Genomic DNA, 70,433 nt, shown 5'->3' on the forward strand with positions numbered 1-70,433 from the left:
AGTATTTTTTTTTAAGATTTTCTTTGAAAGGAGAGTTACAGAGAGAGAGGAACAGACAGACCTCACATCTTCTCGTTCACTCCCCAAATGGCTGCAACAGCCAGAACTGGGTCGGTCTGAAGCCAGGAACCAGGAGCTTCCTGTCTCCCATGCAAGAGCAGGGGCCCAAGCACTTGTCCGTCTTCCGCTGCTTTCCCAGGTGCATTAACAGTGCTGGGTGGGAAATGGAGCAGCGGGGACTTCCTGGACGGCTGTAGGGGATGCTGGTGCTGCAGGCAACTGGCCGGCCCCAAAGATGCTTTATTTTTAAATTTTATTTTTAATTTCTTTTTAACAGATTCAGTGTGCTTTGTAGGTATAATTCTAAGAACTTAATTATATTCTCTTCCTTCCTCCCTCTTTCACCTCTTCCTTCTCCCTTTTGTTTTTGAGATAACATTTTAAATTTATATTACAGTAAAAAGGCCTAATACTTTGCAAAAGCAAAAACACCCTAGTTGGGAATGTGGACAACAGCTTTGGACAATAATTGGAGAAATTTTGCCCATGTACAGTAAATTTTAAAGTAATCAAAGTTCATTAACACTATAGTAGTATAACATTTTGCAGCAATACTGATACAACAGAATTTTTTTTTTTTTTTTTAATTTTAGCTTCCACATATAAGGGAGAACATGCAGTATTTTTCTGGGTCCGGCTTATTTCACTCAGCATGATGTCCTCCAGTTGTGTCCGTTTTGCTGCAAATGGTACAATTTCATTCTTTTTTATAAATGAATAGTATTCCACTGTGTGTATGTACCAGTTTCTGTACCCTTCATCTGATGATGGCTGTTGTGAACATGCTGCTATGAACATGGCGGTGCAGGTGTCTCTGATGCAGTATTTAATGTTCAAGTCTTTCGGGTGTCTACCCTGTAGTGGGATTGCTGGGTCATACGGCAAGTCTGTTGCTAGTTGAGAAATCTCCACACTGTTTTCCACGTTCTCGCCAACGGTGTATAAATGTATAAATGTTCCATTTTGTCCACATCCTCGCTGGCATTTGTTACTCTGTGTTTTGGACTTGAGCCGTTCTGACATGGGTGGTGATAACCTCAGTGTGGTTTTGATTAGCCTTTCCCTGATTGCTAAGGCCATTTGTATTTCTGTCTGTTGAGGTCCTTTGCCTATTTCTTAACTGGATTGGTTTTTTGTTGTTGAGTTTCTTAGGTTGCTGATATATTTTGGATATCAATCCTTTGTCGGATAAGTAGCTTGCAAATATTGTCCCTCAGTCTGTTGGATGTCTCTCCGTGATGTCTGTCATTTCATTCACTGTGCAGAAGCTTCTGAGTTTGCTATAGTCCCATTTGTTTAGTTTTGCTTTTGTTGTCTGTGCTTTGGGGTCTTGTCCAAGCAGTTGTCCCCTACACCGATGTCTTGGAGTGTTTCCCTTTTGTTTTCTTCCAGAAATTGCATTGTCTCAGGTATTAAATTTAGGTCTTTGATCTATCTTGAGTTGATTTTTGTATATGGTGAGAAGAATGGATCTAATTTCATTCTACATATATAAATCCAGTTTTGCCAGCACCATTTTTTTAAGAGACTGTCTTCTCCACTGTATGGTCTGAGCACTATAAAAAATCAGTTGGCTGTGTATATGTGAATTAAGTTCTGGGCTCTCTTTTCTGTTCCATTGATCTATGTATTGGCTATGTATTGGTTTTTACGCCAGTACCATGCTGTTTTAATTACTATAGCTTTGTAGTACACTTCAAAATCAGGAGTTGTGGTGCCTCCAGCTTGATTTTTCTCTTGGTCAGGATCACTTTGGCTATTCTGAGTCTTGTGTGATTCCATATGTATTTTAGGCTTGCTTTTTCTAGTTCTGTAAAGAATGTCGTTGGTATATTGATAGGGACTGCATTGAATCTGTAGATACTTTTGGTAGTATAGATATTTTAATGATATTGATTATTCCGATCCATGGGTCAGGAATCTGTCCAATTTTTTGTGTCCTTAATGATTTCTTTCATCCATATTTGATAATTTTTATTGTAGAGATCTTTCACTTCTTTGGTTAAATTTATTCCTAAATATTTGATATTTTTTGTGGCTATTGTGAATGGGATTTCTTTCTTGATTTTTCTTTTTGTGAGTTCAGGATTAACATACAGAACAGCTACTGTTTTTGTATTTTTATTTTGTAACCTAAAACTTTACTGAACTGGCTTATCAATTTTTTAAATAAGATTTATTTATTTATAAGGCAGAGTTAGAGAGAGGGAGAGAGAGCGCAAGGTCTTCCATCCACTAATTCACTCCCCCAAAATGGCTGCAATGGCTGGGGCCCAGCGGCCAGGAGCCAGAAGCATCATCCGATCTCCCACGTGGGTGCAGGGCCCTAAGCCCCTGGGCCATTTTCCACTGCTGTCCCAGTTGCATTAGCAGGAAGGTAGACTGGAAGTGGAGCAGCCGGGACTCGAACCGGTGCTCGTGTAGGATGCTGCTGCTGCAGGCAGAGGCTTAACGTTCCGTGCCTCAACACCAGCCCCCGGTCTATCAGTTCCAACAGCTTTTTGGTGGAGTGGTTAGGTTTTTCCATGTTATCTGCAGACTTGGATAATTTGACTTCCTCTTTCCCAATTTCAATTCCTTTATTTTTTTCTCCTCCCCAATTTCTCTTGCTAAAACTCCCAGTACTATATTGAATAAGAGTGGCGAAAGTGGACATCCTTGTCTTGTTCCAGATCTGAGGGGAAATGCATTCAGTCCTTTCCCGTTCACTATGACAGTGGCTGTGGTTTGTCCTGTACAGCCTTTATAATTTTGAGAGTGCTCCTCCTTTACCCAGTTTGTGCAGGGCTTTCATCATGAGGAATTCTGAATATTATCAGGTGTTTTCTCTGCATCATTGAAATGAACATACGGTTTTTGTTCATTTTGTTGATGTGATTTATGACACTTATTGATTTGCAAATGTTGAACTACACTTGCATTTCTGGGATAAATCTAATTTTTTAAGATTTATTTATTTGAAAGGCAATTATAGAGAAGCAAAGGCATAGAGAAAGAAAAATCTTCCATCTGCTGGTTCACTCCCCAAATGGCCGCAATGGCTGGAGTTGGGCTAGTCCAAAGCCAGGAGCTACTTCTGGGTCTCCCACGCATTGGGCCATCTTCTACTGCTTTCTTAAGCTATAACAGAGAATTGGATCAGAAGTGGAGCAGCCAGGACTCAAACCGGCACCCATATGGGATGCTGGCACTGCAGGCAGCAGCTTTACCCTGTGCCACTGTGCCCCCCACCAATCTTTTGATGTGGTTTTGGATTTGGTTTGCTAGTATTTTGTTGAGAATCTTTGCATCTGTGTTCATTAGGATATTGGTCTGTAGCTTTCATGTCATGTCTTCAGTTTTGGTATCAAAGTAGTGCTGGCCTCTTAAAAAGAGTTTGGAGAGTTCTATATCCAGTTCAATATTTTGGAATAGTTTGAAGAGTATTGGAGTTACTTCCTCTTTGAGTGTTTTGTCGAATTCAGCATTAAAGCCATCAGATCTGGGACTTTGATGGAAGACTTTTGGGTCTGTTTAGGTTGTCTATGTATCTTCTTGAGTTAATCTTGGTACATTATATGAATTCAGGAACTTACCCATTTCTTTGAGGTTTTCCAGTTTGTTAGCATATAGTTCTTCGTAGTAGTTTCTTATGATCCTTTGTATTTCAATGGTGTCAGTTGTAATGTCTCTTTTTTCATTTCTATTTATTTCAGTTTCTCTTTTTTTCTTTATTAATCTGGCTAGAGGTTTATCTATTATGCTTGTCTTCTTGAAAAACCAACTTTTTGTTTTGTTGATGTTTTGTATTGTTTTTTAGTTTCAGTTTCATTTACTTCTGCTCTGGTCCTTCTTATTTCTCACTTTCTGATTTTGGGTTTGGTTCTTGTTTTCTGCATCTTCAAAATGCATCATTAGATCTTTGAGACATTGCTCTTTTAAATGCAAGCACTTAATGCTATAAACTTCTCTCAATACTGCTTTTGCTGTATCCTCAGGTTTTGGTATGTTGAGTTTTCATTTTCACTTATTTCAAGAATGTTTTTGATTCCCTTTTTCATTTGTTCCATGTCCCACTGATCATTCAGTGGCATGTTGTTTAATTTCCAAGTATTTATGGGTGCTGTGTTGTTCTTGTTGATTTCTGGTTTTCTAGTTTCTTTGTGGTCTGATACTTGCTATGGCTTCAGTCTTTTTAGATTGGCTGAGACTTGGCCTAAAATGTGGTGTATCTGAGCAAGCGTTCCTCGTGCTGCTGAAAGCTGTGTTCTGTAGCCTTGGGTAGCATGTCCTGTAAACGTCTGTTAGGTCGGTTTGTTCCGTGTTTCAACTCTGATCTATCTTTACTGACTCTGTCTGGTTGACCTGTCCACTGATGAGTGGGATGTTGAAGCCCCCCCCACTCGTACTGTATTGGAGTCTCTCTCTCCCTTTAGGTCTGATAATATTCACTGTATATATCTGGGTGGTCTGGTGTTCAGTGCATATATATTTATATTGTTACGTCAACTTGCTGGATAGAACCTTTTATCAAAATATATCCGTATTTATCTCTTTTTACAGGTTTTGATTTCAAGTTGTTTTACCTGATCCCAGGACAGCTATGCCTGGTCGCTTTTGGCTTCCATTTGCCTGATCTATCTTTCTGTAACCCTTCACTTTCAGTCTCTGTATCTTTGGGAACTGAATTTCTTATAGGCATCATGTAGTGGAGTTGTGGGTTTTTTTTTCCCTCTCATCTATTCAGCCAATCTAAGTTTTGGTTGGTGAATTTAATCCATTTACATTCAGGGTTAATATTGATAGATAAGAACCAAGGCCTGTGATTTTGTTGATTAGTTAATTATTCCACCTGCTCTGTCAGTGACTTTGATGGCCACATGTGTTTCCTGTTCACTGCTAATGCAGGACCCCCTTCAGAATTTCTTGTAAGGCTGGTTTGGTGGTGGTGAATTCTCTCAGCCTTTGCCTGTCTGGAAAATACTTTATTTCTCCACTTTTAAAGGATAGCTCTGCTGGATGTAAAATTCCTGGTTGGAAGTTTTTTCCTTTTTTTTTTTTTGACAGGCAGAGTTGACAGTGAGAGAGAGACAGAGAGGAAGGTCTTCCTTTTCTGTTGATTCACCCCACAATGGCCGCTGCGGCCGGCGCACCGCGCTGATCCGAAGGCAGGAGCCAGGTGCTTCCCATGGGGTGCAGAGCCCAAGGACTTGGGCCATCCTCCACTGCACTCCCGGGCCACAGCAGAGAGCTGGCCTGGAAGAGGGGCAACCGGGACAGAATCCGGTGCCCCGACCGGGACTAGAACCCAGGGTGCTAGCACCGCAGGCGGAGGATTAGCCTAGTGAGCCACAGCGCCGGCCGGAAGTTTTTTTCCTTTTAAGACCTTGACTATATCACCCCACTCTGCTCTGGCCTGTAGGTTTCCGCTGAGAAGACTAATGTTAATCTGATTGGTTTTCCTTTATTTGTAACTTGATGCTTTTCTCCCGCTGTCTTTAGGATGTTATAAAAAAAATAGTAAAAGTACTTATGTGGGTTTTTAAAAAAATTTGTTTATTTATTTGAAAGGCAGTTCAGAGAGAGAAAGACAAAAGAGAAAGGCTGGATAGCTCCCCAGATGAAGCCAGGCCAGAGTCCACGTGGTTGCCCGTGTCGGGAGCAGGGACCGTCATTTGCTGCTGTCCCAGGCAGGTTTGCAGGGAGCTGAATCAGAAGTGGAGCAGCCAGGACTCGAACTGGGTGCTCATAGGGATGCTGACATTGCAGGTAGTAGCTTAACCCGCTGCACCACAAAGCCAGCCCTCAAAAGTATGTTAATACATGATGAGTTTTTGCTCTTTTAAAATCATCCTCTACGTTTCTCGGTTTTGATCTCTGTTATGGTAAACAACTCACATTAAAAAAAAAAAAAAAAAAAAAAACTGTAGGTTGTTTGGTTTTTAAGATCATAGTAGATCCTGACACTGAGAAGTTTGGGAGTCGAGATGTGTCATTAGAAGTTCAAAGCAGCAAACCTGGGTCAAACCAGGCCTCTGACTTAACTACCACCTGGAGCCTGCTAACAGGCAGCCCTCACCTGTGGCCGCTGTCAGCAACCCGAAAATCCCTTCTTTAAAACTCTGCAGTGGGCATCCAAGTCTCTGAGGAGGACAGAGCGCACTTGGAGGGTTCCACCTGTGTGTTCCTCAGGACGCTTGGTTGCAGGCTACAGAAATCCAGCCCTGCTTTGGGAAACGCGGCTACACACGCAGTGCAAAGGGCAAGGGGCACGGTGTGTTGAAGAGACGGTGGAACTGGGGGCCCACGCTACAGACTGGCTTCCCACACGACAGGAACTCCACGCTGACACCTCTGCCGCTTCTCCCACAGCCTCTGCACAGCGAGGTGGACCGGCTCCAGGTTCCAGTTGCAGAAATCCCAGGTGGGTCAGGCACCCATCGCTGAACTAATGGGCAGGGTTGTGTAGAAGAGGAGTGACTCCCTCGACAGCCTCATAGAACAGGAATGGCGCAGAGGAGACCCAACAAGTAGCCTGTTTCCTCTGAGCACCGAGGCAGAAATGTCTCCTCGTAGCGTCCATACCCGGTTGCTCTTGTGTGGTCACTGTACCTGGTGGGTACAGGTGTTCCTTGGAATGGACCCTCAAATATCAGGACAGCTAATGCACCTTCTTCCCCTCCTCCCCTGTCTCTCACCAACCGCTGAGTCACTCACCAGTTGCCCTGTGCTGTGGTCCCCACCCCTTCTCGTTAACTTCCTTGCTCTGCCCGGAATACCCACCACGACCTCCAGAATTGCACTTTGGACGCAAGGGGAGAGGGCGGCGTCACCTCTCCAGAGCTCCAGGATTGCAACAAGGACCTTCAGCAAGTTGCCCAAGCCTTGGGGTGAGTATGACCGGGATCTTGTTAAAACCCAGGGTCTCTGGCCAGCACCGCAGCTCACTAGGCTAATCCTCCGCCTTGCGGCACCGGCACACCAGGTTTTAGTCCCCGTTGGGGCGCCGGATTCTGTCCCGGTTGCCCCTCTTCCAGGCCAGCTCTCTGCTATGGCCAGGGAGTGCAGTGGAGGATGGCCCAAGTGCTTGGGCCCTGCACCCCATGGGAGACCAGGAGAAGCACCTGGCTCCTGCCATTGGATCAGCGTGGTGCGCCAGCCGCAGCACGCAGGTTGCGGCGGCCATTGGAGGGTGAACCAACGGCAAAGGAAGACCTTTCTCTCTGTCTCTCTCTCTCACTGTCCACTCTGCCTGTCAAAACAAAAACAAAAAACAGGGTCTGAGCTGGCCTGAGCCATGTGCAAGTGTGTCGTGAGGCTCGGGGACCCGACTGCTGACGTGGTCCGTGTTTCCTTGCTGCCTGCGAGATCACCACGTGGCTTTCTGCAGAACTGCGGCCAGGCTGCTCTGCCTTCTCACGGTCCTCTCCAATGGGGACTTGTTTTAAAAACCTAACTGCAGATTTTTGGGTTCTTCTCTGTTAAATTTCCTCTTGCTACTTTAGAACTCTGTGACTTGAATTTAGCATGTCGACATCTTTGAATCTTGACCCAGAGTCATCAGATCTGGGCATGATTTTTTTTTTTTTTGCAATATTTATTTTATTTATTTGAAAGACAGAGTGACAGGGAGGGAGAGAGACAGGGAGAGATCGTCCAACTGTTGGTTCACTCCCCAAAACACTGCGATGGGCAGGGCAGGGCCAGGCCAAAGCCAGGAGCCAGGAACTCCATCCAGGTCTCCCACATGGATGGCAGGGGCCATCTTCCACTGCTTTCCCAGGCTAGAGCAGAGAGCTGAATCAAAAGTGGAGCAACCAGGACTTGAACTGGAACTAATCTGGGATTGCCAGCGTTGCAGGTGGCGGCGTAGCCCACTGTGCCTCGGCGCTGGCTGACGGGCATGGTCTCGAAGCGCCCATGCTCTCTCCTGTGCCCTGCAGAGTTTCTCTTCATTCTGCCCCTGAAGATTCTGTCCTCAATACAGAAATCTGTTCCTCCTGGGAGCCCCCTCCCCCCGCCTCCTCCCCTCCTCCCCCCTAGTCATACGAGACCCGGACCCTGGGATGGGCTCCTGAGAGCTGACTGATGCGTCTTTCCCCAGATCCATTTCCAGATTGAAACTGGCCAGAGTGGGCGTGTTTTCCCGATGGGAATCAGCCGCAAAGCAGAGCTAGCTTTCTGTTAGTCACTGACCAGCACATCACTGCCTAGTTGTCATCGTTAGGGAAGTCGCGTCCAGATGTCTCCATTGTCTGTCCCACTGACTTGTCGTCACGTTCCTGCAACACGCCTCTGCCCCTGGCTTAGTGGCATCGCCAGGCATCCAACCCCTGAAGCCCAAAGGGATGCAAGAGGCGTTCTGGACTCTGCTGGCCTCCGCCTCCGCGTCTAATTGAGCCTTCGGCTCTGCTGTGTGTGCTCTGCGCTCCCTTCAGTCCATTCCCTTTCTCCATTCCCACTGCCACCCACAGGGCCGGGACCCTCTGCTTTCTCTCCAAGACGATTGCTCCTCCCTCTGTGGCACTGTCTGGTCTCTGCTGTGAAGCTTCCTGAGTCTTTGGTTTGGTCTCGTCCCCCTCCCCCAGTTGGAAATGATCAGCCTTGTCGGAAGCAGAGTTCATTTCCCATCACAGCCTTTGAACTTGCCTGATCCGGGCTTTTCCAACTTCCTGGCAGATGGCCGGCGCTGGGGCTCACTTGGCTAATCCTCCACCTGCGGCGCCAGCACTCCAGGTTCTAGTCCCAGTTGGGGCACCAGGTACTAATCCCGGTTGCTCCTCTTCCAGGCCAGCTCTCTGCTGTGGCCAGGGAGTGCAGTGGAGGATGGCCCAAGTGCTTGGGCCCTGCACCCCATGGGAGACCAGGAGAAGCACCTGGCTTAGGATCGGTGCAGCGCCGGCCGTAGCAGCCGTTAGGGGAGTGAACCAATGGAAGGAAGACCTTTCTCTCTGTCTCTCTCTCTCATTGTCTAATTCTGCCTGGCAAATAAATAAATAAATAGTCCAAATTACTGGCAGCTGAAGTGACGTGGGTTCCCTACCTGCCACCAACCAGAGCCATTCCCTCTTTCTGCCACTATGGCTGTGGGAACAGCCAAGGCCTAGTACAGGTGACTGGAAGGATGTGACATGCGTCATTGAACACAGCCAGTAACCAGCGCCTTCCTAGACTGGTTCTGTGGCAGAAGTCTGGCTTTGTTCCCAACTACTGCCCGCTTTCTGAGCCTGATTCTCCAACATTCTTTGTGCCGCTGTGAGGTCTCTAACACTTTTAATGTCCATTCTACTATAAAAATTGAACAGTTAGGACAAGCATTTTGTTAGTGGTTAAGATGCCACTTGGGATAGGGCTGGCGCTGTGGCTCAGAGGGTTAATGCCCTTGCTTAAAGTGCCAGCATCCCATATGGGCACTGGTTTGAGACCCGGCTGCTCCTCTTCCAATCCAGCTCCCTGCTGTGGCCTGGGAAAGCAGTGGAGGATGGCCCAAGTCCTTGGGCCCCTGCATCCACATGGGAGACCCAGAAGAAGTTCCTGGCTCCCGGTTTCAATTCCAACTTCCTACTAATACAGACCCAGGGAGGCAGTCGGTGATGGTTCAAGTATTTGGGTCCCTGCCACCCATATGTGAGACTCGGACTGAGTTCCTAGCTTGCCTGGCCCAGCCCTGGCTCTTGCTGTTGCACACAGTTGGGAGATTTATGTCTCTCTACTTTTCAAATAAATAAACATAAAAAACATGAGAGCGAGCGAGAGCGCGCTTCCATCTGATGGCTCACTCCCCCAAATGCCAGCAATAGTCAGGGCGGGGCTAGGCCCAGTCAGGAGCCTGGAACTCCGTGCAGGTCTTCCACACAGGTAGCAGGGGCCCACGTATTTGGACCATTGTCTGCTGCCTTCCCAGGCAGGCAGCAGGGAACTAGATTGGAAGTGGAGCTGTCAGGACTTTAACCAGTGCTCCAATATGGGACGCCAGCATGGCAGGTGGCAGCTTAACTCACTGTGCCCAACGCCAGCCCCTAGAAGTTGACATTTTTCACGCATTGACCTCGGCCCACAGTACAGCCGTCTGAGAGCCCTTCTCCTGTATTCTAGCCCTTGTCTGTGCCCCACGATTAGATTGGGCTCTTCAAATCATGACTCGCTGCAGAGTTGATTCCGTATTATTATTATTATTTTATTACTATTTTTTTTTGCCAGGCAGAGTTAAGCAGTGAGAGAGAGAAAGGTCTTCCTTCCGTTGGTTCAACCCCCAAATGGCTGCTACGGCTGGCGCACTGCGCTGACCCGAAGCCAGGAGCCAGGTGCTTCCTCCTGGTCTCCCATGTGGGTGCAGGGCCCAAGCACTTGGGCCATCCTCCACTGCCTTCCCGGGCACAGCAGAGAGCTGGACTGGAAGAAGGGCAACCGAGACAGAATCTGGCGCCCCAACTGGGACAAGAACCCGGTGTGCCGGCGCCGCAGGTGGAGGACTAGCCTATTGAGCCGTGGTGCCGGCCGATTCTGTATTGTTGTATTGTCTTTAGAGATACAATTTTCTTCCTTTTGAACCCATTTTTACCAACTGCTGGAACGTCCTCTGAGAGCCTCTTGCTCCGCCCTGTGGCCTGCAACTCCGCCCCGTGCTCTGCAGAGCCTCACGCAGCCTCTGACTTCGTGTCCTCCCGGCTTCTCTCCCCTCCATCCTCCCTCTCCCTGACCCCAGCCAGTTCTTTCTTGTTAGATAGAAGTAACCTCAGAGTGGCACTTTCTTCAGCTAATTGCATCTGCATTTTGCATTCTGCGATGTGAAACTGGCCATTACACAAGCGTCAGACCCGTCAGATCCTATACTTACAGGGGAATTAAGCTTTTTCAGACGCCTTGATAATTAAATATTTTATTTCCTGGCACACTAAGCCCCCTGCTGTGACTGGCAGCCCCAGTCCTGGGGAAACGTCTTAGACCCAGCTCTGTGGTGGTGTCCGTTGGTTCACCCCCCAAAGGCCGCTGTGGCTGGCGTGGTGCGCAGATCCGAAGCCAGGAGCCAGGTACCTCTCCCGGTGTCCCATGGGGTGCAGGGCCCAAGCACTTGGGCCATCCTCCACTGCCTTCCCGGGCCACAGCAGAGAGCTGGACTGGAAGAGGAGCAACCGGGACAGAATCCGGTGCCCCGACCGGGACTAGAACCCGGTGTGCTGGCGCTGCTAGGCGGAGGATTAGCCTAGTGAGCCGCGGTGCCGGCCTATTTATGCATTTGTAAAAATTGTGGTAAAGGGCCTGCGCTGTGGCTCACTAGGCTAATCCTCCACCTAGCAGCGCCGGCACACTTGGTTCTAGTCCCTGTCGGGGCACCGGATTCTGTTCCGGTTGCTCCTCTTCCAGTCCAGCTCTCTGCTGTGGCCCGGGAGTGCAGTGGAGGATGGCCCAAGTGCTTGGGCCCTGCACCCCATGGGAGACCAGGAGAAGCACCTGGCTCCTGGCTTCTCAGCCGTAGCGGCCATTTTGGGTGTGAACCAATGGAAGGAAGACTTTGTCTCTCTCTCTCTCACTGTCTAACTCTGCCTGTCAAGAAAAAAAAATGAGTAAATAACGAAAGGGAGACTCAAAAGTCTCCAGATATGAAATAAAATAGAATCAACGATTCATTCACACAACAGCTAGGAAAATGGCACAGTCTTATCTGTGGTGCGATCCAAGCCCCGGACACCACCCTAGGCTCCAGCCCCCGCTGCCATTGCTGGAAGCCAGGTGACCCCATGGCCCAACCACAGGTGTCAGCCACACCCCCACGCTGATGGGATTCGCTGCTCCTACTTCCCTGCCCACCCCCAGCATAGGTTCAACAGGACCTGTTCCTGAACACGTGCTCTCCTGATCTCTCGCTTACTCCCTCCCCTCTCCCCGGCCCGTCGGGCTTCCCCCACCCGACAATAAACCTCTCCCCTAACTCCGGTGTTCGGTGTGTTCTGTGGCGGCCTTACAACAGCTTGGATCCCTCACAGAGGCCCGATGTTAGGTGAAACAAACAGGTCTCAAAGGTGGCAGACTATGATTGTTACGTGACACCCTCAGAAAAAGCCCTTCCAGGATGGAGAACTGAGCAGTGGGCCAGGCTTCTGCACAGGCATGCATCCCCACGGCTGCTGGGGAGCAGGAGGTCACACCTGCCAGCTGTTTCCTGGTTTGTTTCACTGACGTGTAGAGACCGCTGGATTCTAAGGGTGGGAGTTTGGTGCACTGGTTAGGATGCTGCTCGGGTACCCACGTCCTGTATCAGGATGCCCGGTGTGAGTCCCAGCCCTTCCACTTCTGAGTCAGCTTCCTGATAATGTGGGTCTTTGGAGGCAAAAGTTGATGATGCCTCAAGTGTCTGAGTCCCTCCCACCCACACGGGAGACCTGGACTGAGTTCCAGGCTCTTGGCCCAGCCCTGGAGGTTGGGGGCATCTGGGGAATGAACCAATGGAAATAAGATCTCTCTCTCTCTCTCTCTCTCTCTCTCTTTCCGTCCTTTTTCCCTTCAAATTAAAAATGTTAAATATCACTGGATTTTAGAACCTCATTTTCTAAAAGTAGCTTGAAGATACTTTTATGCAATATGGATGACTTTTAGAAATAATTTTTAAACTGCCTCAAAAGTATACAGATATTCTAATAGTAGAATGTTCTAGTAGGCCAGCGCCTGGCTCACTAGGCTAATCCTCCACCTTGCGGTGCTGGCACACCAGGTTCTAGTCCCGGTCGGGGCGCCAGATTCTGTCCCAGTTGCCCCTCTTCCAGGCCAGCTCTCTGCTGTGGCCCGGGAGTGCAGTGGAGGATGGCCCAAGTGCTTGGGCCCTGCACCCCATGGGAGACCAGGAGAAGTACCTGGCTCCTGCCTTCGGATCAGCGCGGTGCCGGCCACGGCAGCCATTGGAGGGTGAACCAACAGCAAAGGAAGACCTTTCTCTCTGTCTCTCTCTCACACTGTCCACTCTGCCTATCAAAAAAAAAAAAAAAATGTTCTAGTAGTAATCAAACAGTCTAATAAGGGCTGATGCTATGGTGCAGCAGGTTAAGCTGCACTGTGCAATGCCAGCAGGCTGTATAGGAGTGCTGACTCAAGGCCTGGCTTCTCTGCTTCCTACCCAGCCACCTGCTAATGTCCCCGGGGAGGTAGTGGAACATGGTCCGAGAATTCAGGATCCTGCCACCCATGTGGGAGACCCAGAGTTCCATTTGGGAAATGAACCAGTGGATGGAAGATCTCTCTTCCCCTCTCTCTCTGTCTGCCCTTCAAATAAATCAATCCTTTTAAAAAACCCAAGTGGCCTAATAATCAGATAATGTGACTTCAGTAGGGATAAACATTATATTTAAAAATTGTGAAAACTGATAAGAAACAGACAAGAGTTTATATAATGCCAAGAGGAAAGAAAATTATGGACATTTTGATTGCAACAATGTAAAAAAAATGCAACATGCAGAAATGAAAATGCAGTTTGACAGATTAAATTATAGGTCATTTATAACAATGTTTTCATCCTGTACAGCGTATTTTCTGTTATATTCAAAAGAAAAAACAGTAATAGCCCTAAGAAGCTGAGCTGTCCGCAGTCTCTGTTGAGGGTTTATCCTCACAGCTCACCCCTCCCCTCAACACAATGGCGTTGGATCTGCCTAATGGCCCACGATCAACTGCTGGGCTGCCCCTCACCACTCCTGGCCCATCTGGAGTCACCTGTGAGCGGCCATAGCTCCTCATCAAATTGTCAGCCTCTCTCTGTTCATGACCCACCTGCTGTGCGTGGCGCCAGAAGCTCCCAGGCTCTCGCGGCGTTGCTCTCTGTGGCTCCGGTGGAGTTCCCACCCCCCCTGCTGCTCTCCCGCTCCAGCGTCACCCGTGTCTCTGCACACTCAGACCCCCCCACTCCCCAGGCCTTCCACATCCCTCGCTCCCTCCCTTGGCGCAGACAAGAGTCAGAACAAGTTCTTGTCTGTAATCGTGGTTTCGAACACAAAATGGTAGCCTGGCGACCACCCTGACGAGCGAGGAACCCAGGTGTTAGCGGCTGAACTGAACACAGCACAGGTCAGAGGTGGGACTCAAGACGGGCACGTGAGGAAAAGTGGGCCCCGGGCCAGCAATGGACCGTGAGGGGCTGTGGCCGTTCTTGTATAGAACCAATCTGCTGAAATCCAAAAACCGGAGCATCGCTGAGACGAACGTTGGCCCTGCCCACCCCAGCTCCCGGCACAGGGGCAGCCTTGGCCAGTGAACTGTGAACACCAACAGCCCGTTGACAAGGCTAACCTCTATTTAGAGATCTTAGCATAAATGCTTTAAATATGTGCATCGCCTAACTAACTTCAAAGAGCCCCAAATTAGGGGCTGAGATGTGGCGCAGTGGGTTGAGCCGCCACCTGCAACACCAGCATTCCGTATGAGCACCAGTTCAAGTCTTGGTTCCTCCATGTACAGTTGAGATCAAGCTTCCTTTTTTTTGAAGATTTCATTTATTTATTTGAATGGTAGAGTTACAGAAAGAGAGAGGGAGAGACAAAGTTCTTCCATATGTTGGTTCACTCCCCACATGGCTGCAACGGCTGGAGCTGAGCCAGTCCAAAGCCAGGAGCCAGGAGCTTCCTCCAGGTGTGCCACGTGGGTGCAGGGGCCCAAGCAATTGGGCCATCTTCCACTGCTTTCCCAGGCCATAGCAGAGCCGGATCGGAAGAGGAGCAGCCTGGACTAGAACCTGCGCCTGTATGGGATTCTGGCACTGCAGGTGGGTGCTTAGCCCACTATGCCGCAGTGCTGGACCCTCAAGCTTCCTTTTACTGCGCCTGAGAAAGCAGCAGAGGATGGCCCACGTGCTCAGGCACCTGCCACCTATGGGAAAGGCCTGGATAGAGTCCCAGGCTCCTGGCTGTGGCCTGGCCCAGCCCCAGCTGTTGTAGCCATTTGGGGAGTGAACCAGCAGATGGAAGACCTCTCTGTGAATAGAGAAAATAATAATAAAAGACCAAAAATAAAATGGAAACTTCTTACGTAGGCAGACTTACTTCCAGGGGAAGCAACCCAGCCTTCCTCTCTGATCTCATCTTTTTTTTTTTTTTTTTTTTTTTTTTTTTGTTTGTTTGACAGGCAGAGTGGACAGTGAGAGAGAGAGACAGAGAGAAAGGTCTTCCTTTGCCGTTGGTTCACCCTCCAATGGCCGCCGCGGCCGGCGCACCGCGCTGATCCGATGGCAGGAGCCAGGAGCCAGGTGCTTTTCCTGGTCTCCCATGGGGTGCAGGGCCCAAGCACCTGGGCCATCCTCCACTGCACTCCCTGGCCACAGCAGAGGGCTGGCCTGGAAGAGGGGCAACCGGGACAGAATCCGGCGCCCCGACCGGGACTAGAACCCGGTGTGCCGGCGCCGCTAGGTGGAGGATTAGCCTAGTGAGCCGCGGCGCCGGCCTTGATCTCATCTTTTAAAACCGCCCCCTCTGTGTTCTCAGAGCTCCCCCCACGCTGGGGTCCTCAGCACCCAGGTTCTCGGCCTGGGACGCCTCCCACATCTCCAATGGCAGCGTCTTCAGGTCTCGCAGCTCACCCACCCTTTACACATCTCTGTTCTTTCCCTTTATTTCTCCTCCAGATCACACCACCTCACTCTTTCCAAAATCCTTCACCTGTGGCCAACTGCTAGGTTTCCCTTTTTCTTTTCTTATTTTTAAATTTATTTTATTTGAAAGACATCACAGAGACAGAGGGAGACTGACAGAGGTCTCCCATTCTAGTTCACTCCCAAAACTCCCACAACACCCGGGGCTGGGCCAAGCCAAATCCAGGAGCTCAGAAATCAGTTTGGGTCTCTCATGTGGGTGGCAGGGACCCAAGTACTTGGGCCATCACCATTAGCAAGAAGCTGGAATCTGGAGTGTCGCCGGGACTTGAACCCGGTCACTGTGATATGGGATGTGGGCGTTCCAAGTGGTGGCTTAACGACCATGCCAGATGCCAGCCCCTCTGAGCTCACCGTAACTCATCTCCCCAGGGAGGCCTTTCCTGCCACCAGCTCGCTCCGTCACACGTCACATGTCCGTCTTACCGACAACTCGGCACTTAGCGCTGTCTCCGTCCTTTGGTCGCAACCTGCCTCTCCTCTCGGTCCCGAGCTCCGGGAGTGCAGACCCCTGCCTGTCTCCCACCTGCCCTGTGTCTACCGTGGCGTCTCCATCAATCCTGCTTGAATAAGTGAGTGAAGAGTTGAACTGCCCTTCCTTTTGCTTCGTTCCCGTCCGCCAGGCCAGCTGCCTGACAGGTTAGAAGGTCTGCTGGGAAGACTGCGGGTGCACTGCGGGTGCTCTGCCGTCCTCTAACAGTTAAGACTCACTCTGGATGGGTTTCTGTTACCTGTCTGTGTAGGAGTCCATGAGCCTGGTCATCGTCACCATCATCACGACCTGCCATTCAGACTGCCAGGCTGCACCAGCCGCAGATGGGAACCCGGCCGTCCCCTTGATCCTCACAAAAGCGGAACCCGTGAGATTAGCGCTGGCATTGCCCAGGTGCGGAGGGCTTGCGTGGCGTGTGAGTCCCCAGAAGCTGAGTCGGGGTCTGCCTGACCCCAGAGCCGGTGTGCTCGTCCCGGGGCCACAGTCGGGCTCCTGCCCCTCCTGGAGGGTTCGTACCCTCACCCTCGCCCGGTCATGGGTGACGATGCCGCCACCTCACCCCATCCTTCGCACAGACCTGTCCGCCCTGCGGTGTCTCCCGTGAGCCAGGCAGGCGATCTTTTCACTGTCAGCTGTGGCCACACAGCACCTTTCCAGGTCCTCTCGCTTGCAAGGAGGTGATGAGGGAGGACTCCACCTGTTGTCGTGTCTTCTTTATTTGTTTTGTTTTTAGAACCCTGGCTCTTTTTTTTTTTTTTTTTTTTTTTTAAACAGGCAGAGTGGACAGTGGACAGTGAGAGAGAGAGACAGAGAGAAAGGTCTTCCTTTGCCGTTGGTTCACTCTCCAATGGCCGCCTCGGCTGGCGCACCGTGCTGATCCGAAGCCAGGAGCCAGGTGCTTCTCCTGGTCTCCCATGGGGTGCAGGGCCCAAGCACTTGGGCCATCCTCCACTGCACTCCCGGGCCACAGCAGAGAGCTGGCCTGGAAGAGGGGCAACCGGGACAGAATCCGGCGCCCCGACCGGGACTAGAACCCGGTGTGCCAGCACCGCAAGGCGGAGGATTAGCCTAGTGAGCCGCGGTGCCAGCCAGAACCCTGGCTCTTAATATTCTGAAGGTCGAGGTTGAGTGTGCAAGTCGATAATAACGTTCTCCATTACGCTGGGGGTGGGAGGAACAGCCAGGTTCCCCGATCAGCAAGGAAGCCCGGCATGTGTGTAGCTCTCAACTGCTTACAAAGAGCTCTCCCTCGTCCTACCCGTAGCAGCCCTCTGAGAGCAGCTCAGGCCGAGGCCAAGGGCGAGGAGGCCGCGTTGGAAGACAGGAACCTGGGCCCGGAGCCCAGCCCCGACTCTGAGGGGCCGGGAGTTCCTCACCTATTTTATATTTTGAATTATCATGCAGTGAGATTGACTTTAACAGTTGTATGAAGTTTTACGTATATGCAGATGAGCAGTCACCACCACCATCAGAGTGCAGAGCTGACCCATCATCCAAAACAACCCCCCCATAAACACTTCCCCAGCCCCAACCCCACCCCCACCGACCCAGCCCCAACACCCCCCCCATAAACACTTCCCCCAGCCCCAACCCCACCTCCACTGACCCAGCCCCAACACCCCCCCCATAAACACTTCCCCAGCCCCAACCCCACCCCCACCGACCCAGCCCCAACACCCCCCCCATAAACACTTCCCCCAGCCCCAACCCCACCTCCACTGACCCAGCCCCAACACCCCCCCCCATAAACACTTCCCCAGCCCCAACCCCACACCCACCGACCCAGCCCCAACACCCCCCCATAAACACTTCCCCAGCCCCAACCCCACACCCACCGACCCAGCCCCAACACCCCCCCATAAACACTTCCCCAGCCCCAACCCCACACCCACCGACCCAGCCCCAACACCCCCCCCATAAACACTTCCCCCAGCCCCAACCACACCCCCACCGACCCAGCCCCAACACCCCCCCATAAACACTTCCCCCAGCCCCAACCCCACCCCCACCGACCCAGCCCCAACACCCCCCCATAAACACTTCCCCAGCCCCAACCACACCCCCACCGACCCAGCCCCAACACCCCCCCATAAACACTTCCCCCAGCCCCAACCCCCCCACCTGCCCCGTCCCGGCAGTTCTGTATCTCTCGAGGCTGGCCTCTTGCCTCAGCCCCTGCCTTCGCCATAATCTCCAGCTGTGTGTATCAACAGGTTCTTCCACTTTATCCATGATGTGAGCTTGCCACACTCCCCCTTCCTCACTGAAGGACATCTGATTGTTTCCAGTGGTTGGAGTCTCCCATTTTTGTAATTGTTCTTTGTTATTTTACAAGTTTATAAAATTGTGGTATAACAGCATAACATAAAATGTACCATTTTAGCCACTGGAAGCGTACAGTTCAATGGCACCAAGTCTATTCAGAATGCTCTGTGACTGTCAACACTATTCCTAGATCTTTTCATCATCCCAAAGAGAAACCACACCCATTGAACAGCAGCGCCCCGCTCCCTGCCCTTCAGCCCCCGCTAACTTACGTTCTATTGCCGACTCCACACACTCACTAAGTGGAATCGCTCAGCACTGCTCCTTTCTTTGGGTCGTACTTGTTTCACTTAGCAAAGTGTTCTCAAGGCTCATGCACGTTGTGGCGTGTATGCGAATGTCATTCCTTTTTGTGGCTGAGTAGTGGTCCTTTGTGTGGACACACCAGCTTCTGTTCTCCCATTCATCTGTTGATGGTTACTTGTGGTTTTTTTTGTTTTTTGTTTTTTGTTTTTTTAATTTTTAAGGTTTATTTACTTTTTTTGAAAGTCAGAGTTAGAGACAGAGAGGGAGAGACACAGATCTTCCATCTGCTGGTTCACTCCCCAGATGGCTGCAATGCCCAGGCCAAAACCAGGAGCCTGGAGCTTCTTCCAGGTCTCCCATGCAGGTGCAGGGGCCCAAATACTTGGGCCATCCTCCACTGCTTTTCCCAGGCCACAGCAGGGAACTGGATCAGAAGTGGAGCAGCCAGGACATGAGTCAGCACCCATGTGGGAGGCCGACGTCACAGGTGGTGGCTTTACCCAGTACAGCACAGTGCCAGCCCCAGGGACATTTATTCTGCCTTTTGGCTTTCATGAGTAATGCTGCATTGAATATTATGTACATGAATATCTCTGAGTTCCTGCTTTCAGTTTTTTTTTTTTTTAAGAATTATTTTATGTATTTGAAAGAGTTACAGTGAGAGAGAGAGAGAGAGAGAGAGAGAGAGATCTTCCATCTGCTGGTTCACTCCTCCAATGGCCACAACAGCCAGAGCTGGGCCAGGCTGAAGCCAGAGGCCAGGAGCCTGGAACTCCATATGGGTCTCCCTTACATGGCGGGGGCCCCGGTATTTGAGGCATCTTCTGCTGCTTTGCCAGGCACATTTAACAGGGAACTGGGTCAGAAGTGGAGCAGCCAAAACTCAAACTGGTGCTCTTAAAACTCAAACTGGTGCTCTTATGGGATGCCTGTGGCGACGCAGGTGGTGGCTGAACCCACTACACCACAGTGCCAGCCCCGCTGATTTCAATTTTGGGGGGTACAAATCAAGAAGTGGGATTGCTAGGTCATATGGTAAAGTCTAGATTTAGATTTTGAGGAACTGCCATGCTATTTCCCACTATTTCATACTCCCACCAGCGAAGCACTCCCATTTCTCCAGGTCTCCTCGGTCAGCTCAGGCTGATGTAGTTATGTTCTGTCCCAGGGGCCCACAGTCCAAGGTCGAGGTACCAGTAATCTTGGTTTCTGGTGAGGGCTCTCTTCCTGGGTTGTCGATGGCTGCCTTCCTGCTACGTGCTCACAGACTGGAGAGAGCTCTGGTCTCTTCTCCTCGTATGTAAGGACACCGATGCTGTCGGGTTAGGGCCCCCTTTCTGGCCTCCTTTAATGACCTCCTATGAACCTGTCTCCTGGGGGTTAGGGCGTCCACGCGCGAATTCGAAGGGCACACCGTTCAGTCTGTAGCTGCGTCCTTGCCAACACCTGTTTTCCACGTTTTGGCTAACAGCCGTCCTGGGTGGTGTGGTGTGGGGTCGCATTGTGGTTCTGACGGCGCTGGCATTTCTCACGTGCTGCTTAGCCGTTTGTGTGTCTTCTTGGGTGAAACATCTTTTCATTTTTGAATAAGGTTTGTTTATTTGTTTTTTTAACTTTATAGAAGCTGTTTTATGTGCTAGAAAATGTATAATTACATCGTGATTTTCATTTACTAAAAGGTTTATTTCTTTGAAAGGCAGAGCTACAGAAAAAGAGAGAGAGATTGAGACTAATTTGTGGGGTGGGAGGGTCTCCCATCTGCTGGTCACTCTCCAAATGCATACAACAGCCAGAGCAGGCCAGGCTGAAACTAGGAGCCAAGAACTCCTGGCCGGCGCCGCGGCTCACTGGGCTAATCCTCCGCCTAGCGGCGCCGGCACACCGGGTTCTAGTCCCGGTCGGGGCGCCGGATTCTGTCCCGGTTGCCCCTCTTCCAGGCCAGCCCTCTGCTGTGGCCAGGGAGTGCAGTGGAGGATGGCCCAGGTGCTTGGGCCCTGCACCCCATGGGAGACCAGGAAAAGCACCTGGCTCCTGGCTCCTGCCATCGGATCAGCGCGGTGCGCCGGCTGCAGCGGCGGCCATTGGAGGGTGAAGCAACGGCAAAGGAAGACCTTTCTCTCTGTCTCTCTCTCTCACTGTCCACTCTGCCTGTCAAAAAATAAAAAATTAAAAAAAATAAAAAAAAAAGAACTCCTTCCAGGTCTCCCACCTGGGTGGAAGGGACCCACTGAGCCGTCACTGCTGGGTCAGCGTTAGGAGGAAGTTGGATCCGAGGCACAGAGTAGCCAGGACTCAAACCAAGCACTCTGACAAGGGTGTGAGTACCGCAGAGGCTTAACCTACTGGGCCACAGTGCCGGCCCCTCTCCCCATTGTTACTGGTGTTGGTTATTTGGGTATTTTTGGCTGTGAGTTGTAGGGGTTCTTTATATAATCTGGATATTAAATCTTTATCTGATGGACTATTTGCAAGAACTTGCGTTTCTTCTGTGGTTGTCTTCACGGTTCCATCAGTGTCCCTTGAGGCACCGAAGTCTAGGATTTTGATGACATGCAATGGTTTTTTCCTTTTTGTTGCTTGGACTTAGAGAGTTCCATTTAAGGCACCATTGTCAAACTCAAGGTTGTGAACATTAACCCCTATGTTTTCTTCCAAGAGTTTGTAGTTTGGGTTCTTAGATTTAGGTCTTTGATCCATTTTGGGTTTTTCTCTAAAGTACAGATAAAGGTTCAACTTTATTCTTTTGCACATGAACATCCATCTTACGATCTGTTGAAGAGGTTGTCTTATGTCCCGATGATGGGCTCCCTTGTTAAAATCAGTTGACCAAGGGCCAGCATTGTAGCACAGCAGGTTAAATTGCTGCCTTTAACCTTGGCATCCATCCAGTGAAGGATCATGTCCTGGCTGCTCCACTGCTGCTCCAGCTCCCTGGTGATGCATTTGGGAAAGCAGTGGAAGATGACCTGAACGCTTGGGCCCTACCACCCATGTGGGAGACCCAGACAGAGCTGCAGGCTCCTGGCTTCTGCCTGGACCAGCCCCAGTCATTACAGGCATTTGGAGAATGAACCAGTGGATGACAGATCTGTCTGTTTCTTTTCCTTTGTGTGTGTGTGTGTGTGTATGTGTCTATTTGTAACTCTGCCTTTCAGATAAATAAATCAATCTTAAAAGCAACAGCAAAGAACCAGACCCTAGAAGTGAGGGTGTAGGTCTGAGGTCTCCGCTGTGTTCCATTGTTCTAGTCCTGGGGCCATTTCCACACTGTTTTGTTTTTGCAAAGCGGCTCTGTCCTCCTTGGCAATCATGAAGAGACGAGAAGGGAGTGAAGTGCCCGGCACAGAGCTTACACACAGTGGGTGCCCAAGGAGAAGGTCAGCTGGGTGCCCACAGGTTGAAAGGACGGAGACTGACGCGTGTGCTCTCGGGTGCACTGGGTGGCCCTGGCTGGCGGGCACTCCCTCCCCTCTGCGTGGTGTGGCCTGGGCGGACAGAACATGGCCCGGCAGGCCCCAGCCCACGTCCCGGTGTCCCTGCAGGCGTCCCCTGCCTCCCCGCTCGCAGGGCTGGTCCTTGCGTCTGCTTCTCTTTGCCTGCAGTGCCGCTGTCTGAATCCAGACTCCCCCAGAACAGAGCCTGAGATAAGGACGTGGCAGCTGAGTTTGCAGGGGACCTCCCAGGAAGCCCTGTGAGGGGAGGGCGTGTGTGACCGGACACAGAGGCAGCCAAGGAGGGGGCCGTCCCTGGGCAGCCGAGGCTCCGTCTCAGTGGGTGCCAGCTGAGGGATCGTGCGGAGCAAACTACAGCACAGTGCTCCCGGGAACAGGAATCTGGGGACAGAGGCACTGACCCCACGGCCCCGGCGGTTCTGAATCCCGGGCCCCACGGAGCTGCCCCGCAAAGAGAACCAGACAGGCTCCCACAGCTCCAGCCAAGGGGCTGAGAAGCAGAGCCGAGGGTCCTGCCCCTGAGTGCCGTCTTCCCACAGGGACCTCCTGCACCTGTGGCTGGACTGGACCAAGGGGTGGGGCTCAGGCACCCCCCGCTGCCCGGCCACCGCCTGCCACCGTCTCCTGACTTTCGCCTTTCATCTCTGAGTTTCTGTGCCACTCTGCTCCATCTGACAGGTCCAGGGGCAGCTGGGGCGGCAGGCTGGGTCACCCCTTCCCAGGGCAGGGCTGCTGGGCTGGCCCAGGGCACTGGCCTCCTGCAGCAGCTGTCCCGATCCTCCCCTGGTCCACATTTCTGAGGTCGAGGAAGAAAGGAAAACAACTTGTCCACAAAAGCCCCTTCTGACCCCCTCTTCGGCGGTGCCCCAGCTTGCTGGTTTGGGGCGCTATCACCCCCATTGCAGATGAGGCTACTGGGGCTCAGGGCATTTAGGAGACTTGCCTGAGGGCACACGGTTAGCTAAGAGCCAGCTTGGACTTGAACACAGTCTCCTCTCCAAATCCCATGTTCTTTCCTCTCAGTTCCTTTACCTCCCACACACGGTGCTAAGTGGTGGTAGAATCTCCCCCATTGGGAGTCACCCTCCTGGGCGTCCACAGATGGTCAGGGCCATGGAGTCCTGGAGGACAGAGCTCTGTGGCTGAGACTTGTACTGAACCCAGAATCCATAAAGCTATGTCTTTTTTTTTTTTTTTAAAGGGCTACCGAGAGAGGTAGAGACAGAGAGAGGTCTTCCATCTGCTGGTTCACTCCCCAGATGGCCACAACGGCTGGGGCTAGGCCAACTGGAAGCCAGGAGCCAGGAACTTTTTCCGGGTCTCCCACATGGGTGCAGGGGCCCAAGGGCTTGGGCCATCTTCTATTGCTATCCCAGGCCATAGCAGAGAGCTGGATCAGAAGAGGAGCAGCCAGGACTAGAACTGGTACCCATACAGGATGCTGGCACTTCAGCCCAGGGCTTTAACCCACTGCACCACAGAGTCGGCCCCAAGCTACATCTTTTACACCCAGCTAAATACCACTGTTTATGACATTCTAGTTGGGCCAAGTGTTAGCACACATCCAAGATTTTAGAAAACGGTATAGGAGGCCGGCGCCGCGGCTCACTAGGCTAATCCTTCGCCTTGCGGCACCGGCACACCAGATTCTAGTCCCGGTCGGGGTGCCGGATTCTGTCCCGGTTGCTTCTCTTCCAGGCCAGTTCTCTGCTGTGGCCAGGGAGTACAGTGGAGGATGGCCCAGGTGCTTGGGCCCTGCACCCCATGGGAGACCAGGAGAAGCACCTGGCTCCTGGCTTCGGATCAGCGCGATGACCAACGGCAAAAGGAAGACCTTTCTCTCTCTCTCTCTCTCTCTCACTGTCCACTCTGCCTGTCAAAAAAGAAAAGAAAAGAGAGAAAGAGAGAAAGAAAGAGAGAAAGAGAGAGAGAGAGAGAGAGAGAGAAAGAGAGAAAGAAAGAGAGAAAGAAAGAGAGAAAGAAAGAGAGAAAGAAAGAGAAAGAGAGAGAGAAAGAGAGAGAGAAAGAGAGAGAGAAAGAGAGAGAGAAAGAGAGAGAGAAAGAGAGAGAGAAAGAGAGAGAGAAAGAGAGAGAGAAAGAGAGAGAAAGAGAGAAAGAGAGAAAGAGAGAAAGAGAGAAAGAGAGAAAGAGAGAAAGAGAGAAAGAGAGAAAGAGAGAAAGAGAGAAAGAGAGAAAGAGAGAAAGAGAGAAAGAGAGAAAGAAAGAAAGAAAGAAAGAAAGAAAGAAAGAAAGAAAGAAAGAAAGAAAGAAAGAGAAAACCGTATGGGAGAAAAGCAGTAGATTAAGAAATATCCCGTCAAGTCCCTCCAATACTCCTGGGACAAAGAGAAAGTTGCTGGTAGTGGTCAGGGTTCCCATGGCAAAGAGCAGGACCTGGGGGCCAGCGTTGTAGAGCAGCGGGTAAAGCTACCACCTACAATGCCAGCATCCCAAAGCAGCCGTGGTTCAAGTCCTGGTTGCTCTACTTCTGATCCAGCTCCCTTCTAATGTGCCTGGGAAAATATCAGAGGATGGCCCAGGTCCTTGGGTTCCTGCACCCACATGGGAGACCCAGAAGCAGCTCCTGGCTTTGGCCTGGCCCAGCCCCAGCTGCTGTGGCCATCTGGAGAATGAACCAGCAGATGGAAGATCCCTACCCCTCCACTGCCCTGCAACTCTGCCTTTCAAATAAATGATAAAATAAATCTTTAAAAAGGAGCAGAACCCAGCTGGGTGTTGCAGGAAAAGGGTTTACTGGGAGAGGATCAGAGCTTAGCAAAGGCACAAAGCTAGAGAAGCGGCCGAGATCAGGCCAGAACTCAGAGGGGCCACGAGCAGCCAAGAGCAAACCGCGGGAAGGATCCGCGGGCGCTGCCACTCCCGGACCGCAGCACCCGGAACTGGCAGCTCACTCCCACCGCTGGGCCCAGCTCCACCTCCAACGTGGGGGCTTCGGATCAGCCCAGCCCGTGTCACATGCCCGTCCACGCTGGCTGCCCCAGGGAAAGAGCAAGGAGTAACATCTGACACATCTAAAAAGATTTTTTTATTTGTTTGTTTGTTTGAAAAGCAGTTGCAGAGAGAGAGAGAAGGCGAGACGGAGAGTGAGAGATTTTCCATCCATGGTTCACTTCCCAAATGGTCACAATAGCTGGGTCTGGGCCATGCTGAAGCCACGAGCCTGGGATTCCACCCAGTCTCCCACAGGGGTGGCAGTGGCCCAGGGGCTTGGGCCATCTTGTACTCCTTCCCAGGCGCATTCGCAGGGAGCTGGATGGGAGCAGCCTGGAACCATCGCTCTGAGAAGGAACGCAGTGTCGTGGGAGGCAGCTCAACCCGCTGTGCCACGTGCTGGCCTCACCCATTTCCTGACTTGTCACCCTCAGGTCACTTGGTGAACCCCTCTGTAGTCGTCCCTTGATGTCCAGAAGGGATGGGTGCTGTGCCTCCTCCCCCAACCAAATCCACAGATGCTCAAATCCCTGCTCGGAAGTGGCAGTGCTCACAGGTACCCCATGCACACCCTCCCCCGTGCTGTCAGTCACTCCAGAGTACACAAATGCTGTGTAACTCATTTCCTTCTTCTTTTTTTTTTTTTTTTAAGACATATTTATTTGAGAGGCAGAGTTACAGACAGAGAGAAAGGTCTTCCATCCTCTGATTCACTCCCCAAATGACCACAGTGGTCAAAGCTGGGCTGATCCAAAGCCAGGAGCCAGGAGCTTCCTCCTGGTCTCCCATACAGGTGCAGGGACCCAAGCACTAGGGCCATCCTCCACTGCCTTCCCAGGCCACAGCAGAGAGCTGGATCAGAAGAGAAGCAGCCGGGACCAGAATTGGCACCCATATGGGATGCCGGCGCTGCAGGTGGAGGCTTTACCCGGTACCCCACAGCACTGGCCCCTGTGTAAGTAACTTCATACTGCAGTGTTCACAGAATAATGACAAGGAAAACACCTGTGTGTTCAGTTCAGATGCAACCCTCAGGCCTAATTACGTTTTCTGCCTGCTATTGGCTGAACCCATACATGTGGAACCTGCAGGTGTAGGGGGCCGACCTGGCTCTGGAGCCATCTGCTTCATTTTTTTTTTGATGATCATCGTGCCCTCTATGGTATGCCAGTGGCAGGTTCAGACTCAACGAGGCCTAGAGTTGTGCACTTGGGTTAATATGGTTTGGAGAGAATTTGGTTCCCCAAGCTCACCTTGCCGTTTAAATCCTGGAATCTCACCTAAGTGGTTAATGCATCAGTGGTCAATGCAATAGGGTGGAGGCTGGATCCAATCACGGTGTCTGAAAGTGGGGCCTTGGGAAGTGATTCGGGTTAGATTAGACACCAGAGCGGAATTCCACAGTCAGACCACAATGGCTTTTTTTGTTTTTAAAGATTTATTTTATTTATTTGAAAGCCAGGAGCCAGGAGCTTCCTCCAGGTCTCCCACGTGGGTGCAGGGGCCCAAGGACTTGGGCCATCTTCTCTGCTTTCCCAGGCCATAGCAGAGAGCTGGATCGGAAGTGGAGCACAAGACTCGAACCGGTGCCCACATGGGAGGCTGGCGCTGCAGGGTGGGGTTTTAGCCCGCTGTGCCACAGCACCAGCCCCATGATGGCTTTTTAAGGAGAGGCCAGGTGTGGGGTTTGGTGCAGTGGTTACAATGCTGCTTGGGACCAGTGTTGTGGCATAGGTATAAAGCCACCGCCTGTGACTCCGGCATCCCATAAGGGCACCTGTTCAACCCCCGGTTGCTCTACTTCCAATCCAGTCCCTGCTAATGTGCCTTTGAGAGCAGAAGAGAATGGCCCAAGAGTTTGGGCCTTGCACGCACATAGGAGAGAGAAAGAAGCTGCTGGCTGCTTGATTGAATCTGGCCCAGCCATGGCCACTGTGGCCATGTGGGGATGGACCTGCAGATGCAAGAGTTCTCTCGCTCTCGTCTCCCTGTAACTCTGCCTTTCAAATAAACAAGCAAATAAGCCGGCAAACAAATCGTTAAGATGCTGCTTGGGATGCTCACGTCCCTATTAGAGTGCCTGGGTCGAATTCCAGCTCCTCCGCTTCTAATCCAGCTTCCTGCTAATGCACACCCTGGGAGGCAGCAGGTGCTGCCTCAGGTACTGAGCTCATCAGATTCTGGGTTCCTGGCCTCTGCCTGGCCCAGCCCCGGCTGTTGTGGGCATTTGTGGAGTGAACCAGCAAATAGAAGACCTTCTCTCTCTCTCTCTCTCTCTGCCTTTCCAGTTAAAAATAAAATTAATTATAATATTTCTTAAGTGTAATATTAATACAATCAAATATATATTTGTATATTGTTATTTATATTCTGAATCGATATTTATTTTACTTAATATAATATTTATTTAATTGATATTTATATTTTTTAAATTTATTTATTTATTTATTTATTTTGACAGGCAGAGTGGACAGTGAGAGAGAGAGACAGAGAGAAAGGTCTTCCTTTGCCGTTGGTTCACCCTCCAATGGCCGCCGCGGCTGGCGCACAGCGGCCGGCGCACCGCGCTGATCCGATGGCAGGAGCCAGGAGCTTTTCCTGGTCTCCCATGGGGTGCAGGGCCCAAGCACCTGGGCCATCCTCCACTGCACTCCCGGGCCACAGCAGAGGGCTGGCCTGGAAGAGGGGCAACCGGGACAGAATCCGGCGCCCCGACCGGGACTAGAACCTGGTGTGCTGGCGCTGCTAGGCGGATGATTAGCCTAGTGAGCCGCGGCACCGGCCTATTTAATTGATATTTAAAAGGCTGCAGGGGCCTCTCCCAGGCCTTGCAGGGGGGCGATGTGAGTGAGGAACCTGCAGCTTTGTCGCCAGCACCGTGAGTGCTGCCTGGTAACCCACGAGCCAGTTCCTGAGCCATCCCCGACCCCTAGACTTCAGGTGTTTGCTGCCACAAAAGTACTGCAAGAACATTCGGTCAGTCTTGTCAACATGGGCAAGTGTCTCCAGGGTAGACAGAAAGACCTGGAATTGCCAAGGTTTAGGGCCTGGGCCTTCTCACCGTTACTGGGTGGCATTCACGGAAACCCAGTGTAGACTGAGGTGCGGCCCGAGTGTTCCTCCATCTCTGCCAGCACTGCACAGAACCACATTTCTTCTTTGTGCCCAAGCCCAGGGGAAAACTAAAAAGGGACATGATGTTGTCTCACGGCATCATCTGGTGTCCTAGGTGACAAAGAACCATGAGATGGGCGGCACAAAACACAGAAACGTGAGGCCTGGCGGTTCCTGGCGGTTCCTGGCGGTTCCTGCAGAGCCGAGGTGCCAGCAGGACGGAGCTCGCCTTGAAACCCGCGGGGTAGCATCCTCCCCCGCCTCCCAACCTCTGGTGATCTGCTGGCCATCTTCGGCCTCCGTGGACTGCAGGTGCCTCCCCGCAACCCTCCTCCCCATGCAGCCTCCTCCCTGCCTGTCTCTGTCTGTACACGGCCGTCTCCTGGCAAGGACGGCAGCACGCAGGCCCCGACCGTGGACCACAGGCGCGATGCCCGGTGCCAGTCACGCTGACGCGCAGGGCTGAGGACCTCACCTGAACTGCCGAGGTCAGCAACAGTCGTGTTTCTAAAAAGGGCGCCTTCTGAGGAGCTGGGGGTCAGGACTACACGATCCAACCCATAATATTCCCATGCCTGTCTGCTGGGGCCGTGGAACCTCTCTGCTGTCTCCTAGGCGTCGGGAGCCTTTCTCCTGCAAACTGCCCTTTCCGATCCGCTGCTCTGTTGGTCTCTCTTCTGCTGCTTTCACAGAGTCCCGAAGGCCGGGTGCCGAGTAGGGAAGAGGTGTGTTCAGCTCATGGTTTCAGAGGGCTGAGGGCGTCTGCTCACCTCCGGTGAGCCCCTTATAGAGGACGGCATCACAGCAGAGATGGCGCAGCCGGGAGAGAGGCGTCACCGATGAGCCCGAAGTCAGAGAGCTGAGAGAAGCCAGCCTTGCTTTCTCATTTATTTATTTTTAAAAGATTTATTCATTTATTTGAAGGCAGAGTGTCAGAGAGGCAGACGCAGAGAGAGGTCTTCCACCTGCTGGTTCACTCCCCCGATGGCTGAGCTGATCCAAAGCCAGGAGCCAGGAGCTTCTCCCGGGTCTCCCACGTGGGTGCAGGGGCCCAAGGGCTTGGGCCATCTTCCACTGCTTCCCCACGTCATAGCAGAGAGCTGGATTGAAAGTAGAGCAGCCAGGTCTTGAACCGGCGCCCATATGGGATGCCCACACTGCAGGCAGTGGCTTTACCCACTACGCCCTGGCACCAGCCCTAGCCTGGCTTTTTTAACACAGCGCTCTCAAGAGAACTAGCTGGAGTCCCCCGAGGACTACTCCTTAATCCCCTCTGAGGGCAGTGCCCCCGGTGACCCCGACAACCGCATTACCTGGCACTAAGCCCCACCTCCTAAAGGTCCCACCACCGCCACCCTAGAACCCGGCCTGGGGCACGCACGCCTCCTCCCGGCTGTCACGTTCGGTCAGGATTCTCGCTTGTTCTCATGGATCTGTGCCTGTGCCTGTGCGTGTGCGTGGCGCGGGCTCCTCTCTGCCTGCCACCCGTGCCTCCCCTTTGGCTTTGGTGTCAGCCGTGGCTCCGCCTGGTTTCCCTCCTGCGTCTCTGGCTCGCTGTCTTCCTTCCCACTGTGCCTCCCCCCTCGCAGCCTTCCCCAAACGGCGCCACAGGCCTCTGGTTGCTCAAGCAAGAAACATGGCTGTCCCTTTCGTCTCGCTCCTTGCTCCTCATCCTCTCTGACGTTTTGCCAAGCTCTACCAGTTGTACCTCTTAAATACCTGTCAAGTCCAGCCTCCCCGGCCCAAGGCACGGTCCCCTCGCACTTGGACACCTGCCAACAGCTGCTGGCCTGGATCCCTGCGGCGGCTCTGCCCCCCACCCCCACCCAATCCAGGCTGCCAGGATCGGTTTTCATCCGAACGGATCTCGTCCTGTCTTCAAGGGCTGCTGCTTGCACTGAGAATCCAGACTACGAGGCTCTGCCTGGGCTGGCCAGGGCCACCCTGTCCCCACGGGGCCCCCCACAGCGCTCCAGCGATGTCAGTCTCCAGGGCAGACGTCCCTTGCTCCTGCTCCCCCGGGGGCCTTTCCACTCGCGGGCCGCTCTCCCTTGAAAGCACCGTCCACTCCCCTCCTCGTCCTCGAGAGAGTGGTTCTGCTTCTCCACCTTTCTTCTCCCTCAAGCTCCAATTAAGCTGCAGCCCCGCAGCCAGCGTTCAGCCAAATGGCCAGGATGCGTGTCCAGCCCTGGATTCCGGGTGGGTGCCCATGCCCCGCTTCATCCCTCCTGACAAGACCCACGGCGTGGAGAGCAGGGGGACGCCCATGGCCTTGGGGAGAAGGGAGCACGGGCTCCTTCCTGCCCTGCCCAAGACCTGGTGGCACGCAGAGGAGCAAACCTCCGCCCACGCCCTCCTCGCAGCCGCCTAACGAGCAGCCATTGCCGGGGAGGACGGAGGCCCAGATAAGATGAAATAGCCTCTCTGGTGTGTCTGCTTATTCACCAAGTGTTCGCTAAGCCCCTACTTCTCCGGGCCGGCCTGTGGCAGCTCGAGGTGATGATTCAGCTGCGGGAAAGATGGTGCTTTGCTCACATCCTCCCTGGAGCCCGGGCTGAGAAAGGGAGTCATCAAGTCAGCCAGGCAGCCTCCGTGCGCTAGGTGGGACAGGCTGGTGAGGAGGAGAGCAGAGCAGGGAAGGGGACGGCGTGGAGGACCTCAGGGGGCCCTTGCACAAAGTGACCTCCAAACAGAGCCCAGAACGGGGTGAAGAGGGGACCCCCGCCCCCGGCAAAGGTCCTGAGCTGGGGGCTGACGTGAGTGGTGTGGGAAGAGCAAGGAGGGCGGGGGGACCTGAGTGAGTCGCTCCACCGAAACGGGGGCGGCAGCAGGGAGCCTGGGCCGGAAGCTGGGGCAGCACCAGGGACGATGTGGCTGAAGGCCACAAGCTGTGCTGGGCTCTGGGAGATTGCATACATTAGAGAGAGAGAGAGCGCGCATCCGACAGAGGGTTCCCATCCGCTGAGTCACTCAATGTCTGTAGTGGCTGGGAACAAGGACCCCCGGACCCCCATGTGGGGGGCAGGGACCCCAGTCGGAGCCTTCGCTGCGTCTCCCAGGATGCACATCAGCAGGCAGCTGAAATCGGGAGCAGAGCAGTCGTCCACCCACGATACGGGACGAGGTGTCTCCCCCCGCCCTGGCGACTGCCCAGCGCCGGCTCCTTTCCCATCCTAATGGCCCTCCCTTCCAGCCTCGCCCCACCTTGCCTCGCGGCTGCGGGCGGCTGCAGACCAGCACTGAGCCCTGCTAAAAGCCCTCGCTCTGGCTTCACGACACAAAACCCAGGAGACTCGAGGCAGCTGTGAGTGCTCCACGCGCGTCCTCCTCAGCCGTGGGCTCTCAGGCGCGTTGTACGGCTCCACTGTCTTGCAAGGAGAGCTGAGGGCTGCCCAGCACCCACCGAGGCAGATCCTGGGGCAGGATCAAGCCTTCTGGGGGATGTGTGCTGGGCTTTGAGATTAAGGGGGAACCCAGGGATGGGAGGATGTGGCGTCGATCCATGCATAGGACATTGGGAAGAGCAGAGATACCGTGCCAGGCTCCCCCGTGTGGGAGGAGGAGGTGGCACCCAAGGCCCGGGCCAGGGCCAGGGCGCACTGTGCGGAGTTTGGTGGGGTCTTGCTGAACCGGGAGAGGGGCAGGGCAGGAATCCTCTCCCTGGTCCGGCACTCCACAGAGGACCTGAAACAGCTCCCTGAACGGCACCTGTCACCTGAGGGAGCCTCGCAGGTGCCTTCGCCTCGTCCTGTGTTGAGGAGACCAGGAGCTGTGGTCGTGCCCTCAGCGAGGGCCTCCCGAGGCAGCTGCCCCGCATCAGCCCCTGGCTGCCCCGCTGCTGATGTCCTTTAGCCTCAAGGCCTTGCTTGGTCCCTCGGCAGTGTCCCTGCAGCCGTGACTCAGGAGCCCGTGACACACGCAGGTGCTCCCCCAGAGGGGGAGGGTCTCGGGACACTGGGGAGCTCGGGGTGGGGGAGCTGCCCCCAGCACTCGCTCTTGGGAGGTTGAGGGTATTGCCTTTGTGGAGAGTGTGGTGGTGCCCACTCCCAGCGCCCCAGCTGTCAGGGCAGGGAGGCAGGCAGCAGTGGCATTTCCCCTCTCCCCAAGTGGGGTGTGCCGGTGGCGCTTTCGAGCCCTCTCTCCACCCAGAACCCCTGATCCACCCTCTTAGCTCCATTCTCGCTGCCACGCACCTGTTCACCACAGTGGCTGCCCTGGCTTGCTCGTCTGGCTCTGTGGCTGCCTTAATCACCCCCGCTCTGGTCCCTTATCCTACAATCCAGACCTAATTATATCACTCATTACATTTCAGATTACGAGTTGGCAAACTTCAGCCTGTGGGCCACAGCCAGCCTGCTGCCTGTTCCCGTGCAGCCGTGAGCTAACAATAGTTTTTACATTATTAAGAGGCTGGAAAAAATGTGTATGCAATTTGAATTTCACCGTCCACAAATACAGTTTTGTTGGAACACAACCACCGTGGCTGCTTTATTGCTACGGCGGCAGCGTTCAGAAGCTGCGGCACCCTGAACTCTCTGTCCCGTGGTCCCTTGCGTGGAGTCTGCGACCCCTCCCTGCGGTCACTCAGGGGCTCTCCACTGCTGGATGGGATGCGCGGAGCAGCTGGGACACAAACCGGCACTCATGTGGGAGGACGACACAGCGCTAGTCCCCACCTGGATGCAGCTCCTGGCTCCTGGCTTCAGCCTGACACAGCCCTTGCAGCCTTTGGGGGAGTGAACCAGCAGGTGGAAGATCTCGCTCTGTCTCTGTCTCTCCCCCTTCTCTGTCCCTTTGCCTGAAAAAGAAAGAAAGAAAAGCCCCACCATCCGTCTCTGGCCGACTTCTGCCCTTTGTCTCAAGCTGGGCCTCTGAGCCCCTCCCCACGCTGGCCTCCGTGTTTCTCCCAGGAGTTTCCAGAGACACCCCCCCCCGCCCCATCTCACCTGCAGCAGCAGCTCAGAACGGCTTAGAAGCGTCCCTGGGATTTGGCGGGGGCACGATGCTGCAGGGGACTGGGGAATTCGGGATCAGAGCCGGGCTGCCTGAGGAGCAGGTGAGGAGCCTGCGGCTGCCGTCAATCGCTCCTTCCGAAAGGGCCTTGGCGTGGGCAGCAGGGAGGGCTGGCCTCCTTGCTAGTAGAGGGCCATGGGCAGAGGTGGGAGGGAGATGAGTGGGACCCCTGTTTGCGCTTTTTTTTTTTTTTTTTTTTTACAGGCAGAGTGGACAGTGAGAGAGAGAGACAGAGAGAAAGGTCTTCCTTTGCCGTTGGTTCACCCTCCAATGGCCGCCACGGCCGGCGTGCTGCAGCCAGCGCATCACGCTGATCCGAAGGCAGGAGCCAGGTGCTTCTCCTGGTCTCCCATGGGGTGCAGGGCCCAAGCACTTGGGCCATCCTCCACTGCACTCCCTGGCCACAGCAGAGAGCTGGCCTGGAAGAGGGGCAACGGGACAGAATCCGGCGCCCCGACCAGGACTAGAACCCGGTGTGCCGGCGCCGCAAGGCGGAGGATTAGCCTAGTGAGCCACGGCACCGGCCTCTGCTCTTTTTTTTTTTTTTTTTTTAAAGATTTATTTATTTATTTGAAAGTCAGAGTTAGGCAGAGAGAGAAGTCTTCCATCCGCTGGTTCACTCCCCAGATGGCCACAACGGCTGGAGCTGTGCCAATCCGAAGCCAGGACCCAGGAGCTTCCTCCGGGTCTCCCACGTGGGTGCAGGGGCCCAAGCACTTGGGCCACCCTCCACTGCTTTCCCAGGCCACAGCAGAGAGCTGGGTCAGAACTGGAGCAGCCAGGACTCGAACCGGTGCCCATATGGGATGCCGGCACTGCAGGCAGCAGCTTCACCTGCTACACCACAGCACCGCCCCCTCCATTTGCTCTTGGAAAGGAATTGGGGAGACAGCGAGGGATGGAAGCCCACAAAGCATCTGAAAGCCCAAGGTGGGACGTAGGGGTGGGAGGCAGCCTCGGGGCATGACAGGCCCGGGAGGAGACGGACGGTCTTTCCTCTGGGGCGATCCAGAGCACACTGGAGGCAGGGTGGTGGAGAGTGCCGGTCAGAAGCTTCCGGTTTCTGAGTGTGACAGAAAGTGAGGGTCAGTGGTCTGGGGTGGGCGGAGAGGCTTTTAAACGGCCACTGGGCGAGTTGAGAGCCAGGCACAGACAGCCCCTCACTCCAGGTTTTTCGACTTCATGGTGGTGCAAAAGCAATTGTTAAAAAAAGATGGTTTATTTACTTGTTTGATTCAAATGGATTTGTTTATCAGGAGGCTGGAGTCAGCGGCTGGAGCTCAGTATTGAACCCCAGGCGCTCCGATGTGGGACGCAGCATCTGAACTGCCAAACTCCTGCCTGTGCCTGACACCTTTGATTTGTTTTTAAAGATTTATTTATTTTATTTGAGGGGCAGAGCAACAGCCAGAGAGATCGTCTATCCACTGGTTCACTCCCCAAATGGCCACAACAGCCAGATCTTGGCCAGGCCAAACCCAGGACCCAGGAACTCCATCCGGGTCTCCCATGCAGGTAGCAGCAGCCCAAGCACTTGGGCCGTCACCTGCTGCCATCCTAGGTGCGTTAGCGGGGAGCTATCTTGGAGGTGGAACCCAAAAGCGATTTGCATCTGGTAGAAACTATACTGAGTCCTGGATTTGGATCCCCCTCAAGGCCCGTGGCACGTGAGCTTACCTCTTGGCACTGGGCTGTGTGGCATATCAGCCCGTTCTCTGTCGCCAGCAGCACAACGCCACAGGCTGGGAAGTTTTAGCAAAAAGAGGTTATTTCAGCTGACAGTTATGGAGGAACAAGGCCAAGGGGCTTTGCACGGTGACAGCCTTTTTGCCAGTAGAATCCCAAGGTGCACAGGGCATCACCTGGCAAGAGACAGGGCATGCGCGTGTCTGTGTGTCCCGTCTCCCTCTCTCCTCTTATCCAGACACCAGGGTTCAACCCTGGGACCCCACTCTGATGACTTTGTCTAATCCTACTCACCGTGGTCGGGTTAAGCTTCCGCCTTCCCAATACCTCACAGTCAGGGTGAGCCTTGGGGGGACGCTCAGCTTCCATCCAGCCGCAGCCGCCGGTCAGGCCCACGGTCACGAGGGCAAGCAGCGGAGATGGTGCGGCATGTGTGTGCGGCACAGGCATGACGTTCAGTGGGTCAGGGGCATGGGTGTCATCAGCTTACAACGGTTTTCTCAGAATGGGGCCCCGACGTAACTCAAGGAGCATCCGTAGCTGGTGCACAGGAGCAGAGCCGGCTGCCTGTTGTGGCTGACGTCCATGAATTGATGGCCCCAGATTTGGCGGTGATGAGATTTCTCCAGCTTAACTGAGGCCGCAGGTGTAGTCAGGGAGAACCAGACTGACCCTGCAATGGGGTCAGGCAGGTGCAACCGAGACAGGGGTCAAGAGAAGTCTCCGTGACAGAGAGCGGTCAAGGGAGAGGATAATGGGATCCGCGCTGGTGAGGGAAGGAAGTGGCGATGGGGGGACCCAGACAGGTGGGTGGGGTCAGAGGTCCTTGAACAGGAAGTTGAGCAATGAACAAACAGATAGCAAAGTGAGAGAAGGAGCTGCCCAGAGTTCAGTAGACGGGGGTGCAGCTAACTCGGGAGGGAGACAATAGTCTCCAGGTTTTGGCCCTGGAGATGGGCGGCAGAGACAACGAGGGAGAAGGAAGGAGAAGCACCAAGCACACAGAGGGGCACGATTTGGGCCACACACGTGGCCACCAAAGACTCCCAGAACTCAGGCAGGGACTGGGAGAGATGCAAACAGAAAGGAGGCTGGGTCTCAAGAGGGTGTAGCTGGAAGGCAAGAACTTCAAAGGAGACGGGGTCTTTAAGAGACAGTGAGGGGCCAGCGCTGTGGCATAAAGCTGCCGCCTGCAATGCCGGTATCCCATATGGGCGCTGGTTCAAGTCCCGGCTGCTCCACTTCCGATCCAGCTCTCTTCTGTGGCCTGGGAAAGCAGCAGAAGATGGCCCTAGTCCTTGGGCCCTGCTCCCACTTGGGAGACCCGGAGGAAGCTCCTGGCTTTGGATCGGCGCAGCTCCAGCCATTGCGGCCATCTGGGGAGTGAACCAGCGGATGGAAGACCTCTCTCTCTCTCTCTGCCTCTCCTCTCTCTGTGTAACTCTGACTTTCAAATAAACAAATAAATCTTTAAAAAAATACTTGAAATATAATGGAAAATTTACATTGTGACCCAACTATCCCAATTCTGTACTTTTTTATTGATATACTTATAGATTCTTTAATTATGAATTTGGTGTAAGATAACTCTTCTGGCTCCTGGTTTCAACCTGGCCCAGCCTTGGCTGATGTGGCCCTTTGGGGAGTGAACCAGTGGATGGAAGACCTCTCTCTCTCTAGCTCTGCCTTTCAAATAAATAAAATAAATAAATATATTTTTTAAAAAGGGTGGGGGAGAAACAGAAAAAGAGTTCTTCCAACTATTTGTTCATCCCACTGGCTCACTTTTTCCCAAGTGAGACTGGTCTGTAGTGTGCTTGTCTTGTGCTATCTCTGACAGATTTGGATGTCTGTAATATTCATGAAGGTACCCTGGAGGCGGTGGCCTGGCATATTGGATTAGAGGGCAAATTCTGGAACTGATCTCAGCAGGCTAAAATTTCCTAGTTGCATAGCTACCGACAAGTTCATTGCTTTTGCCCGAGTTTTCTCATCTCTAAGATGGCGGTACTTCTTCACAGGAGTGTTGTGCAAACTCAGTGGATACAACCCTCAGACCGTGGCTGGCATGCAGGCGGTCCATGCAGTGGCTCCGCCAGCAGTTCTGGGATCTGGAACCACTTGGATGGAGTCTTTGCTCATCTCTCCTTAAAGTTTTTTTTCTTTTTTTAAGATTAATTTATTTATTTGAAAGTCAGAGTTACACAGAGAGAGAAGGAGAGGCAGAGAGAGAGATCTTCCATCCTCTGGTTCACTCCCCAGCTGGCCAGAGCTGCACTGATCCAAAGCCAGGAGCCAGGAACTTCCTCCGGGTCTCCCTATGTGGGTGCAGGGGCCCAAGCACTTGGGCCATCTCCTACTGCTTTCCCAGCCCACAGCAGAGAGCTGGACTGGAAGTGGAGCAGCTGGGTCTCAAACTGGTGCCCTTATGGGATGCCGGCACTGTAGGTGGCAGCTTTACTTGCTACACCACAGCGCCAGCCCCTCTCCTTAAAGTTTTGGTCGAGTGTACCTGGGGACTTGCTTGGTCTTGTTGCTTTTTTGTTTTTCTCTGTGAGTGGGAGAGTGACTCTGATTATATTTTCATTTCCTTGCGTGTCATTTGGACCATTAGGCGGTAACTGCTTTCGGGGATCAGCTGTAGTAATTTCTGCTTTCCCATTAAACTCCCCCTTCAGGTCCGTCTTTCTCATTTATTTGCATGACCACCACAATTCCTTTAAGTTTCTTTGTAGCTGTGGTTATTTCCTCATTTTCCTTTCTTTGTTTCGTTTTAAGAAACTGTTTTTAATATTCCAAGAAGTCCAAGCGCTCCAGGCTTGTACCAACTAGCGCACAAGAAGGTCACGTTTCTGCCTTGGGCTAAAATGCTATCATCCCCATGGAGTAATGCTGGTGACTGCTGCCGGTCCACAGCTCTGATGGTAGCAGCCTTGTCATTGTTGATGTGGGAAGAGTGGGATTACCACCCAGCTATCCTTTAGAGGCACATCTTCTGGGTAGACATTGATTTTAAAAACAGGGATCCATGCTGAAGGTTGGGGCGGTCTTTAGTCAACAATAGTAGGGTTAGGAAACCTCGCCTGGCTCTTTACTCCTTGCCAGCCTGGACAGAAAAAGCATAACTCGTTTAGCAAGGGACAGATCCACTGTTTTTGTCCTGGATTGCCTGCAGCTGTTATTTCTAAAAGTTTTTTAAAAGTTCCGTTACCATGGCAACTGTGCGAAAGCCCCAGAGCGGCTGGGGACTCTGGCCTGGACGGTGTCGCCATTCATTCCTTCCTTCCTTCCTTCACTAAGTGACTTTTGAACCCCTCAGTACCAGGCAGGGGGGGATACCTAGGTGAACAAGGCAGGGAGGGCCCCAGGCAGAGCCAGAGCTGTGTGGGGTCGGCCAGCCACTGAGCCGCCGGGGGTCCCGGCTGCAGTGTGGAGCACAAGCCCGCCCTGGAGTGAGGCGCCCGGCCCCCGGCCCCCGGCCCCCGGCTGGCTCTGTGAGTTGGGAGAAGATGCGTATCTCCACGGAGCTTCCATTTCCTCCCAGGTGATCCCCAAAGTCCCTCCCAGATCTGCAAGCCGTGGTTCCCAAACGGTTAAGCAGGAAGCTCTAAAACGCAGGCTCCCTCCTTCCGGACCAGACAACCCAGAACAAACCCGGAAGCGAGCGTGGGTTCTGACGGCAGCAACCCCCGGCCACAGGTCTTCCTGGGCTGGGCTGATTTCAGGTGCGAATCCCATCCCGGTCAGACCAGATCTCCTGGTTTTGGGAAATCCAGCTGCCCTAAACTAACCTTGCAGAGACGTGTCCTTCTGCCCCTCTGGGCTTCTTGTGGGCAGGGACGGAGAACCTGGAGCCGGCGGTTGCGGCGCTGGGGGCCGGGGATCCTGGCATGAGGTTCCGCACCCGAGGAGTATTCCCTTCCCTTTTAATTGAGGTGAAATCCGCACTCAGACTTCGGAAGAGTAGGCTCCAGTGGCGTTGGGTGCATTCACAGAGCGCCCTGTGCCCACTAAGTGCTCATTTCCTGTCCCCCACACCCCACACCCCACATCCCCCCAGCTCCTGGCCCCAGGGAATCCACTTTTCTCTAGGAACTGGGTTACCTGTTCTGGGGACAGTTCTTGCACAGCACGTGCCCTTCTGTGACTGGCTTCCTGGGTTCGACGTCACGTTTCTGAGGTTCGCCCGCCTGGTGGCCCGTGTCAGTCCTGCGTTCCTCCTCACAGCTGAGCCGTGTTCACTCTGTGGGTCCCCCACGTGACGGGTCCATGCATCAGACGATGGACGCCCGTGTCCTTTCCATTTCTGCTTGATGGAATTGTGCTGCTGTGAACATTCATGCGCGAGTGTCTGTTTGACCTGTTTCCAATTTTTAAAATTTATTTGTCTAACTGAAAGGCAGAGAGACAGAGAGAGGGCTTCCATCTGCTGGTTTACTCCCTAGAAGGTGGCCATACCCAGGCTGGGCGAGGCTGAAGCCCCAGAGCCAGGAACTCCATCCAGGCCTCCCATTGGGTGGCAGGGACCCAGCCTCTTGGGGCGTCCTCTGCTGCTTTCCCAGGTGTATTAGCAGGGAGCTGGATCAGAAGCAGAGCAGCCAGGAGTTGAAGTGGCACTCCAACATGAGATGCCAGCATCGTGAGTGGTGGCTTAACTCACTGTGCCACAACACGAGCCCTAGGCCTGCTTTTCAAGTATTTGGGGTACACACGCTCTGTAGAATTTCATTCCATCAATGGCCCAAGTGCTTGGACCTGTGCCACCCACGCAAGAGACCCAGATGGAGTTCCTGGCCCCTGGCTTTGGCCAGGCCCAGTGCTGGCTGTTGTGGCCATTTGGGGAGTGAACCAGAGGATAAAAGACCTCTTCCCCACCACCACTTCCCTCTGATGTTCACCCTTCTAATTAATTAACTGCTCTTTTTAAAAAAAATTTATGTGAAAGGCAGAGTTACAGAGAGGGAGAGAGGTCTTCCATCTGCTAGTACATTCCCCAAATGGCTGCTATGGCCAGAGCTGGACGGATCCAAACCAGGAGCCAGGAGCTTCTTCTGGGTCTCCCATGCAGGTGCAGGGGCCCAAGGATTTGGGCCATCTTCCACTGCTTTCCCAGACCATAGCAAAGAACTGAATCATAAGTGGAGCAACCAGGACTCGAACTTGTGCACCATATGGGATGCCAGCACAGCAGGTGGCAGCTTTACCCTCTATGGCGCATCCTTGGCCCCCAATTAATAACTCTTTTTTAATTTTTATTTTATTTTATTTATTTATTTATTTATTTTTTGACAGACAGAGTGGATAGTGAGAGAGAGACAGAGAGAAAGGTCTTCCTTTGCCGTTGGTTCACCCTCCAATGGCTGCCACGGCTGACGCGCTGTGGTCAGCGCATCACACTGATCCGAAGGCAGGAGCCAGGTGCTTCTCCTGGTCTCCCATGGGGTGCAGGGCCCAAGCACCTGGGCCATCCTCCACTGCACTCCCTGGCCACAGCAGAGAACTGGCCTGGAAGAGGGGCCACCGGGACAGAATCTGGCGCCCCGACCGGGACTAGAACCTGGTGTGCCGGCACTGCTAGGCGGAGGATTAGCCTAGTGAACCACAGCGCCGGCCCAATTAATAACTCTTTAAAAAAAAAAAAGAGCTTCATTCTCTTGAGCTGGAAGAAATACCCTTGGCCTGCCCTCCTCCCTGGAGGTGCAAGGGTCAAAGGTGAGAGCAGAGGGAAAATAGTCGAGGCCATCCTACTAAGAGCTCCCACACGCGCACCCGCGCACTCGCAGCCAGGCCCCAGGAAGCACCTGCCTGACTTCTACATCTGACGGCATCCAGAATTGAACCACAGGCCCCGCCCCCAAGCCCCGCCCCAAACGTGTTGCTTTGGCTGCCTCATCCTTCTCACTTGGTGGCAACTGACCTGCACTTGTCCAGGCCTGACGGGCCACAGCCCTTGTCTCTCTGTGCACGCTGCATGCTCAGTCCCTCGGGAAATCACGCCGGCTCCACCTCACACCCCACCCAGGACCCAGCCACCTGCCACCACCCTTGTGCCACGAGGCCCCCACACCAGGTCCCCTGCCTTTCCCTGTGCCCCCTGTAGTTCACTCTCAGAACAGGCCACTCTTCTGCTCCAAGTCCGTCAGTAGCTCCTCTCTGATGTGCTTCTAGAATGTACGTAAAAGGCAGAGAGGGGCCAGCGTTGTGGGGCGGCAGGGTATGCTGCTGCCTGTGACACTGGCATCCCACCAGTTCAAGTCCCGACTGCTCTGCTTCATAGCCAGCTCCCTGCTAATGGCCTGCGAAAGCAGCAGAAGATGGCCCACATGCTCGGGCCCCTGCACCCACGTGAGAGACCCGGATGGAGCTCCTTGCTCCTGGCTTCTGCCTGGCCATCGGGAGAGTGAACCAACAGATGGAAGATATTCTCTCTCTCTCTCTCAGGTTCAAGGGCTCGTTTTTCCATTTATTGTCCCTCTGCCCTGCTCACAGGAGGCCTTGGTGCCTGTCTGTGAGCCGCTAACGACGGGACCCTGCAGAGCCGATTCGAGCCGTGCACTCTGTGAGCGTTCCGTGCCAGTTCCACAAACGAGGCAGAATCTTTTGCTTCCCTCTCACAGCTGAGGACCCCGAAGCCCAGAACACTGTAGGCGACTTTCCCAAAGCCACACAGCCAGTGCCTGGCATGGCAGGATCGGAACCCAGGCCAGGCTGGCTGATTTCGGAACTCTTGCTTTTTTCCCAACTCTGTCCTGTGGACACTGCAGCTGTATTTAGCAAGGTTCACTCACTCACTCACTCACTCATTCACTCATTCATTCATTCAGTAAATGTTTCCCAAGCTCCTCCACGCCTCCCCCACTGGATCGCCAGGCCGTGGACTGCAGACTGAAGCCCCACACATGGACAGGTTATGGGCCTTGCCCTGGAGGAGCTCGGGTCCCTGGCCTAGGCGACAAACGTCTCCGTGGGCTTTGGGAACTCAGTGAGGGGGCCCCTCTCCCCAGCCCCTCGCCTGCTCCATCGGAACTGCACAGCCGCCCCCCCCCCCGCCTCCCCAGGTTAAATGAGGCCAGCTGGTGCACACCCTGCAGCATCCTCCACAGGTAAACAGGCCCCAGGGAGGGAGGCCGTGGGTGTGCACGAAGGCCCAGGGCCAAGCAGCCAGACCAACCCAGCTAGGGCAGGAAGAGCCGATGTGGACGAGGGGCGCTGCCCGCCTGGCACCCTCACCACTGCCAAATGCCCAAGACGCCAGGCCCAGGCTCTCCGGAGGCTGAGCGCAGCCCAGCGGCGGGCCCAGTCCTTGTTCTTCCACTCCCTTTCCTCACTGCCTGGCAACCCCAGCTCTGTCCCGCCCACTGCCTGCCCCAGGCCTTCCTCTCCTCTTTCTCCTCCTCCTCCCAAGGAAGAGGGGACACTCACAGGCCTGCATCCCCCAAAGTTCACTGAGAAGCTGGTGTAGGGGTTTGACTGCACACCCACGTCCAGAGCCGTGAACTTGGGTTGCTTCTCCGTCACGGACTCACTTAGTCCACACACTTTTATTTGCCAGACCTGGCAGGCACTGGAGGCAGCTGGAGAAGCCAGAGAGGCCCCCGTAACCACAGCACTGTCCTGACAGGCGAGGTCCGGGCTGTGACCTGGAGAAGTCCTGACTCCGCCCACCTGGCAGAGCTGAGAATACAATTTATTAGGCGCCTACTGTATGCCAGATATGCAGAGGCATGCATTGACCCCTGGTGTTAGTCCCTGCTTCTAAGTCCAGGTCTCCCTGGAAGCCAGGCGTGGGCAGGAGATGCTTCATTGAAGCTGCAGAGCTGGGGGAGTAGGGAGGACACTCCCATTGCAGAGAGAGGCAGACTGAGTCAGAGCTGAGAGCCGCAGCACCTGGGCATACACTGGTAGGGCAGGAAGAAGCCTTGTGAAACTTAGCCAGCAGCAGAACATCTACTGAAACGGTTACACAAAGAGGTTGCTAGGGGCCGTTGTGCTGGTGTGTGGGTCAAGCTGCTGCCTGTGATGCTGGCATCCCAATGAGCCAGGGTTCGAGTCCCAGCTGCTCCATTTCTGACCCAGCTCCCTGCTAATGTGCTTGGGAAAGCAGCAGAAGATGGCCCAAATGCCTGGGCCCCTGCACCCACATGGGAGACCCTGACAGAGCTCCTACTTCAGCTTGGCCCAGCCCCAGTCATTGTGGCCATCTGGGAAGTGAACCAGCGGACAGAAGATCTCTGTCTCTCCCTCTGTAACTCTGCCTTTCAAATAAACAAATCTTTTTTTTTTTTTTTTAAAGATACAACTGACATTAGACAATAAGCAGCAAATCAGCAGAGCAGTATATTTAAAAAGAGGTTGCTAAAAAGATATAGGAGTCAAACTTTTCAAAATACATAAGTTCACATAAATATATGTTTAAAACAGTGATGCTGGAAGACGACAAAATGTCGGTGATCTAAGCTGTAGATTGCAGATGTTTTTAAAAGGCTTTTTATTGGTAGAATATTGGACATGCCCCCAAAAAAACAGACAGAAGAGGACGGTGAGCCTCAGCCAGCAAATCCCGACCTGGAGCCTCCGTCCCCTGCCCCGGGAGCCTCCGTCCCCTGCCCCGGGAGCCTCCGTCCCCTGCCCCGGGAGCCTGCTCTGTGGAAGTGCACGCCGCATCGCCCTTCTTCCCTCGGTATTTCAGGCTGTACTTCCACAGATAAAGCCTTAAAAGCTACATAACCACAATACTGTTACAACAACTAAAAAGAGATACAAATATTCCTCAATATCAAGTGGGCCAGTGTTCAAACATGCGGTAATCTCATAAATGACATTAAATGTTTCCATCTTGCAGGGTTTTGTTTCTTCAAAGTCATGATAAAGATGAGGACCACTGTGCAATTAGTTACTGTGTCCTTTAGGTCTCTTATCTGTAGTTAACCTCCCATCTCTTTTTACTGCCTTTGCAAACTCATCATTTATTCCGCAATGCACCACTGTCTGAATTTTGCTGCTTGCATTCCTGATGTATAATGTAACAAGCTCTCTGTACCCTGTATTTCCTGTAAATTGATAGTTTAATCTAGAACTTGATCAGATTCAGATGAGAGGTTTTCTTTTTCTTAGGATTCATTCATTTAGGGGGGTGGAGGAAGGGAGTGAGGGAGGGTGTGGAGTATCATCATTTTCTTTCTTTCTTTTTCTTTTTTTTTTTTTTTTTAAGATTTATTCATTTGTTTGAAAGGCAGAGGCAAAGGCAGAGGGAGAAAGAGATCTTCCATCCGCTGTTTCACTCCCCAGATGGCCGCAAAGGCCAGAGCTGCACGGATCCAAAGCCAGGAGCCAGGAGCTTCTTCTGGGTCTCCCATGTGGGTGCAGGGGCCCAAGGACTTGGGCCATCTTCTGCTGCTTTCCCAAGCAATAGCAGAAAGCTGGATTGGAAGTGGAGCAGCCGGATCTTGAACCGGCACCCATTGGGGATGCCAGCACTGCAGGCAGCGGCTCTACCTGCTATGCCACAGTGCTGGGCCCCATCATGATATTCTTAGAATTGTATCTAGGGGCCGGCGCCGCGGCTCACTAGGCTAATCCTCCGCCTAGCGGCGCCGGCACACCGGGTTCTAGTCCCGGTTGGGGCACCGGATTCTGTCCCGGTTGCCCCTCTTCCAGGCCAGCCCTCTGCTGTGGCCAGGGAGTGCAGTGGAGGATGGCCCAGGTGCTTGGGCCCTGCACCCCATGGGAGACCAGGAAAAGCACCTGGCTCCTGGCTCCTGCCATCGGATCAGCGCGGTGCGCCGGCCGCATCGCGCTGGCCGCGGCGGCCATTGGAGGGTGAACCAACGGCAAAAGGAAGACCTTTCTCTCTGTCTCTCTCTCTCACTGTCCACTCTGCCTGTCAAAAAAAAAAAAAAAAAAAAAAAAAAAGAATTGTATCTAGGAGCTACATTGAATCTGTTATTTGTATTAATATCACACTAATAGGAGAGTTGATCAGAATTCTGTGGTAGTATTATCATGCACTTGCTGAGACCCTGAGAATCTAATGTAATAAATTCCTTTAAATAAAATATTTATTTGAAAGGGCAAGTTATGGGGGCAGGGTGGGCAGTGAGAGAGGGAGAGAGAGAGAGAGAGAGAAAGAGAGAGAGACATCTTCCATCTGCTGATTCACTCCCCAGTGGCCACAATGGCGAGGGCTGGGCCAGGCCAAACCAGAAGCCCAGAACTGGTCTCCCACATGAGTGGCAGTTAGCCAGAGGCTGGATCAAAACCAGGCACTCAGATAAGAGAGGAGGTGATCCAAACAGTGGCTTAGCCCACTCTGCCACAACCCCACCCCTCAAGATGTGAGTTTTCCTGTAGTTTTTTTTTTTTTTTTTTTTTAGCAAGACTGATGCTGGCCGGCACCGCAGCTCACTAGGCTAATCCTCCGCCTGTGGTGCCGGCATCCCGGGTTCTAGTCCCGGTCAGGGCACCGGATTCTGTCCCAGATGCCCCTCTTCCAGTCCAGCTTTCTGCTGTGGCCAGGGAGGGCAGTGGAGGATGGCCCAGGTCCTTGGGCCCTGCACCTGCATGGAAAACCAGGAGAAGCACCTGGCTCCTGGCTTTGGATTGGTGCAGTGTGCCAGCCGCAGCAGCCATTGAGGGGTGAACCAATGGAAAAGGAAGACCTTTCTCTCTGTCTCTCTCTCACTGTCCTCTCTGCCTGTCAAAAAAAAAAAAAAAAGAAAGAAAGAAAGAAAAAAAAAGAAAGAAAAGAAAAGAAAAGAAAAGGAAGAAAGACCAAGACTAATGCCCAGGGGGTGGTGTGTGATTCCACTAGGAGGCAAACGTTTGCACTGTCTGGTGGCGTTTTGTATGTGTGACATGCTTGTCAGGGCTGGGGTCCCTTTGTTCCCCGGGTGCTACCCAGTAACGACAATGCGTTCTGAGTGTCCTCTCTCCCACGGCCAGCTGGAGTCCCTCCAGGAAGAGAAGCCTCGCCTCCTACCTGCTGATCCTCTGAAGTGCAGAGCACAAGGCCAGGAGAATAACTTCTTCTTTCTCGTCCTCAGTCCCAGTCTTCGAAACACTGAGTGTCTCTCCAGCATCAGCAACGGTGACCATTTTTTAAAATCATTTTTAGAACCATTGTGAACTCATGCATTTAAACATTTGATGTATTTTAGTCTATTACAGTTCTTATTGATATTCAAATTATCCTCTTTGACCTCTGGAAATCTGTTCAACATGGCTCCTGAGTCCCTGCACACATCCAATGAGTCTTTCACACCTTTTTTTTTTTTTTAATTTATTTACTTGAAAGTCAGAGTTACACAGAGAGAGAAGGAGAGGCAGAGAAAGAGAGAGAGAGAGAGAGAGAGAGAGAGAGAGAGAGAGAGAGAAGTCTTCCATCTGCTGGTTCACTCCCCAGTTGGCCACAATGCCCGGAGCTGCATCAATCTGAAGCCAGGAGCCAGGAGCATCTTCCAGGTCTCCCATGCGGGTGCAGGGACCCAAGGACTTAGGCCACCTTCTACTGCTTTTCCGGGCCATAGCAGAGAGCTGGATTGGAAATAGAGCAGCAGGGACTTGAACTGGCACCCATATGGGATGCCGGCACTGCAGGCAGCGGCTTTACCCACTACGCCACAGTGCCAGCCCCTTTCACAACTTCTTTGCTACTGATTTTCTTTCTTTAAAAATTTTCAAAATCTAATTAATTTGAAAGGCAGAAAGAGAGAGAGAGAAAGACACACAGAGGTGTCCCATCCAATGGTTCACTCCTCAAATGACCACAACAGCCAGGGGTGGGCCAGGCAGAGGCCACGAGCCAGGAACTCCATCTGGGTCTCCCACAGGGGTAGCAGGCGCCAAAGCACTTGGGCCGTCTTCCATTGCTTTCTCAGGTGCATTTACAGAGAGCTGGATTGGAAGTGGAGCAGCTGAGACTAGGACCGGCACTCCAACATGGGATCCTGGTGTCGCAAGTGGTGGCTTAATTTGCCATGCCCCAGTGCCAGCCTCCTGGTGCTGATTTTTCTAGCCCTCCCAGCCTCTCCTGTACACTGCCCCAGACCTGAATCCATGTTTTGCTAAGGAGCCGTGGTCCTTTTTAGAGGGAAGTGATAGTCAGAGCTCATGAGCTGGGTGCTTGGGCTATAATCTGCTTTTACATTTTCTTTCTGTTTTCACTTATTTTGAAATAACTTTAGATTTACAGAAAAGTTGCAAAAATTAGCACAGAAAGTTCCTGTATATCCCCTCACCCCGCTTCCTCTAAAGTTGATGTCTTACGTAACCGTAGTACAGTTATCCAACCAAGAAACTGACGTTGGTACAGTGTTATGAAGGATCTTCCCAAAGCTCATGGGAAAATGCACATTCTAGAAAAATTGTTGCAGCAAAATGAATGAGCCTTTTAATGTCTTTTCCACACAGTTTGAAGTGCGCTCATATTAAACTACAGAATTGATCTGAGTTCACCAATTTTTTCATTATCGCCCCATTTTCATTTTCCATCCTAGCATCCGGGGCAGGAACCCCACAGTATGCAGTCATTGTTTCTGCTTTATCGCTCCACTCTGCAACAGTTCTCCAGAACTCCCTCTCTTCAGTGCCCTTGACACTTCCAAAGAGCACAGCTCAGCTCCGGGCCAGAACACCCTTCACTTCACCACGGGTTTGCTTCCTGTTTTCTCTTGACCAGAGTGAGGGTTTGCCTTAGGAAAGAAACACAGATGGGCGACCCCTCCGCCGGAGGCATCAGGGATGACTATCTTTCCCTTTGTGGCTAATAACTATCTTGGGGAAACACTGTGAAACCACACACTGTGTTTCTCTTCAGCTGATACCCACAAAGTTTAGCATTTGCCAAGGGAATTCACCCACTACAATTCTCGTGGTTGTGTTTGTGTGTGTGTGTGTGGGGGGGGAGCTTCCATCTCTTTCCATCTCTTTCTCCTCCTCCTTCCTTCCTTTTTTTTTTTTTTTTTTTTTTAAAGATTTACTTGCTTACTTGATACTCAGAGTTACAGAGAAGCAGAGGCAGAGGCAGAGAGAGAGAGAGAGAGATCTTCTATCCACTGGTTCTTCCATCCTCAATGGCCACAACAGCCTGGACTGGGCCAGGCAGAAGTCAGGAGTCTCATCTGGGTCTCCCATGTGGATGCAGGGGCCCAAGCACTTGGGCCATCCTCACTGCACTCCCTGGCCACAGCAGAGAGCTGGCCTGGAAGAGGGGCAACCGGGACAGAATCCGGCGCCCCGACCAGGACTAGAACCCGGTGTGCCAGCGCCGCTAGGCAGAGGATTAGCCTAGTGAGCCGCGGTGCTGGCTGATTGTTAACTTTTCAATACAGAACCCAGGGGTTCTTATAGCTCTCAGATTTTTATTGAGTTATCCCCAGTTGTGTTAGCAATTTGATGTTTTAAAAATTATATATCGGGCCAGTGCCGTGGCTCACTAGGCTAATCTTCCTCCTTGCGGCGCCGGCACACCGGGTTCTAGTCCCGGTCGGGGAGCCGGATTCTGTCCCGGTTGCCCCTCTTCCAGGCCAGCTCTCTGCTGTGGCCAGGGAGTGCAGTGGAGGATGGCCCAGGTCCTTGGGCCCTGCACCTCATGGGAGACCAAGAAAAGCACCTGGCTCCTGGCTTCAGATCAGCGCGATGCGCCGGCTGCAGCGCGCAGGTCACGGCGGCCATTGGAGGGTGAACCAACGGCAAAGGAAGACCTTTCTCTCTGTCTCTCTCTCACTGTCCACTCTGCCTGTCAAAAAAAAAAAAATATGTATCGGGCCGGCGCCATGGCACAGTGGGTTAATCCTCTGCCTGTGGTGCCGGCATGCCATATAGGCGCAGGTTCTAGTCCCACCTGCCCCTCTTCCAATCCAGCTCTCTGCTGTTGCCTGGGAAAGCAGTAGAGGATGGCCCAAGTCCCTGGGCCCCTGCACCCGCATGGGAGACCCGGAAGAGGCTCCTGGCTCCTGGCTTCGGATTGGCGCGGCTCCGGCTATTGCGGCCATCTGGGATAGAAGACCTCTCTTTCTGTCTCTCCCTCTCACTGTCTGTATCTCTACCTCTCAAATAAATAAATAAAATCTTTTTTAAAAAAAGTTATATATCAATCTCCCAATTTTCTTTGGAAAAAAAAAACAGAGCCCAACTTTCCAAGTGGTGGGAATCCCTTAGCGTGACCTCAGCTACCCAGGCTGGACGGGGGAGAGGGGTGGGGGGCTGAGACGGCCTTCCTGCAGCCTGAGAACTCCCTGCGGTGCGGGGCTGGCCCTAAGCTTGAGAGACCACGTGCTCCAGCCCTCCCTCCAGCCCCAGGGAGGCCAGCTCAGACCCTGGCGCGCGTTCTCACTGTTGCCCTCAGTCACTGCTTCCTCCGGGCTGAAAGGCAACACCTGCTCAGCCCTAGCCTCTCCTGCTGTCACCCTCCCACCTGTTCCCTGCCGCAGCTCACCCTCACCCTCGTCGGCACGCAAGTCCCCATGTCTTTGCACTCAGCATTCCTGGGTGTTCCAACTGCTCCTCTGGTGTGTGCTTCCTCCTTGACCCCCGGCCCCAGGAGGCAGGCAGACAATCTCCTTGACTGCTCGTTGAGCCCCCAGCTCATGGGTGCAAACTGGAGGGGTGAGTGGGGAAGACTCCCAGCCTGGCCCTGCCCACATTGGTGGAACCCCAGCCGGTGCCACCCATGCTGCCATGGTAATACGGCCACTCTCTTCCAGGTTCCCTCAGATGCTTCTAAGCCAGCTAGCAGGGAGGGCCAGTTTATCACCAGGTGGCCCCCAAAAAGAACCACCTGTTTATCCTAATTCAAATCATATGGAGATGCCACCTCTTGGTCACATCCCAGTTCTGGCACCTCCAGATGCATTCTTTTTTCTTTTTCTTTTGAAAGATTTATTTATTTGAAAGGCAAAGTTACAGAGTGGGGGTGAGAGAGATTTTTCCATCCGCTGGTTCACTCTTCAAATGGCTGCAACAGCCAAGGCTGGGCCAGGCCGAAGCCAGGAGCTTCTTCCTGGTCTCCCGCGTGGGTGCAGGGGCCCAAGCACTTGGGCCAAATTCCGCTGCTTTCCCAGGCCATTAGCAGGGAGCTGGATCGGAAGTGGAGCAGCCGGGACTCGAACTGGCGCTCATTTTGGGGTACTGGTGTTGCAGGTGTGGCTTAACCCACTCCGCCAGTGCACCAGCCCCCATTTAGTCCTTCCTTCATGCATCACTCACTCGACGTAGCTGGGACCAGCACGATGAGACGGTCCTGCCCGCAGTCCTCGCAAAGGACCAGAAGAGCAAACAGCTGATTACGATCTGGCGGCCGGCAAGCGAAGCTGCCCTGCCTGGGAGGCAGGTGGGGGCCAGGGCCACCCCAGGTTGATGGTCTTCAGGTCTTGCTGTGTGGCCAGGCCTGTCTGGGGGTTAGGGTGGAGGAAAAGGCTACCCGAGTGACCCTGTGGGTACAAAGGGCACATCCCTCAGGGGTTCCAGGGCAGGGGTAAATTACAAGCGGAGCTGCCGTCAGCAGGGGGCTCTGTGGGGCGATCGGAGGGAGCCTGGCTGAGCTGAGGTCTACTCCAGCTTACAGAACGACAGCCCAGGGCCCTGTGCGGAACGCCGGCACCTGTCTCTCAGCCGCCGCTGGGGCTGACGGTGTCCAGCAGGGTGGAGTAGAAGGCCAGGGTCTGGGGCCGAGAGGCCTGGGGCAGGACAGCCGCAGGGGTGGTGAGATGTTCCACTCTTCATGGCTCTGAGGGGGGCACTCGGGTCATCCGTTCACTCACTGTTCACCCTCTGCTGCCCTGGCCGCAGCCAGGCAAGCCCTGGGCAGGACCGACTGGTGCCTCGAGGGCTTAGCAAAGCCGGGGGGGGGGGGGAGCGCCCAGGATTCAGAGGGGGCAGGAAGAAGGGCTCTCTGGAAGGGCCAGACCTGGCTCCCCACGTCCACAGGGCGTGTCTCAGCCCCTTTTGGGAGAAGCACCCACAATGATCCAGCCAAGAGACCTTTTTTTTTTATTTTTGATAGGCAGAGTGGACAGTGAGAGAGAGAGACAGAGAGAGAAAGGTCTTCCTTTGCCGTTGGTTCACCCTCCAATGGCCGCCGCTGCAGCCTGCGCACCGCGCTGATCCGATGGCAGGAGCCAGGATCCAGGTGCTTTTTCCTGGTCTCCCATGGGGTGCAGGGCCCAAGCACCTGGGCCATCCTCCACTGCACTCCCTGGCCATAGCAGAGAGCTGGCCTGGAAGAGGGGCAACCGGGACAGAATCCGGCGCCCCGACCGGGACTAGAACCCGGTGTGCCGGCGCCGCAAGGTGGAGGATTAGCCTATTGAGCCACGGCGCCGGCTCTCAAGAGACCTTTTAAAAAATTCATCAAGAAGCAAATATTCCAAGCGGGCAGGGCAGTACTGGGAGGCCCTGGGCGTGGAGATGCCTGGGGCAGCGGGGTGCTGGGCAGGCAGGCTTCCGGCATCTCCCAGGGCCCATTTCTGGGGTGACGCCTGGCCCCAGGGCAAGTGCTACTCTTTGGCTTCCCCTGGCCAAGCTTGTGCAGACTCCGCCCAGCACAGGCCCGGCTCCAGAAGCCTGCGAATATACGACGACGGCGATTGGTGCTGTATGGAGGTGCTGTATGGAGGTGTACCACCGCACAGTTGCTAGGTTTCCGTGTGCATTTCCCTCCAGAGCTAGGAGGCCCAGGGACGCAGCATTTCCTTCTTACGGACCGGGAGACTCGGGCAGAGAGGCGGTGCCCGCCCCCCCCCCCCCCCCGTGGCCTCCGCCTTCAGCCCCGTGCGCGGGATAGCGGCGCGGTGGTCATGCGTCCCCAGGGCCGGGGCTCCCTGCAGCAGTCCCGCTCCGGCCCGGCCCCTGCCTGGGCCCCCGGCAGCCAGCTCCGGCACGCGCGCGCGTCCCCTGGGCCTCCCGAGCTGGCCCCGACCTCCCACCTGTCCCCCGATCGCGCCCGGCCGCAGCCTGGGCCCCGGCGCCATTTCTGGAGGCAGCGCGTAAACAAGGCGAAAAAGTGTTTTCTGCGCACTCCAAGGCCTTGTGCGGGGGCAAGCAGCCCGGGGCGTGCGAGGCAGCCGTGGAGGGGGTGGGGTGGGACGGGACAGGGGCCGAGCCCAGCGGCGTCTGCCCGGGCCTGGGGCGCACAAAGGCAGCTGCGCGGAGCGGCAGCGCCGGGACTCCGCGCCCCGGAGCCTCAGAGCCCGGGCGCCCGCCAGCTTCCGCAGCCTGGGCACCCGCGTCCGGCCACACCCAGACACCTGGGCGGGCCCGCTCTCGGCGCCCAGGGTGCGGAGGGCTGGGCCGCCTCGCCCCGGGCTCCTTCTCCTCTGACGCTCGGCGAGAGCCCCCTCTGATCCCCAGCCCAAGGGCGGCCCACAGAGGCCTCGGCTGGACGCGGGGCCCGACCCGGGCGGCGGTCAAGTGCGCGCCGTGGGGGCGGGGAGGCCGGGCTGCACGTGCAGAGCCTGCGTGCCCTCCCTGCTCCCACCGCGGGCCCGGAGCAGGGCGCACCGTGGGAGGAACGCCGGGTCCCTGCCCTGTGCGGATCAGGAATTTGTCGCTATCAGGGCGGGTTCGGAACAGTAAGTCCTCACTAAATGGTCACGGTCGCAGGCGGCAGGGCCTGGCCTGACCTGGGAGTCGCCACCGAGGAGCTGGTGAATCTTGGGTTTTCTGCTGAGTGTCCTTGCGGAGACCTCTGCACCTCCACGAGGCCCCCGGCCCTGACAGGGCGGCTTTGACCGTCCCCTGCCCCTCTCCATCCTGCGGCTCAGAGACAGATCCCCGCGGGGGGCTGTTGGTACTCATCACCGGGAGGGGGCAGGTGTGGGGAAGGGGGAAGCCCAAACAGGGTATGGCCGTGTTCCATCTGAGCTGCCTTTTGTTTTACTAGTTAATTTTTGTAAAAGATCTATTTGACAGGCAGAGCTACAGATAGGCAGAGCATAGAGAGAGACAGAGCGAGAGGGAGAGAGCGCTTCCATCTGCTGGTTCACTCCCCAAATGGCCACAACAGCCATGGCTGGCCAGGTGGAAGCCAGGAGCCTGGAATCTGCATCCCGGCCTCCCACCTGGGTGGCAGGTTGCCCAGCACATGGGCCATCTTCCCCTACTCTCCCAGGTGCATTAGCAGGGTGGTGGGTCAGGAGTAGAGCGACCTATGCTCCTATGGGATGCCGAGTTACAGGCAGCGGCTTCACCTGCTGCGCCACAGTGCTGGCCCCTGAGCTGCCGTTTAGAAAGCCCAGTGGGAATGTCACAACAGTGGGTGACCAGCTCCAGCAGCTGTCAGTGTACTGGCCGCCCTCTTTGAACTTCTCCTGCCTGGTTTGTTTGTTGGCTTCTTTTGAGAGGCAGAGAAAGACAAACGGCTCTCATCCACTGCCTCAGTCCCCGAGTGCCCACAATAGCCAGGGCTGGATCAGGCCAAATCCAGGAGCCAGGTACTCAACCCGGGTCTGTCATGAGGATGGTACATGGATTGTACCCAAGGACTTGAGCCATCATCTGCTGCCTTCCAGGGTGCCCGTTAGCAGAAAGCCGGAATTGGGAGGGAGCCAGAACTCAAAGCAGACACTCTGGTCCGGGATGTAGGCATCCCCGGTGGCTTAACTACCCGGCCACGCCTTCCATGTGTGCCTGGTTATTTTAAAGCAAGTCTCAAAATTTGTCTATTTCTGTCATAAGGAGACTTTGGCATGCATTTCTAAGAGATTAGGATTCATTTTCTAATACTTAGGAATTTAGTTCAGCGTCTTTCTTTTTGATTTAGTTTTTGGAAAAAAAAAAACAGGGCTAGAGACATCGTTCTGGGAGTCAGAACATGCAGCGTGTTCAGAATCCTGGGATCGGAGCTGCTGGAGATAACGGCCAGTGCAGCTGGACGGAGACCAGGAGAGGGTGGCCTCCCAGAAGCCACAGGAAGAAAGTGTCCCGAGGAAGAAAGAGGGACCAAGAGTTTGAGGTGCCACTGTGAGGTCAAGGAAGAGGAAGGCAAAAGAGTGACCATTGGGTTTGGTAACACGGACACCGTTGGTGACCTTGGCAAGAGCAACCGCGCAGGAGTGACCAAGCTGGAAGCTGAGCCAGAGGGGAGAACAGGATGAAGGTTAAACCTTGAAGAATGTTTGAGTAAAAAAACTGGAGAAATGAGGCTAGAGAGGGCAGGAGGTCAAGGCATATTAAAAATAATGCAACTTTTTCTTAGAAGATGCATTTATTTATTTTAAAGGTGGAGTGACAACAAAGGGAGAAGGAGAGAGAACAAGACCTTCCATCCCGGGGTTCATTCCCAAATGCCAGCAACAGCCAAGGCTGAGCCACGCTGAAGGCAGGAGCCAGGAGCTCTGTTCAAGTCTTCCACGGGGGTGGCAGGGGCCTGAGTACTTGGGCCATCATTCACTGCCTTCACAGGAAGGAACATTAACAGGAAGTTGAATTGGAAATGGAGTAGCCAGGACTCGAACCAGCACTCAGACACAGAATGCGGGGTCACAAGAGTTGGCTTACCTTGTGACACCTGCCCCCACACAACATTTTAATACAGAAAAGCTGGTCGGTGCTGTGGCTCACTAGGCTAATCTTCTGCCTGCACTGCCAGCACCCCGGGTTCTAGTCCCGGTCGGGGCGCCGGTTCTGTCCCAGTTGCTCCTCTTCCAGTCCAGCTCTCTGCTGTGGCCCGAGAAGGCAGTGGAGGATGGCCCAGGTGCTTGGGCCCTGCACCCCATGGGAGACCAGGAGGAAGCACCTGGCTCCTGGCTTAGGATCGGTGCATCACCAGCTGTAGCGGCCGTTAGGGGAGTGAACCAACGGAAGAAAGACCTTTCTCTCTGTCTCTCTCTCACTGTCTTCTCTGCCTGTCAAAAATAAAAAATACAGAAAAACTAAAGCTAACACAAAGATAGACCAATGCAATGATTCTAGATGCATCATCTGGCTTCAATGATTATCTTGTTTCATCTATGCATGCCTGATTATTTCAAAGCAAATCTCAGTATTTATTCTGTTCCAATCATAAATGGACTTCAGTATTATATCTCAAGTAGATTAAGACTCAATCTTTAATAGCCAAGGAACTTTTTAAAAAAAATTCATGATACAGTTATCGAAACCTAAAAATACTAACATATTCCTTACTATCATCTAACAGCCGGTCACCAATGCTCACGTTTTCCTGACTGTCCCATAAATGATGCTGTTGTATAGCTGGTGTGTTGCAATCAGCACCCACGCAAGGCCAATCCGAAGCCAGGAGCCAGGAGCTTCCTCTGGGTCTCCCACGCGGGTGCAGGGGCTTAAACACTTGGCCATCTTCCATTGCTTTCCTAGGCCATTAGCAGAGAGCTGGATCAGAAGAGGAGCAGGGGTCTATGCTGTGGAGTAGTGGGTAAAGCCACCGCCTGTAGTGCTGGCATCCTGTATGGGCGCCAGTTCGAGTCCCCATTGTTCCACTTCCAATCTAGCACTTTGCTATGGCCAGGGGAAGCAGTAGAAGATGGCCCAAGTCCTTGGGCCCCTGCACCCACGTGGGAGACCTGGAAGAAGCTCCTGGCTCCTGGCTTTGAATCAGCCCAGCTCTGGCCATTGTGGCCATTTGGGGTATGAAACCAGCAGATGGAAGACCTCTCTCTTTCTCTTTGCCTCTGCCTCTCTGCCTTTCAAATAAATAAATCTTTAAAAAAAGAAGAGGAGGAGGAGGAGCAGCCGGGACACAAACCAGCACCCATATATTATGCCGGTGCCACAGGCAGAGACCTGATGTATTATGCCACAATACTGGCCCCTGGTCATTTTTTTTTTTTTTTGGTTATTTGTTTTTAAAAATTTATTTACTTGAGGCCGGCGCCGCGGCTCACTAGGCTAATCCTCCGCCTAGCGGCGCCGGCACACCGGGTTCTAGTCCCGGTTGGGGCGCCGGATTCTGTCCCGGTTGCCCCTCTTCCAGGCCAGCCCTCTGCTGTGGCCAGGGAGTGCAGTGGAGGATGGCCCAGGTGCTTGGGCCCTGCACCCCATGGGAGACCAGGAAAAGCACCTGGCTCCTGGCTCCTGCCATCGGATCAGCGCGGTGCGCCGGCCGCGGCGGCCATTGGAGGGTGAACCAACAGCAAAGGAAGACCTTTCTCTCTGTCTCTCTCTCTCACTGTCCACTCTGCCTGTCAAAAAAAAAAAATTTATTTACTTGAAAGTCAGAACTATAGAGAGAGGGAGCTCTTCCGTCTGCTGGCCCACTCCCCAGATGGCTGCAGTAGTCCAGGCTGGGCAGGCCAAAACCAGGAGGCAGGAGATTCTCCCAGGTCTCCAGCATGGGTGCAGGGGCCCACGCACTTGGGCTGTCCTCTGCTGCCTTCCCAAGTGCATTAGCAAGGAGCTGGGTTGGAAGCAGAACCCCTGGGACTCAGGCTGGGCACTCAGATATGGGATACAGGCATTACAGGCAGCAGCTTAACCCACTGTGCTGCAATGCTGTAAGACTGTTCTTGTAAGACAGTGATTCTTGTAAGACGGTGGTGAAGAGAAGTCCTCCTGAGGAGCAGATGTGGGGCAGAATAGATAGTGGACCATATGGTCTAGCCTAGAGATGGCCTGAAATTCAGTCTATGGACAGAGGCTAACAGAGACTTGAGGGAACAGGGCTGGCACGTGGATATGGAGATGTGGGGAAGAGCTATGAGGATGGACCTCTCCTGGTGGACATAGGGCAGCCCTGACCATGTCCCCTGTGTATGCTCTGCCTCTCTAGGCAGCTCCGGATGAGCACGTGGACAAAAGGACCCATTCAGAGGGTGTCAGTGAGCCGCCTCCTCCGCCCCCAGTTCAGTGGGTCCACGTGATGGGGATGGAAGCCACACAGGAGAGGACTTAGTTCTCAAGGGACGAGTATTTCCTAAGAAATATTCAGGGACACATCCGTGGTTCCGCTGAACTGGAATCTGGACCTTATCCATCTCCCATGATTCTCCCCGATTACCAGACTGAATTGTTGCAGCAAAACCACATCTAGAACCAAGAGGAGGCGGGTGGCACCCCTTAGGAGCCCCAGGTGCACTAGTAAGTGTTCAAGGGAGAAGAGAAAAGTGAACTGGAAAGTAAACAAAGCCAGCTACGCAGGACCTGGGAATCCAGAGTGTCTAGAAATGAAGTGTTGAGTCATTCTACCAGGTAAAGATGCTCATCCTGCTGAAGTCCTGGCTGAGGGCAAAAGAAACACAGAGTGAGGGGGTGTGGACGGAATGGACAGGGATCAGCCACAGCCTTGGGAGCAGTTGTAGCGGCCGTGCCCAGCACTGTGCCTTGCAGGGGGAGTCCCAGCAGGCCTGCAGGCCAGCAGCTTGAGGGGGGATGTGCTCTGGGGTGGGGTCGCTGTCTAGCTGGCCAAGGCTCCGTAGGACTCTACTGTGAAAGCGAGGAGAGCCAGCCCTGAGGCAAGATGGAGAATGTGGCCAGCTGTCCATCCCCCGGGAATACACAGGTGACTGGAGACTTGACAGTGTCACAGCTCGCTCTGGTTGACCCTTAGCCAGTGGGAGCCTATTGTTTTCCTCCTTCCAGATTTCCACGGCAGTTAAAACGGCCAACCAGCTCCACGACCTCTGTGCCAGCCATCACCTCGTGTGGTGCGGGGGAGAGTGGTGCCTGCCCTGGTGCAGCTTCTGCCTCTCCTGCAGCCCAGGCTACCGTGGGTGAAGGGCAGTGACTGTGCTGGGTGTCGCCCAGAATCACAGTGGTCAGTGCTAACAGGGCCCTTCTCCCCATCTGGCTGGTGAATGATCCAATCCCAGAAACCCAGCCCGGGATCTTCCAACCCCGAGCCATTGTCATAACACACTATGTGAGGTTCTGTCAAATGCAGATCCTTAGGCAAGGATTTGAGAGCAGAGAGCTTATTTAAAAGCTGACCCCAGGAAGCCTCAGTAGAGAGTGGGAAAGTGAGGCAGGACAGGTCGGGAAGCGGAGGGGCAGAGGGAGGTTGATAAACAGGGCCCGGGAGCGAGCTGTTACCATGGGGGCAGCCCACGATAGAGGGGGCCACTTGGAGCCCTCTGCGGGGTTGTTCTACCCTAGGTGTGAGGAAGCTTGATATTTATCCACTCTCTCCCACCTCTTGTCAGTTGAGGGCTTCTCCTGGGGCAGAGAAAGTCCTTCAGACTGAGACTCTCGGGTGCACTGAGACGTGTGACGTTGTGTCTGTCACCGCAGCCTCCTTAGGAACCTCGGTCCCAGCTCCACGGGGGCCACTCCTCCAGGCTTCAGGCCCTGGAACCCCAGCCTCTCCCCAGCCCCGGGGGTGGCCTTGGCTGTGTAGCAGGCGGCTGGCTTTGTCAGGCCGGTTCTCTTTCCTCTCTGTCCCTGTCCCATCTTGCACTTCGTTCAGGGAGCTCCTGCTGACCAGTCCGTCTGTTGAGTGGTGGCCTGCTTCACTTGGCTTTTCATTACTAAAATAATGAGAGAAACTATGTAGGAAGGAAGGAGGTTTATTTGGCTTACAGTTTGGGAGGTTCATAGTTCAAGATCAGGCGCACTGGCATCTGATGAGGCAGGGGGTGGTGGAAAGTGTGTAGTGAGAAGACCACATGATGGGCCAGGAAGCAGAGAGAGCGCAGCTGGGCCTCACACAGCTTATATGCCCAAGCCTTCTGTGAGGACTTGTGACCTGAAGACCTCCCACTGGGCCCACCTCCTCAAGGCCATAATTAAATCAGACCTCCACCTTTAAGCCATCATCCGTTAACATTAATCCATTAACACGAACCATGAATGGAAGACTTTGGGATTTAAGGGCCTGTATGAGCTGGAGCCCAAGTCTTATTATTTTTTAACTATCTATAAGCAGTCAGTACAGATGCAATTGTTTTTAAAAGATTTATTTATTTATGTGAAAGGTAGAGTTACCGAGAGGCAGAGGCAGAGAGAGATCCTCCATCCACTGGTTCTCTCCCCAAATGCAACAGCTGGAGCTGGGATAATCCGAAGCCAAGAGCCAGGAGCTTTTTCCAGGTCTTCCAGGTGGGTACAGGGGTCCTAGGACTTGGGCCATCTTTCACTGCTTTTTCCAGGCTCGTTAATAGAGAGCTGGATCAGAAGTAGATCAGCCGGAACTCAAACCAGTGTCCATTTGAGATGCCAGCACTGCAGGCGGTAGCTTTACCTGCTACACCACAGCGCAGGCCCCAGATGCAATTTTTTAAAGTATATCTCTTGTTTTATTCATTTAAAAAGTCAGAGAGAGAAAGAGAGAGAGAATCTTCCATTTACTGGTTCACTCCCCCAAATGCCTACAACAGCCAAGGCTGAGCCAGGCCGAAGTCAGGAGCTCTAACCAGGTCTCCCACATGTTTGGTAGGAACCCAAGTACCTGAGCCATCACCTGCTGCCGCCCAGGGTGTGATCAGTAGGAAGCTGGGCTCAGGAGTAGCGGTGGGATTCAATCCCAGACACTGTGTCATGTGCTCAGGCATCCCAAGTGACACCTTTACCTGATGCGCCACACACAACTCCTGCCCTGGGGAGCCAAACCTCACTGAAACCAGCGCATCAAACAGAGATGTGTATCTGCTTTCTGTCTCAAGAGAATTCTGCTCTTGCTGTCTAAACTTTGGGACTGTCTTGAACCAGCTTTTCTGGGTATAGATACTAGGAATCTTGGCCCCTACCTTTTTTAAAACTTTTGTTTAATAAATATAAATTTTGACAGTACAACTTTTGGATTATAGTGGTTTTTCCCCCCATAACCACCCTCCCACCCACAAACCATCCCATCTCCTATTCCCTCTCCTACCCCATTCTTCATTAAGATTCATTTTTAATTATTTTATATACAGAAGATCAACTCCATACTAAGTAAAGATTTCAACAGTTTGCACCCACAGAGACACAAACAGTATAAAGTACTGTTTGAATACTAGTTTAACCGTTAATTCGCATAGTACAACACATTAAGGACAGAGATTCTACATGGAGAGTAAGTGCACAGTGACTCCTGTTGTTGATTTAACAATTGACACTCTTATTTATGATGTCAGTAATCAACTGAGGCTCTTGTCATGAGCTGCCAAGGCTATGGAATCCTCTTGAGTTCACAAACTCTGACCTTATTTAGACAAGGCCATAATCAAAATGGAAGTTCTCTCCTCCCTTCAGAGAAAGGTACCTTCTTTTGATGGACCCTTCTTCCACTGGGATCTCACTCACAGAGATCTTTCATTTAGGTCATTTTTTTGCCACAGAGTCTTGGCTTTCCATGCCTGAAATACTCTCATGGGCTTTTTAGCCAGATCCAAATTCCTTAAAGGCTGACTCTGAGGCCAGAGTGCTGTTTAGGGCATCTGCCATTCTATGAGTCTGCTGTGTATCCCGCTTCCCATGTTGGATCATTTTCTCCTTTGTAATTCTATCAGTTATTATTAGTGGACACTGGTCTTGTTTATGTGATCCCTTTGACACTTAATCCTATCTTTATGATCAATTATGAACTTAAACTGATCACTTTAACTAGTAAGATGGCATTGGTGCATGCCAACTTAATGGGATTTGGAATCCCATGGCACTTTTCTAGCTCTACCATTAGGCCCCTACCTTTTTTAAAAAGAGGTATTTATTTATATGAAAAGCATAGTGTCAGAGAGAGAGAGAGAGATCAGTCTTCCTAATGCTTGTTCATTCCCCAAATGGCCACAACAGCTAGGGTTGGGACAGGCTGAAACCAGGAGCAAGGAACACATTCCAGTGTCCCACGTGGGCCTGAGGGCCCAAGTAGTTGGGTCGTCACCATGTGCCTCACAGGTGCACCAGCAGAGAGCTAGATTGGAAGCAGAGCAGCCGGGGCATGCACCAGCACTCTTAATTATGCAAATCTGCTCTATTGATAATGAACTTCCCTGTGGCCTCAGTCCTAGCGGGCAATCCAGACCTCTGGGCCTCTGCCTGGGACATCCTTTGCCCTGGAACATTATTCCTCTTCTTCCCTCTTCCGGTTGGAACAAACTCCTGCTCCTCTCTCAAGAGACCTCACTGAGCTATCTGCTCTCTGTTCTGTGACTTCTCAAAACAAGGCAGTACATGCACCTGTTGCAGCCTGTGTCCCAACTCCCTCTTTCAGCCTTGTTATTCCCAACACTAGCAGCTCATTCATCCTGTACGTCCGCTCATTCACTCACTCATTCAACAGATCTTTCCTGAGTGCCTCCTGCCTATCCCAGGCGTGGGAGGAGCTCAGTCGCTGTCTGCTCCAGGGCTGAGTGAAGTGGGGAGAGGTTGCTCCCCGTGGATGCTGCGTTGCTAGGTTACAAGTCTAGTGATGCTTAGAGAAGGGGGCGGGACTGCTGCGGGTGAGAGGAGAGTAAACGTCTACTCGTTTTCCTGCAGGCTCAGGGAAACTGTGGGTGGGCGCTCACGCTGACAACATGGCACGGGTGAGGTCTGGGCTTCTGTCAGGGAGAGGGCCTGGGGAGGACAGTGGGGGGGGGCTGTTAGATGTTTCCAGTGCACAGGAGTAGTTTGAGACATCCCTAAGGGAATACGTTTTTCCTTCAATCTTCTCGTTGAGAGTCACTGAACTACAAGCTCTCTAGGGACGGTAGTGAGAACACTGAAGGGGTAGATTCACACTAAGAGTCTGCATGGACATCTGCAAGGACCAGGCCCTGCGGTGTCAGCGAGAGACGGAGGGCGCTGCAGCTGCTCATCCTGCGGAGAGGGTGACCCAGAGGAGGAGGAGGCCGATGCTGTGAGATCTTCCGATTTCCAGAAGGGCCACAAGTCCAGGTCTTGACGAGCAAGCTCTCGTCCTTCTGTGCTGCAGGGGCGGGCGCTGCGGTACAGCAGGTGAAGCTGCCGTGTGGGACATGCATTCTGCCTCAGAGCGCCTGGGCTGGCGTTCCAGCCCCTCCGCTTCCAATCCAGCTCCTTGCTGACGTGCCTGGGAGGCAGCAGATGCTAGCTCAAGTGCGTGGGCCCCTGCGACCCATATGTAGGAGACCTGGATAGGGTTCTGGGCTCCTGGCTTTGGCCTGGCCCGACCCTGGTATTCAGGCATTCAGGAACTGAATAAGGAGATGGAAGATCTCCCTCCCTCCCCCGGCTCCACCTTTTATAGATTTATTTACTTATTTGGAAGTCAGAGGGACACAAAGCGGAGGAGAGCCGGAGAGAGAGAGAGAGAGAGATAGTCTATCTACTGGTTCATATAACAGCCAGGGATGGGCCAGGCTGGCCTAGGAATTCCATCCTGGTTTCCTACATGGATAGCAAGGGCCCGAGTATTTGGGCCATCATTTACTGCTTTGCCAGGTACATTCACAGGAAGCTGAATCAAAAGCAGAGCGGCTGGGGCCTGAACTGGTGCTATGAGATGGGGTGCCAGTGTTGCGAGTGGCAGCTGAACCCACCGTACCACAATACCAGCCCCATTCTGCCTCTTTTTTTTTTTTTTTAAGATGTATTTATTTTAAAAGGCAGAGTTAGAGAAGGAGAGACAGATGTTCCATCATTGGCTCACTCCCCAAATGGCCCCAATGGCCAGGACTAGGCCAGGCTGAAGCCAGGAGCCAGGAGTTTCTTCCAGGTCTCCCACGTGACCATCTTCTGCTGTTTTTCCTAGGTCATTAGCAGGGAGCTGGATTGAAAGTGGAGCAACCCAGACTTGAGCTGGCGCCCACATGGGACGCCAGCACTGCAGGTGGTGGCTTAACCCGCTGCACGACAGCACCGGCCCCTCTGCCTTTCAAGTGGATGAAAATAGATGAACTTTCAGAGTTTGACAAAGCCAGGTATTTGTAGGCTCTGTCCTCCCCTGGCCCCGTTCCTCCCTGTGAGCCCCAGGGGTGCCTTCCCAGCACCAGGCGCAGTGCCCCGGAGGAATCTCTGCCCTGGGCCCTCCGCTGCTTGCCCACGAGGTGCAGATGTGCCTCCCGTAACTCCGATCTTCCCCCGCTGGTTTGCTGGCTTCCATGTCCATCCCTGGTATCGGGCTCTCCTCGAGTCTACGGACGCCTGGGACAGCTGTTCTCGTCAAGACTGTCTGGGGAGCCAGAGCCAATAGGAGACGCACGTAGATGCGGGTACAGGTGTGTGGATACAGGCGGGGTGCGAGAGGAGGGGTCGGCGGGGGACTGCATGTGATCACGGAGGCTGAGGAGCCCCACACAGGCTGCCTGAAAGCGGGGGCACCTGGCAGGGGGCTCAGCCAAGTCTGAGAGCCTCCGATCCCCGGGGGGCCCAAGGGTGCAGCTCCCGTGCCGAGGCTGCGGGCCTGGAATCACAGTGGTCACTGGGACAAGACCTGGGATCTCAGGACAGAGAGTCCAGAGTCCTGATGTCCACGCTGGAATAGAGAAAGTGCCCCAGCACAGGAGAGGCAGAGGGAGAGCAAATTGTCTTTCCCCTGCTTCCTTTTTCCTCTCCAGGCCCCAGGCTGATACAGACATCGCCCACACTGAGGGCGGGTCTTACCCCGCAGCCCTGGGGAACTGAGGCCTTGGACAGGTGGGAGAGCCTGGTGCAGTTGGCAGATAGGTTAGGGAGGGTCTGAGAGGGCAGGGCTGGGACCTCGGAGCCAGGGCTCAGTTCATTAGAAGGAGGCGTTTCTAGCAGTGAGGCTGGGGGCCTGGAGGGAGGTAGTGAGCTCGCTCTCCCTAGAGGAATCCCAAGAGAAGTGAGCTGACCAGCTGCCCAAGATGCTGGAGAGTGGGCAGCTGTGCCTGCCCCTCCAGGCACTTCACCCAAGCTGTGTGACCTGGGGTCAGTGCCCTTGGTGGGGGAGGGGCTTGTACAGCAAGCTGCTAAAGATCGCTCCTAGGCACTGGCTGTCCCTGACCCTCCCCTCTGATGGCCTCTCTGGTCCCGTCGGCATGGAGGAGGACAGAGGATAAGAACTGGATGGACAAGGGCCCAGTGTGCGTGGCAGCACTGAAAGGCTGGCCGTGTGCTCTCCGCAGGGGGAGGGGAGGCAGTGGTCCAGAATTTACGAAAACACAACCCCAAACTCCTGCCGTTGCTGCCGGCCCAGGTGGAGGGGTATCTGGAGACCACCCTGCTGCATGGTTGTCTTGGCAACCACATTTGTTAGTGATCAAAACTCAGAGTCACAGCAGAGAAGGCAGAAACCTCTGACCTTTCCCGAGTTTGTCCAGGAAAGTGAAGTCCTCTGTGGGAGGGACCAGTGCAGTTCCTCCAACACGAGGACTTGGGGTACTGAGCACCCCTCTGCCACTCAGCAGGGAAGAAACCCCCCAGGACAGGCCGGTCCCCTCAGGGTGGTTAAGACCTGAACCTGGACGGAGACCTGTGTCTTCCTGTCTGACTCTCTGCCTCTCCACCGTTCAAACAAATAACAGTACATTTTAAAAGAGAAAAATAGGCATTTTTGCGCCGGCGCCACGGCTCAACAGACTAATCCTCCGCCTAGTGGCGCCGGCACACCGGGTTCTAGTCCCAGTCGGGGTGCCAGATTCTGTCCCGGTTGCCCCTCTTCCAGGCCAGCTCTCTGCTGTGGCCAGGGAGTGCAATGGAGGATGGCCCAAGTGCTTGTGCCCCTGCACCCCATGGGAGACCAGGAGAAGCACCTGGCTCCTGCCTTTGGATTAGCACGGTGCGCCAGCCGTGGCAGCCATTGGAGGGTGAACCAACGGCAAAGGAAGACCTTTCTCTCTGTCTCTCTCTCTCACTGTCCACTCTGTCAAAAAAAAAAAAAAAAAATAGGCATTTTTATAAAACCAGCTTGTATACCTGTTAACATGTGGTTTCCCAACCACACTTCTCCTAAAGATAGTGTAGAAATTCCTTTGTCACAAATTGCATTTATGTTTTAAGTTGATATTGAGGAGCAAGTCATACTAAAAAGTGTAGTTTTTTTAAGGATTTTATTTATTTACCTGAGAGGTACAGATACAGAGAGAGGGAGAGACGGAGAGAAAGGTCTTCCATCCGCTGGTTCACTCTCCAAATGACTCTAACAGCCAAGGCTGGGCTAGGCTGCAGCCAGGAACCAAGAACTCTATCCAGGTCTCCCATGTAGGTGGCAGGGCCCAAGTGCTTGGACCATCACCTGGTGCCTTCCCAGGTGCATGAGCAGGGAGCTAGATTGGAAGTGGGGCAGCTGGGATTTGAACCAGCATCATCACATGTGGTGGCTTAACTACTGAGTCTCAGCACCCACCCTATCCATAATTATTTTTTTTTAATGTTTCGTTATTTGAAAGGCAGAGAGAGAGAGTGAGCGAGAGGGATCTTCCATCTGCTGGTTCACTCTCCAAATGGCTGTGACAGTCAGGGCTTGGCCGGCTGAAACCAGAGCCTGGAACTGCACCAGGGTCACCCATGTGTCAGGCAGGCACTCAAGCACTTGGGCCATCGTCTGCTCTCCCAGGCACATAAGCAGGGAGCTGGGTCAAAAGTGGAGCAGCCAGGACTTGAATTGGTGCCCATGTGGGACGCTGGCGTTCCAGGCGGTGGCTGAACCCGCTGTACCACAGTGCCAACCCCTCTATCTATAATTTCAAGTCATGGGTGAGGTTTCTGCTGCACGGAAGGGAGCGTCGGCAGGTGGTACGTGTACAAGGTGTGCGTGCGTGTGCTAACACACGTAGTACCTTCTGTGCGCTTTCAGAGCCACTAGTCACTTGTGCCATTTCATTCCCCCTTGTTTCAAAGGCAAGCATTCTAATTATGATGACTGAATATTTATAAACATATTAAGGGTATTTATCTGACATTAAAGTTAGATACAAATTACAGCATCAATGTAAACGTAATTTTTAAAATCAGAAATGACAAGGCAGGAGCAGGCATTTGGCACACTGGTTCCGATTCCGTTTGAATGCCTGCCTCCCACATTGGAGCGCCTGCTGTTGGGTTCCGGCTGCCTTCGGATCCAGCTTCCAGCTACCGCACACCCCTGGAGGTAGCAGATGGTGACTCCTGCCACCTGTGTGGGAGACCCAGGTTGAGTTTCCAGTTCCTGGACTTAGCGTGGCCTAGCCCTGCCTGGTGCAGGCTTCTGGAGAGTGAACCAATGGCTGGAAGAGTTTCTCTCTCTCTCTCTCTCTCTCTCTCTCTCTGATTTTCAAATACATGAAAATAAATTTGAGAATTCTAAAAGAGAACTCATAAGGCAATGGAAGCAAGTGGCAGCTACCCATCGGAGAGCAGGTAATTGCACGAGACCACACACAATGTCTCCACGGAGCGCTGAGCCTTACCAGGGCGACTCATAAAGACCGTGTCGCAATGTGAGAGACCGCTGCTGCCGCAATGTGAGGAGGGAAAGCAGAACTGGAAATGTCGTGTGCTATGATTATTTCACACAGGCCTTGCACCCAGGAGACATTCAATAAACGGCAGAAACTAGCATTCATTATTTTTTTGAGAGAGAGAGAAGGAGAGATTTCCCATCTTTTTTTTTTTTTTTTTTCCACTCCCCAAATGTCCACCATGGCTGGGGCTGGGCAGGGATGAGGTCGGAAGCTCAGCCCTCCATCCAGGGCTCCCACTTGGGCGGCGGGCAGCCAGCCAGCCACGCTGCCTCCCAGCCCAGGGTCTGCCGGAGCCGGGAAGGAACCGGACACCTGCTCTGGAACATGGATGTCTTGACTTCCAGGCCAAGTGCACACTGTCATTAATTAGTTGTTTATTCAACAAGGTGTGTGTGGGTTTGTTTGTTTGTTTGTTTGTTTTTACAGGCAGAGTGGACAGTGAGAGAGAGAGACAGAGAGAAAGGTCTTCCTTTGCCATTGGTTCACCCTCCAATGCCAGCCTCCCTGCGGCCGGTGCACCGTGCTGATCCGAAGCCAGGAGCCAGGTGCTCATCCTGGTCTCCCATGGGGTGCAGGGCCCAGGGACTTGGGCCATCCTCCACTGCACTCCCGGGCCACAGCAGAGAGCTGGCCTGGAAGAGGGGCAACCGGGACAGAATCTGGCACCCGGACCGGGACTAGAACCTGGTTTGCCGGTGCCACAAGATGGAGGATTAGCCTAGTGAGCCGTGGCGCCGGCCAAATAAGGTGTGTTTTTAAGGTAAATATTTAACATTTTAAAACCTGGTGGTGATATTAAACCAACAACTTAACACAAAATGGAATAGAAAAACTGGACAGAGGGTATGAACAGACAGTTCTAATGAGCAGAAATACAAAAAATCACACAAATAAAAAGTTCGCCTCCTCCATAACAATAGCAAGGTGAGTTATAATTCGCCTGACGTAGCATTCCAGGTCTGTCAGATTGGCCAAGTCTGCAGATTTGACATCACTGTGTGCAGGGGTGTAGGGAAACACGTCTCTCGCACCTTGCCTATGCGACTATCAAATGGCGCTTGTGGCTGGCAGCTTGACGATGTCTGCTGAGCGTAAAATAGTTGTGGTGCAGCGAGTTAAGCTGCTGTTTGGGACATTTGCATCCCCTATCAGAATGCCAGTTTGAGACCCGGCTGCTCCACTTCTCATCCAGCCCCCTGCCAATGTGACTGGGAAGCAGCACAGTATTTGGGTCCCCCCCCCACCCCCCGTGGGAGACCAGGGTGGAGTTCCTGGCTCCTGGCTTCAGCTTGGCAGAGCCCTGGCTGTTGCCAGCATTTGGGGAAATGAACCAGTGGATGGAAAATCTCTGTCACAGTTTCAAATGGATGAATAAATAAAAAAATTTTTTTTTTTTTTGACAGGCAGAGTGGACAGGGAGAGAGAGAGACAGAGAAGAGAGAAAGGTCTTCCTTTGCCGTTGGTTCACCCTCCAATGGCCGCCACGGCCGGCGCACCGCCCTGATCCGATGGCAGGGGCCAGGTACTTCTCCTGGTCTCCCATGAGGTGCAGGGCCCAAGCACCTGGGCCATCCTCCACTGCACTCCCTGGCCACAGCAGAGAGCTGGCCTGGAAGAGGGGCAACCGGGACAGAATCCGGCGCCCCGACTGGGACTAGAACCCGGTGTGCCGGCGCAGCAAGGCGGAGGATTAGCCTGTTGAGCCGCGGTGCCGGCCAAATAAATAAATCTTTAAATAAAATGGATGTGCCCTGAGCCACTAGTTCTGCTTCTAGGAATTTATCCTACACAACACAATGTGAGAAAGTCTATTACTACAGCACTGTTGTACTATCAGGTGATTGCAAGGGGTCTGACCATCCGCTCTCTGGGACCCGTTTCAATAGTCCCCACAGAGGAGCGCGCTGTAGCCTCTCCAGACAGTGGGGCCGGGGGCTGCGTGTGTTTATACCAGTACTCATCACGGCGTGTCCACAAGGAGAGCGCTTGGGAAGAACCGGAAACGCACCCAGAAGTCCCCGCGGTGGACCTGGGCCAAGGTGGGACAGGGTCATGGGGAACTAAGGGAACATCTCTGCATTTGGTTGTTGATTTTTAAGGATTCACTGGGTCCCCGCAGGAGCCAGCCAGGAAAGACGAGGTCCGGGACAAGGTGTACAACTCCAGAAGCAAGGTTGGAGGGCAGCTGGGGATACATCCTGGGGCTTCACTTGGTACCGCAGTGCTGAGCCTTGGGGGCGTGGTCCAGGAAAACTGTGCCCTCTCCTATATCTGCATACCCATGCTCAAGTTTGAGAGATTAGTAACAACAGCTAGTAATAAAATAGAAAACTTTGAACAGTGTACCTGATAAAATCTATTTAAAACTTTATTTCTGCTATTTTCTATTCATCATGTGAGACTGGTTGGCTACGTAACCTAAGTGGAGGAAGGAGAAGCCAGGAATTTGTACAGAGGGGACTGCTGTGCAAACTTTCTGTCCCTTTTGAGTCTCATGGCTTTTGTGTGTTTTGTAAATTTGGAAACTAACTAAAGGGTGGATTTGGCACAGCAGCCAACCTGCCCCTCGGAACGCCCACGTCCCTGGGACTGAGTGCCGCCTCTGCTTCCAAGTCCTGCTTCCTGCTAACGAGCATCCTGGGAGGTGGCCATCGATGGCCCGTGGACGGAGTTCCTGCCACCCCTGGTCCTGGTGGGAATTTCTGGCTTCTGGCAAGGGCGTGGCCCAGTCCTGGCTGGTATAGGCATTTGGGGAGTGATCCAGTGGATAGAAGATCTCTCTCTCTCTCTCTCTCTCCATCTCTCATTCTGCCTTTAAAAATAAACTTCAAAAAATAAATAAATATTATCTTTTTAATTTAAAAAAGATACAAAAATGTAATCAGCATTATTTTTAAAGTGAATAAAGTTGTGGACCTGTATAAGGTTTCTTTGTCTTCGTTTCTTTTAAAGATTTATTTATTTATTTGAAAGGCAGAATTAGAGAGAGAGCTTCCATCCGTTGGAGTATTCCCCAAATAGGTGCAACTTCCAAGGCTGAGCTAGGCCAAAACCAGGAGCCTGGAATTCCATCCAGGTCTCCCACTTGGGAAACAGGGGCCCAAGTCCTCAGGCCATCTTCTGCTGCTTTCCCAAGTGCATTAGCAGGGAGCTGGATTGGAAGTGGAGCAGCCAGGACTCAAACAGGTGCTCATATGGGATGCTGGCGTCACAGGCATCGGCCTAACCTACTACACCACAATGCTGGCCCAAAGTTTTTTTAAAAAATGTTTTTAATATTTATTTTCATTTTATTTGAAGGGTGGCTAGAGAGAAAGAATCTTCCATCTGCTGGTTCACCATCCAAATGCCTGCAATGGCCAGGGCTGGGCCAGGCAGCAGCTGGGAACCAGGAACTCCACTTGGGTCTGCAATGTGGGGGTCAGGGCCCCAGTACTTGAGCTATCACTTCCTGTTCATCTCCCAGGATGTCTGTCAGTAGGAAGCTGGATTGGAAGCCGAGTAGCTGGGACAATTCGGAATGGGATGCAGGCATCGTGCGTGGAGACTTGAGTTGCTATGCCAAATGTGTGCCCCTGTTTTCTTAATTCAGTCTTGGGGAGATCACCAGGTTTGGTGGGAGGAGTGGAGATTGTGGTCCTGGTGCTGCAACTCAGTCCATGGACCATGGTGATGAATTTTTCTTTCTTTTATAATTGCAAGTTGACAAATCATAATAGTAATACTTAACAGGGTGCCGTGTAATGCTGTGCTGTTCGCAGTGGGAAATGATGAGGTTAGAGTAATTAACATCACCTCAAATGCAGTTCCTTATTCTTGTGGTGAGAGCACTTGAAACTGACTCTCTTGGCACATTCGAAATGGACGGTTCCTGTTCTGGGTTCTTTCTTCATCAGTCAGCAGTGGAATTGGATTAGGTAACCCTTCGTGTCCTTTGTACCCTGTGTTCCTTTGAAAACATTTACAATTGTTCACACACAAAAAAGGTATCATTCACAAGTGATTTTTTAAGAATGTATTTATTTATTTGAGAGGCAGAGTTACAAAGGTGAGATAGAGAGAGGTCTTCCATCTGCTGGTTCACTCCCCAGATGGCCACAACAGCTGGAGCTGGGCCAATCTGAAGCCAGGAGCTTCTTCCAGGTCTCCTATGTGGGTGCCGGGGCAGAAGCCCTTGGGCCACCTTCCATTGCTTTCCCAGGCCATTAGCAAGGAGCTGGATCAGAAGAGAAGCAGCCAGGACACAAACCAGC

The 70,433-nt window shown here is 53.3% G+C and overlaps 1 long non-coding RNA gene across 2 annotated transcripts; it reads left to right on the top strand.

The window, feature by feature from the left end:
* Window positions 1-15,460: 15,460 nt before the first annotated feature.
* On the top strand, window positions 15,461-46,194 carry LOC127487676 (uncharacterized). 2 transcript variants are annotated; one of them, XR_007914725.2, is made up of 3 exons: window positions 15,461-16,306; window positions 16,411-16,553; window positions 45,890-46,194. It is a non-coding gene; the product is annotated as an uncharacterized lncRNA (long non-coding RNA). The 2 variants fall into 2 exon arrangements; XR_007914724.2 differs by having other exon boundaries at window positions 15,461-16,239.
* The last annotated feature ends 24,239 nt before the right edge of the window (window positions 46,195-70,433 follow it).

Source organism: Oryctolagus cuniculus, chromosome 11, assembly GCF_964237555.1.
Source record: "Oryctolagus cuniculus chromosome 11, mOryCun1.1, whole genome shotgun sequence".
NCBI lineage: Eukaryota > Metazoa > Chordata > Mammalia > Lagomorpha > Leporidae > Oryctolagus > Oryctolagus cuniculus.